This window comes from Macrosteles quadrilineatus, unplaced genomic scaffold (assembly GCF_028750875.1).
Source record: "Macrosteles quadrilineatus isolate MER2022 unplaced genomic scaffold, UCM_ALF_1.0 Scaffold_9__3_contigs__length_116548681, whole genome shotgun sequence".
Taxonomy (NCBI): Eukaryota; Metazoa; Arthropoda; class Insecta; order Hemiptera; family Cicadellidae; genus Macrosteles; species Macrosteles quadrilineatus.
The window spans coordinates 95,171,228-95,243,316 of NW_026542602.1; the positions used below are offsets into that span (position 1 = coordinate 95,171,228).

A 72,089-nucleotide genomic window follows, 5' to 3' on the forward strand; every position below is an offset into this window, starting at 1 on the left:
TTTCGTTGGACTCTTGATAAAAATGTCACCACATCATGCTCAAACTTTTCCCAAAAAAAAGTCAGTAACCAAACATTTTTGTAATAATAGAGATGTAACCTTATTTTTTAGATTTTACAGAGGAGGGATTCCAAAACTTACATATCAAATAGTATATTTCGAATTGTACATTAGTAAGTTATTATGACCTAAAACATACATAAGTCTACATAAACTGTTAACTCTTATGATATTTTTCTGACATATATTAAAATGTTGGCCACTTGAATTTACTTAAAAAAATTACGATTTATTTTAGATTAAGATTTATAAATAATCGTCTGGATTACTAATTCCTCAAATAGTCCCTTTGTTGATCTGTAAAGTAATGTATGCTGTCTGAACTGTGATTTCTCCTTTTACGGTTGAAACAACCGAGATTTCAGAGAGTAAACCACATACAATTGAGCCAAGCCCCCTTTTTTGTTTCACCCGTTTATAGCAACTGCAATGCTAGACACTACATTTCATACTTCCTAGCTCAAATCTGCCTGTATCCATAGCAACGTTGATTTACGTAGGCCTACGCATAGATGAAATATGACCCTAATTTACAGCTATTCTATTTATAACCAATTGCTAGATGTACTATATAAGCTAGCAATACAACAGTGGTAGGTAGTATGCACAAATTAGTTATTGTATTGACGCTCGTGGCCCTAGAGTCAGCCCTAATAAACTATGCTCAGATACTTTCCTTATTTACAAAAATAATCTGTTCTATTTTATTCTAAGATTTGTAAAAGCTTATAAAGACCATCTGTTATCTCTCTTTGCAAACTTATTCCCTCTCAGTCCAGAAGCTTAATCTCTCACTCCAAACTCATTGGTAATTCGCAATGAATCCGATTATAAAGAAAAAAAAACTGACGGAAACTTCGGAAAAGAGCATCTGCTAAATGGGACTGATTAATGCAATAAGACGTTGGATGGGTTAATCCCGCGTCGTTTTAAAGCCACCCGGTTGAAAACGACAGGATAAAACTCGGAGCGGGGAGTCCGGAATTAGCATAGTTCCATAATTCATGAAAACTGAACGTCGCAGACATTTGGCGAGGAATGGAGTAAATGAATTTTGAATGGCTTAGGACATAACTAAAACGGATTAGGGTACGAAGATTGGACAAATTTGAATAACGAGGACAAAGATTCATTGTTAGAAAACACCTAATGGCTAGTTTTGAAATTCCGATGAAGCTGTGAAAGATAGAATTTGAGGTTTATTCGAGCTAAAAGATAACTGGAATTTCCATTTCAACAAATGCGACAAATGCCCATTGAACTGGATTCCCCATTTATTTGTTGACAATAAAACGCTTTTAGGCAAATCGCGTCAAAAGCTTCCACTCAACGTCCTGTCTTTTGTTGGTTTTCCAAAATCGATAGAATATTGTAGTTTACATTTAATGGTTTAACTCTTTGGAGTAGAAACAAATTAAGGAAATGAAGTTCTGTTCAATTCTGCACGTGAGTTAAAATTCGTTAATGGACCTAAGTATGCAAACAGTATATGAATCAGGTTCCAATGATTTTTTGTTCAATTCTTCCTTTAGGAAAAAGATAATTGTGCCACTTTAATGGCACAAAAGACGACTACTTAATGAACAAAAGATTGCAATTAAAATATAATCTGCTATTTATAAAGTGACAAAATCTTTCTTTGCCATGGACATTTGCTTAGTCTATGAGTCAGTATTTTCGTATTTCATATTTAACGATTGTTAGCTTATTGAACCTTAATCAGACCGTGTGATATCTCACCAGCCTATAATATTTCCTATGCTCCACGCTTTACCAGCTCCCATCAGCAACTAACTATGGAACTTCCAATAGGCTATGTGACATCTAAAAATTACCCCTCAAATAAAAACCTAGCTCTGCATTTCTATAGAATGTCCCCAGTATTTCTCTAGTCAAGACTATTTCACCGTACAAGCAACTTTAGTCTATATATACTAGTCAATACACAGTGCAAAAGTAGGGTTTATTCATTTGCATACTCTGAGTTGCTTAACCATGAAATAAGAATCAAACTTTTTCTTATATTATTAAGTTTTAGTTTACAATAAAAACACATTTATCAGCATTAAAAATACTGAATGTGAGCTCCAACAGAAACTCTGCAAAAATCTTAGCTTCGATTCTCTCTACAGCGTCTGGCGGAGTTTGAGGACGACCCGAACTCTTCTTGGCACACAAACATCTCCAATTTTCTCCCCAAACGAGCTATGTAGTTATGTAGCTTACATTAGCTTTGCATTGCTTTAGTATTTGCCCTGTACTCATATCAAACTAGCAACTAACGACGGAACTTTCTATGACTTCTTTTACATCTAAACCTGCCACGTACAGTAGAATGCATCGCTATAGGATGTCTGGATGTCCCCTGTACTTCTCTAGTCAACAGCCCATTACTCACTGCCCTGGTCCCCCAGATGGCTCGTGATGAGCGAAATACGACGAGGCGAAATGTACGAGTTATTGGCTGTGAAATTCTTCCCTTGGCGAGCACCTCCCTATTGTCAACAATACTGTTTGGTAGAAAGCAAGGAGGTGTATCTATGTTTGGTTTTTAATTACTGTTTAAGATCATAGGAATGAAATATTCAAGTATTTTGATAGATAAAAACTAAATTCGGTTAAAAATGTGTATTATTTAAATCCTTGGACTAAAAAAGAAATAAGATAATTACATTTCTACAATCCTTTTTGTTTTTAATAATTACTTCATGGCCAAAATCACAATCGGTTAAATGCGGGTTTTAGGAATCAATGGATGCAATATCACTTGTTTTCTCCAAAGATCACGTTATAAAACATACGTTATTCATATTCCTTATCACATACTCAGGAAAATTAATTGTGCATAAAGATTTTATTTAGATTCCATTAAGTATTTCTTTGAGTCATGTCATAAAGTTTTGGTAGCTAATTCAAGATTGCTACAGTTATGTAGTGTGCTTTGGGCTTTCAGAAAAATTCATGTATATATGTTTCTGACTAAATCAATCATCCAGAAAAACTCCCCCACCAACAGAACCTTGACTTTATATGAATATCATTCTTGTTTTCTTAGGCTAAAAATAGTAAGAATATTGCATCACATCATCAACTGGGATGTTGACGCAACTGAGCGAATTATTAATAAAATTAAAAAAAGTTAATAAAAAAAACATTAAATTAGTGCAATTTGCAATACGAGTTAGCTATCATATCAATAATCTGAAGCACATAATATGTAAGCTGCAGTCATACAAGATAACGAAAGATCTTGTTTTGCACTTGCGACACCGCTTGGAAAAAACCTTCTTATAAAACGTACAATTTGATATAACTGGGAAAAGTGCTAAAGAAACGAAGCGTAAAAAGTATTTCTGTCCTCCCTAAAATTTACTGCCTTCTTCTTTGTTGGGGTTTCATGAATAATGAAAATATGTTTAAAATATCTCAATCTGAAACTGTGACAGATAGATGCTCTTTTGCGTTGTTTTGTACATCTTTGAAAATATTATTTTATTTAATATTTCATACTTTTGAATAGCGAAATAGATGAATGTATCGTGAACCACAAAACGTCTTTTTAACCGTTGACATTATTCAATCTTCAGTGTAATGACAAGGCAACCTATGCATGTATTGCAGTTGCCTTTACTCTATACACGGAGTGAACATATTTTTATTTTTTCGAACAAAACCTAAGAACTTACTTTCGTCTCAAAACGATAAGAATTTATAGAAGTAGAAATACCTGTTTTTAAGCATGTTAAATGAAATTAATAATGCATATTTACTAATACTATGCAGTTCATTACTCATATAACCTTTTTATCTAAAATCAAGAAATCAAGAGAGGAAAACTTTCGACACTAGCATACTGTGCGAAAGGTTTATTCAACTTTGTTCTTTTGAATTAAAAATTTGGCAACAGCTAGTTCATAAAGGTGGAATATTATATCTAATTCAGTATCCGAAATCAAATGTCCATAGATCAAACAAACTCCATTATGGACTTATCATCCTTTAGATCAGCTGAAACTTTGAATAAGCAGAAGGCATATTTTTTATTTACTGGTTGTTTCTTGCTAACTAACTGATTTCAAAACTAGTTTAACCAAATATATTTTCAACCAATATTGTCCTCTGGTTTTATAACCAAAGAGTATGGATATCTGATAAACTTACTCGGAAATAAAAGAAAACCCGCCATCAACACTATAATAGTGTATAAGGTCACCAACATAAAAGGCTCATCGAAACGAGCTTAAGATTTTACAAAAGGATGAGAAGTTGACTTGTTCAATTCAAAGTCGATGGTACTATTTAAACTATGTTACCTAACCAAACAAACGCCTACGTCCATGTGTGAAACATTGAGCTGCCAAGTGGTATAGGGGTGCAATCTGCATCGAAGGTGTGAAGTGCCCACCTACGTCACCCCTGATTTTCGGGGGGGGGGGGGGGGGCGAAGCTCTTATCTCTAACAGGCTTTGTTATCACAGCCTAGCACGCCATTACAGCACGAGACGTGTGTTGGAATATTTTAATCCCGTGCGATGAACTTCATTCCCCCAAAAGGGGCCTTTTGTTTGGACGGATTAGGCCCTCATTAGCCCCAGCGTGCTCGAAATTCGAGAATAGAGCTGTCATTCTGGCGTTGCGTGTGGCTGACCTTGGTGTAGTTTTCTGGGAAATGGTATTTGAGGATGAAGATTTTAAGTCATTATCGAAAATTGGGGCATACTTAGTGGTGAAAAGGGATTTAGCTAATTTGGATAAGCTCTGAGACAGAAATTTAAAATAAAAGCTATATTGAAATGGAGTTAGATTTGTTGTAATATCTGATCAAGAACAGATATCGTCTATATTTAGCTTATAGTTGTTAACATTGCGATTATTTATTTATCAATGACCAATATCAGTTCTTGGTGTGCTGTGTGAAGATTTTGACAGAAGTGCTGTTGTTTGGTTTGCAGTGGAATATTTTATGTTTTATTTTTTCAGGAAAAGACTGAAATATTATCATTAGTTCAATATTTGATGTAAGACAAAGCCTATTGTAAATAACTTAATGGCCGAAACAAATCTTGAATCTTGAATTAGTTAAGACGTTTTAATCGCTGTAGCTGAATAATAGTGTATTTCATCTTCTAAAATCCAATTATAAGCTTTTCTTTGGAATATTTTATATCATTTGTTATATGTATTTGTTTTTTATATTACTTTATTTCAGTGTATATTGTTATTTAGTGATATTGAATGTGAAAAAACCATAGTGTCAGTTAGACATAAGCACACATTTTAACTACTATATTTACTAATAAATATGCCTATATGAATTCTTGGCATACTTAATAAAAATCTAAATTTTTTCTGACATCGTACTTTTTATTACTAGTTTTGATCGAGTTGTTAATTCATGTTCTCATTGACTTGCTTTTATAATAAGAATCTTCTTCAGTATTAACATTGACTATAAGGTATTAATATGGATTTCCAATGTATAAATGTATACAAGTAACCATAACAAGTTTTGATTTAGTTTTTGAGTTAGTTGTAGTTAACTAAGATACATAGGGTAAAATTTAAATTTCTTAATTATCAAATTAGTATATTCTAAAAATATTCGACTCGTTTTTTTAATCAACTGTAGTCAAATCGCCAACGTTTCTGTTTTTGTTCTTTTAATCAAACAGAAATTGGAATCAACAAATAATTGGGACGTGAAAAACGACGAATAAGCGAACAATAAACTTTGACAACGGATGATTAAAATCACCCGTCCGCGCGTCAAGTATTAAAGTTAATTTGTCCTTGTTTGTCAGCAGACGTTATTAAAAATAGCAATAACGAAACTTTCTAATAGGTAAAAACATATTGTGTGTAGTAATATTATTTATGCTTACACGTGGAAAATGGCTGTAAAACTAAATGTTGACACATAATCTAATACAGTTGCTGGAATCGATGTATTAATTTGAGAACATTTGAGGGATATTTGCAAAACTATAGTTTATAATTATTCATATATCACACATATAATACTACAGTTAATTCTATAGCGATATGAGCAAGTACACAGCTGTAGTCTACTCAGTTTATTTGTAGTTTCTTTTAAACCATTCCAACCATCTAATTATTGCAAAACATGTAGAATGTAATATTACTGGATGATTTTTCTAGATTACAAGTTATTTTACAGAAGACTGACGAATTAATTCCATTCTATGTCAAACACCCAGTGTGTTTGGAGTTAAAATTTTATACCACGAATACCAGAAACATTTAAATCATATTTTAATAATTATTACTAATTACTAATTAATGATTACTAATTTATTTCTTCAAAGAACGCCTCACAGGTCGATTTTCTTCTTTCTATTCCATAAATAGTTTATGTACACTCAAATTTTACACACTTTCAGAAAACGTGTTAAGCAAATAATTAAAATATGCCACTCGTTGTCCACGAACTAAAGACATATTCTGAACCAGTGGGTCAGACAGCTGCGTTTATGGCTAAGTAGATGTTTATAGCCTTCGTCACACTCCACTGTTATCGTTATGGTTTCAGACTAATATTGTTTAGTCTATACACTAACAAGCGTAGAAGAAATGAGCTGTTTCTCGAACATAACTACAACTTGTATACAGCTGTGTACGGCAGCTGTGGAATTGTTTCGTGTATATTTTCCAATGTAATCAACTGTTTGGCAAAGCCGTCACATGTAAAGTCTGTTAAAATGTAATTCAATTGATTGAATTCGTACTATGTGAACTGTATGCAAAAAATTTTATAAATTTTTATACATTTAATATGCTTGATATAGCCATATATTAGTTTTAAAATAAACCATGCATTGTTGATGACTACCTAAATTGTTGTCATAAATTGAGGAATTACTCAATGAAACATGAAACTCGGAGACAGTCTCTTAGATTTTTACAGTTTATTTGTTACACAATCTTAATTATTAATAATATATGTATTTCTTACATACATAACCAGTTTGCAAAATTAATCTGTAAATTTACATCTAAATGATTTCCCCACTTATTTACATGGTTTATTATTCTTGGCATGTGAATTAATTGGTTGTGATTAATTTGCATTCGTAATATCTGCTGTTGAGCTACCGATGCATTTTGTATGTACCGTTTTAATTTATATAATTATTTTTTGTTATTCTGATATACTGTAAGATTGCAGTATGGTTATAATTGTTACATATCACCCAATCACCCAATCATTCTGCTTGCTCAATAGGCAGCTGGCGAATAATTAATTCTGCATGTACGGACAGTTTATTTACGTTTTACAAAACACATTTTGTTTTCTTTCCGTATTTCAAGTCAAGTTGACTACAAGTATATACAGTAGTACTAGTAGTGTATGAGCACAGACAATGGAATAAACCTTAAAGTATTATATTGTCTGTGGTATGAGCTTTGACTGTCAGGGGCATGAGTAAGAACTATAGTTTATCAGTAGTCAACATAGAATTTTGCATTGACTAGACGTACAACTTACAAGTAAAAAAAACACACATTTTCCTTAAATGTACTTGTATTATTTTAAGAGCGTCTGAAATATGAACCTAAATGTAGTCAGGTTCCTAGCATTTTCACAGAATAAAGTCAGAGACTGTGGCATTATCTAAAACATGACGTCTCCATGTACTCAGACGCTGATAAAGTAGCTACAACACGACCGAGCTTACAAGTCCCTTCAAAGATAACGAGCAAATATATATAACCAAAGCTAACAACCAGCATCTAGAAAACAAACAAAATAAAGCGAAACCGTGCTATAAATCCGAACCGGGCCTGTAAAATACTCATTACGTATGATAAACGGACGAAAAATCAAAGAGTTTTACGACTGGGAAAATGTCACCGGACTTGGGCCGTAGGTGTCGTATCTCCATCTTGTTTAAAAAATCTCCATCGGAATTGACACCGAAATATAAACAAGTTGGCCGTGTTATGTAAATAAGACACGGACCTTGTAAACCCGGGAGATATATTAAGTAGCAGGAGTGGGGAGGGTGTACACAGACACATGTGTCTACGGGGTGGTGGGGGTGCGAGAGAGAGGGGAGTATGACAGTTCGTCGAGTCGCCGAGAGAGCGCAGATAAGTCGACCAGTCGTGTTCGTGACGTCGAGCAGAGAAGTTGTGCCCGCGTTACTTCTGTGGATTTTCGAGTGTGTTGTGTTTTGTGCGGAGTTTCTCGTAAATTTGGATACTCTCTGTGGATTGGTGAGTTAACATCATGATCAATAGTGGATTTAAGTTGAATATCTGGGTTTGGTGTGGAGTTTTTAACGTTTATCTATTATTTTTGTATCAAAATAAGACTTGGCAAACTAGAATAACAAATTATTTCTCGTGTTGAACAGCTTGACGAATACTTGGCTGATTATTTTTTAGGATATGTTCAACCGATGTTTACATAATATGTGTGGACAATATTAAGTATAACTGAGTAACATGGTATTTACCAAACTTTATAAATAGTTCAGAGTGAATAGGATGAGATTCAACTTTATTATTGTTATAATCATCTCACGATACAGTATTTTTACGTAGATTACCAAATTTGTGGAAATAACTTGATATTTGTATCCTATTAATTAAATTTGTCTATATCACTGTTAACGTCTTCAACCTTTCTATTGTGTGTGTAATATAATTAAGTTACGTATTGACGGGCGTAATACAACATATCGAGATGTGTTTGTTAATTTTTTATTTCCAGCTTAATCTGAATTTATAAATCATATACATTTTTATTTAGCCACTTAGTTACAGTGTCGTATAGAACACGTATTTAGGATATTTTGCAGTTGGTTATGGCAGGCCAAAATCGTCAATAATAAGTTAACGCAATTCCGAACTATACATTTCTCATTACCGGTAATTGACCAACACTCACGAAGGGTGCTCACGAATTACCGGTACTCCATGTAAACGTAGGAGGAACACACACATGGACTGTACCTGTGAACAGCTGATGACAACTTTCTCCCGCTGAATCTAATCAGCTGATAAGTTCAGAGTAATTAGCTCCAGAAAACAGCTGATGATAAAATATTTGTTAGGACAGACAGTCACAGCTATAAGCGATGAATAGCCCATTCAGGCGGCCGTAAATATATCACTATTGTGTGTTAGGACAGTGCCATAAATCTAGCATTGTGGAGGCGTCAAGCACATAGAGAGAGAGAGCGCTGCGTTTCTATACCCACACCTGACAATTCTCCTCGGTCGTGTCGCAGAATTTGTTTTGAAAAACTATGGTAAAACACTTATTTGATCAGACATGTGTAATTTTTGTTGATTCAGTAATAATATATACTTTTTATATTCAATTAAGTTGCGTAAACAAATATATACCGTACCTCGTCGTAAAATAGTTCTTAAACTATTTTCAATGAAATATATCATTCCATATTTTATGGGATACGTCGCTTCACAGTGTGCAGTTAATCAATGAAGTCAGTGTTTATTTAGTTCGTTTGTTGGTGCAAGTTCAAATTCATAGGCATACTCTCAGTAGTTATTTCTACAATAATTTTCTAACAATAATCAAATTCAAACGACGAAGGTTCAACGTTTAAGCTTGCGTTTGTTGAATATTTTACCTACTATACATGCAAAATTCCATGTCGTTTATTTGATGTTGGATTCCGTAACAGGAGGTGTTGATTGAGTGATATGCCCATTGTCTTTGAGAAAGACAAGTGCGATTCTCCGTTGCCCAGGCCTCGCGACTTCAATGTACTCTACTCAGCAGGTTGCGCGACTTGCGTTTCTTCCATCAAAATAATTACGTAGTAAACAAGGTGATTAGCCCATGATTCGGCACCGCCACTTCTAAGGCGCCGCCGCACGCCGATGGTAATTTGTTTCGTGGGCGCTAGGAGCTCTTGTGCGTTTGTGACGATGGCTCTTGTTGCGAAAGAACTTCTCTATATCCGCAGCTTAGAACAATCCTAGAATAAAATAATTAATCTGGGAAAGGGACGCAAATGACTGTCAGTTGGGAATTGAAAAAGTGATCTAGTTGATTCGATTGAAAGAATTGTTAGTCATTTCGCTTCAGTCTAGAGAACAAATCTGTAAAATTTTACGAGTTGTCTAGTTTACTTTATCTCTTTTGACATCTAGTTAGTCAATAATCACTCAAGGCTATTCATTCGTAAGCATGCTAGTTATACATAAATTGGAGAGGACTAATTTGAAGATCGTGAATCACTCTGGATCTTAATTCGCTGACCTAACTAATTCACCATCTCCATCCTACGTATGCCTATTTGTGGAGATCTGTTGGTGGCAACTTTGGTCACTGTGTGCAACACCTGCCAAGGCGTTACAGCATAGATTAAAGTACAGGTATTTTAGAGACATAGCAGTCAGTAAATGAAAATGAGCTGAATAAAATACTTCACTCCGATCGCTAATCCAGTGTCCGGCTCTCAATCCGGTCTTATCTTAAATCGGCATTAGGGCGAGAGAGCAATTAGCTAGACTCACTGTTGAGTGTCCGACACTTAACGGATTAACGGATGACTCAAGACAGGTAGAAACAAATGTCAAAATATAAATGAGGATTATCATAGTGCGAACGTCAGCGTAGAACTGTCATGAGTCATTATCAGGAGGGCTCTGAACGTAACAAGGCGGTCTGGCGAGTAGAGAGAGAGAGAGAGAGACGTGATAACTACGTGCGAGGAAGAGAGAGGGATAGACGAAGATGGGGATAACAAGACTGGAAATTCAGACGACGTGCAGAAACGAGGTGTAATAGCAGTAAGAGAAATGCAGGTCTATAGTGGGAACATGATTAGTTTGTGGTACGGAGTGAGAAGTTTACTCTACAGTTAAAACTTCCTTACTTTATTGAACCGACGATAAAGTAGTTTATCCAATGTCTTAATGATTAAAATCGTTGGCCGTAGCCTCTTAATGTAAACTAAATTACTTTGTGTGTCGGCGAAACTTTAGTTGAAACGTTTTAATTTTAGTGTGGCTTAAGGTTTGATTCATTAATCTTGTGAGACAATTTACCAAAGTTGCAAGCCTACAATGGTACGTAGCCGGTTTATTGCGTGTGTGACTTATGAGTTGTGTTACAGAATCTGGATTAGCCCATATTTTTCAAAAAAAAAATCGTTTTGACGGCGTTTAACGTCAAACTGTGTGGTTTCGAGAGCTTAATGAACTAAAAAGAATTCAAGGATTTAAAAAATTTCAAAATTCTTTTTGCTCACATTTTCTAAATTGTGTATAGTCTGCTTACAATGACTTTCTACGACCACGATAGTGTCACATGTGGTTGTAGGTCAGAGGGTCCCAGGGCAACCCAGACAAGGGTCGGTCGTAAAATATTTGAGCGAGTGTGGTCACAGGGTCCCAGGGTTACCCCTCATTAGCGCTGGGACTCTCTGGCAACTCCAGAAAAGAGAGGATTAACGCGCAGGTCACTGAAATACCCCACACGTGGGGGTACTGTTGGAAATAAGTTATTTAGCGTTTCAGTTGCATTACAACCTTAACTATATGCACAATTTACTATGGAGGAATTATTTTTCAAGCAATGTAGCCTATCTTTGGTTTATGTATTTTTGTAGTTTATATCAGCCTTGTTGAAATATCAAAATTAATAACTTCATTGAGATTTAAATCTATCTTCCAATGAAAATCTATTAAACTACTGTAAAAATTCAAAATAGAAAAATAAACAATCAACTATAAATAAAATACCAATGTTAACGCCTCTTTCACACGAACAACAACTGACACACTGTACTATATCTACACAATATTATCATACAAAGATCTCAAGGGGTCTGCTGTGAGTATGCTTATCAAGTACGTAAAAACCAGCAAAAATGTAGTTACCATACCTCGGATCTGATTAGGAGTGTTTATGCTTCGATATCGACCGAGGGCTTTGCTTGCTGATTGTTAATGAAATATTTATTTAGTTTTTATCTATCTATCTATCTAAAATACTAATGTTCGGGTAAACACTATTATGTATGAAACGTTTAGGTCATATACAATAATAAAGTCGTGAAAAATAATAGCCTAATTTACTAAAAAATATATAATGATTACATAAGTTTAGATAGACTAATAGTACCACTTACACATAAAAAGACGTCAAACGGTAAAACTAAAAATATACAACTGTTTACAGGAATTGACATGATAACAGAGCAAAACTACTGATACAGGCTACTGTTTATAAACAAATAATGAAAATTTGAAGGAAATTCTATTTATTTTTAACGGAATAAGGATATGAATAATAATTATCAGTGTCAACCCGTTTTGATGACCCTTGCAAAACTATTTTAAAACAATTTAAGTATATGTGAAGTATGTAGGGCCTACATGTGACGTTCTAAACTGCTGCACGTCTTAAAAAACTTGAATGTTTAGAAATTTATATTACACGAGAGTTTATACTTTTTTAACCCACCATGTTAAACTTCCCTATCCCAAGCGTGATGCATACAACTTCATTACTTCACGAGTGGTGCAAAGTTGAAAAAACTCACTCGGTGAGGTAATGAAACCTATTTAAACAACATCGACTTAACTTAAAAAATATACCTTTATGGAGCCAACGACGTTCAACGCTATAAATCAGCTGTGCGCTTGAATTTTATTGTTATGCTTTGAAGAATTTTCCTAACCTAGCTTTTGTTTGTAATGAACGTTACTGTAAGATGAGTGAAATGGATAATGAAAAATATTGTTTGTAACCTTCTGTATTTTGTCGGGTCAGGTAAAATCTTGTACGTTACACGTTACGCAAGAGCTTGTTTACATCACTTAGGAGAATTATGCAACTCGCTTCCGCTCGTTGCACAACATGTACCTGCGTGATGTAAAAACGCTCTTACTACACTTGTAATGTAAATAGCTATTACAGTTATTTGGTAAAACTGTTAAATATATAATATATTACAAAGCTCACCAGCTAAGTTAAATTAATATTACTACGAACACATAAAAGACATCAAACAGTAAAATTAGAGGTATACATCCTTGGGGAATTTATATTAATTTATATTTATATTCTGCCCTCGGCACGGGCAAAATAATAGCGTAAACAAAGTTAGATTTAAAGAGTGTTTAATTTTGCTGCTACGAAGGTAAAATGTGTTTTTAACGAACGTTTATTGTCTAGCAATAAAGTAAATCAATTAATCAAATATTATCAACATAGAGAAACAAGTAAACTACATCTCCATAACAATAACAAAGATAATTCAAATATCATTTTTTTTCTTTTCAAGCTTTCTCCGTTACCTTTAGTTGTAAAACAACACTTCAATATAATTTTTTTAGCTCTACATATACGATTTCTCATTGGCCCGATTGGATTTTCAATTATATATATTTAAATAACATTTATAAAAAAAACATTATACAACAAGTACCTAGGTTAGCTGCTACAGGAGGGAAATATAGTGTTTTTTATAAAATATGAAAATTGTTTTTTAACTCATGCCAGTTCATCCCAACTTACACCTTCAAGCCAAATGCCATCATATTCGGACCAAAATTACCCAAGTTCTCGTGTTAACGGACACCGTTAAAAGTATATCGGTCCCGGATGTAGGATTTAATGCCACCTACTAGACTACAGTATAGCTAAATTCGCTAAAAAAGCTACACAGAACATCTTACTCCATTTTGCACTCACAGTGCATTCATTTTCAGCTTAAAATACACATTTAGGTTGGCTTAGCTCTCTTAAGTAATGAATCAATGAATTGCTTAACACGTTACTGTAAACATTGTGGCTTATAAAATTATAAAAGTTAATTTCGCACGTTATTTGTTTAAAAGTTACGTGTTCTATATTCTCTCGGGAGTACATGAATCCTCGAACAGACTTTCTGTTCTCGTATTCGTGGCAACCTATTAAAAGCCACGAATGGTCTAATGATAGATGCCGTTTGTTATAAAGCTTAGAAGAAATCTTTCCAATATCACACAAAACATCTTTAGTTTCGTATGAAAATGTATTTATTGAAATACTTTTGATAACTCATTTATAAGATTTGGATAACAATTTTCATTTTATCTCATTGAAATGTGTATATTATTTGCCTCTCCTGAATAAGAAAAATTTACTTGACCGTAGCGACAATAGACCCTAATCCCGCGTGTGTTATTCCAATTCTGAAACGAACGCAATCTTTGAGTGCGCCTTGCGCCCTTAAGGGTAAGAATTTTAAAATTCTACCCTTATTGCAAAACTACAAATTGAGACGAATCTTTTGACACCTCAAACGTTGAAATTGGTCCACAGGTACAGATGAGGGAGGAGTAGTGTTCACAAAAAACTGCCTCACATATTATACATATAGAATAGATAGACAGATAGATTTATTGAATTCTTTAGACATAGTTAAATCAACATCGTTTTCTAGTTTTATTTTTTTCTGGTAAATGAATAGGACACTTCTATATTTTGAGATGAAACACGATCATATGCCTTAAAAATGTGAAGGCCGAGTGACTTGTCACCCAATTACTGCAATCTAAGAAATACTAACGGATTAACGGAGCTTGTTTTTACATTATTCACTCATATTCCATTTACCTTTCCATGTACTGACCTATGTTTCTGAATTAGCTTGAATTCAACAATAAGTCGAATACTTTGTTATAAACGGACCAAACAACTTCTACAATAGGTATTTCCATCACCTTTCCCAGTACTAGCTATTGAATGCATTTTCATGAATACCGAATTTTCATTAAGGCTACCGGATTTATTGTTTGAATACAATCAAGACAAATAATTCAGTTATTTTTCAATGTTCGTATAGTAAACAATATTTAAAAGAAGTGTTAAAAGTTATAATTGCTACGGTATAGCCTAATTTGTAGGTAGGCCTACAACTTAGCTTGCTTACATAGCGTAGATATATTATACACGCATATAAACTAAAAAGTAAATTAGGTAGGCCTAGTAGTTAATATTACAAAGACTACTAGAATAGAGATATTTTTTAAAGGCCTTTAACTATAAAATTTGTCATACCTTGGTATTCACTATATACTATATACACTATATTCACTTGGTATACTTTGGTATTGGGATTCGAGGATGTAGAGTGTTTAACTACTTTTAAATCTTAAAGTTGGAGATTTTTCAAAATTAAACATGAACACAAAATTCCTTTACTATAAGCTGTCTTAAAGAGTAGCTAAAAATATGCTTGAAAATAAATATGGCGCTGTTTCGTTCAGTAGTTATACGGTATTTGACTTCAAAGTCCTTTTATAAACGTTTTGGCCCACCCTGTAAATACTGTTTGAGACAATTTATTTTTATTAGCACCAAAATGATTGGGTGATTAGATCTTTAAATGAATATATCATACTACCCATATGCATTTAAAAATCTTTCAAAAAGTGCCTCTACGAATTGGCCTTTTGGTGCATTTTTCTGTATTGAAAATAATTGTATTGGATTCGGCATGGGGGGCATGGCAGAATTAGGGAGGAATGAGAACATAACGAGTGCAAACAACAGTTAAAGTGGCAATTCTTTGTTAAATGGTGACTAAATTTACTAAGTTGGTCGTGAAAGATAGAAATACGCTCTCCCTTGTCAAAATTTATCGAACCCGAACCTAACCCTTTCCAGGCAACTGCGGTCTGAGGGTCCCAGGATTAATGAGGGGTCGGCCTGGGACCCTGTGGCAACGCTCACCAAAGCGGGCAAAGGATTTTTAGGTGGATTTTGAGGCTGGGACCCTCTGACCGTCTCCCGTCACATGTAACCCACGAAGTTTGAGAGACAATAGGACACTAATCGGCCTAAAGCCATAAATAGAACTAGCTGAATGCCTTTAGGCTAGACGGGTACCTGGAAGGCATCCTAGGAAATTTGGGAACCTTTTGTGGAGAACATGACTTTGGCTTTGGCCACGTCCATTAGAATGACAGACGTTCGGAGTGCAAAAACTCAAAATGTCTCCAGCAGACAGTTAAATAGGAAACACACCCTTCGCAGCAAACCTGCAGAATCTCCGTGGAAGTTGTAGTCCTTATGTGGTAAATGTATAAATCCGGTAATGTAGTAGCATACGCTAACATAAATTATTGAGAACTTCACAAACAAGAAGTAGCCTCTATACGTGTTTTATCAACTATCATGTCTAGCATTATTTTCAACAGTTTTTGCAATTTCTTTTCAATAAAACATTTATCTTTTGGGCATATGCCCTATGCTATATAGTTTTGTTTTATTTTCTCATACCAACAGATATAACAGTGTTCTACCAAAAGAACCCTGCGGGAATACATGGTTTAGTATGCAACTTCAATTTTAATGTCACGAAAATAACCATATCCACATCTAATACACGTAACTCCCACTGCATACTAAATAATTTTGCTAAACTTAATTAAAATAGCACCAATATTCTAGCGAGATTAATTACTGTTAATCCAGACACTACTTGTGCAGTTATTTTTTTATATTTCGGTATTTTACATATTGACCAGGAAATCAAACATTTTTACCTTTTTTCCTAAGGGTACAAAATTAGTTTAGTTTGGTTGGTTTTAACAATTATAGTTTTAAAACTTAAAACTATTAGCCTGGTAGTAGTTCTGTAACAAAATCATCAGTAGTGCATCAAACGAATTTCTCATTGGAGAAAGTAATCCTTCGAGAACTGGAACAGATTTCTCAAACTCGGGCTACAAAAAACATTAACTATATCGATAAACTTTAACGATGCAACTAATAAAATTTAAATTCACAAGTTACCTGAATAATCACATGATTAATACATTAACAACCTCTAATTCAATGTAGGTAGTTAACCCAACTAGTGGCTTTTCTCCCGCTTGGGCGATGTCGAAAAAGCAAAAAGTACATGCTGCAAACAAGGCCAAGTCGGTACTGTCTCATTAAATGTGGTAATAGCGCGATTGGCCGGCAGTTGTGCAATTAACTCAATGGTCCTTTATAAATAATGCATGGGACTTGCTAATCAAGTTTTGAGACTAAGTAGAAAGGGCGTGTTGTGTTTAAACTGATTGTTGATTTCCTAAGCAACATCTGGAGATGCAATGGCATATCAAAGAATATTATGTAGTAAATGAAATCACAAGACGAGAGAGAGAATTAGCTATAAGTTAAAAGTGATCAGCTGTTTACACCACAGTAAAAATAATTTAACTATCAGCAAAGATAATTTTTTTTTTTTTAGTTTCTAGAATCATTGAGTATGTACTTACAAATATACATGTATACTCAATGGTTACACATTTTAATAGGTACCGGTAGCCGAGAATATAGAAATATATGGCGTTGCACTCTTTTAAATTGATTTAAAATTAGTGTTTTGTCAGAATAGTGTTGTCATTTTTCAAATCATGTAACAGAGTCCATTTTTGTCAATCAATTTTGTTTTTCAATAGTTTTTTATACACGGCCGTTGGTGTGAGTTCGTGTATTAATTGACTGCATTTATATGTTTATTTAAGAAAGATTGATAGTCACACAACTACCGGTGGTACCCACATTCATATTCATTTAATTAAAACTGCCCTACATGTTCGAGGAGAAATGAAGGTAACACGGTTATACACCAAATTATGTGTGTACTCTCTTTAAGAGCTCCGCATTTATGTTTAAAGTGTGACACCTAATTTTATTTTTTTTTCACGAAACTAATCATGTAAGAGTATAATTTCCTTTATCAAGCTACAAAGTTGCTAAATGTGTTGGACAAATTAAATTTAGCCCAAGTCGGGCGAAACTCTGATGTAAGTAACATAATCAATCAACCAACTCAGTTTAACTGATCACCCAAAGTTCTGGGTCCAAAGTTTGTCCCTTTTGTTTTATTCAACGAAACTAGATCTCCAAGTTGAGCTTGTGGCTGTTCCTAAGGAAAGACGTATTTTACTCAGAACATCAGGGGTTTAAAAGGAGCAATTGAAAGAATCTGTGCCTAATTAAAATAGTGCTCTATAATTTAAACTACTGTATAAAGTTTTTCAATAGCCCGAATTCTCGAATGGAAATGACCCAAACTTAGTTTATAGTACCTAACTTGCGTTGAAATATTATTCAATTGCGAACCCAATACAGGTGTCGAATCAATCATCAAAGAACTGTAGAACCGTTTAATTAGAAGTTGAAAACTGAAAATCCTAAATAACTGACGTAGATCTCTTGAGTTGGTATAAAATATTATTGTGTCGATGAAATTTGTAGGATACATGCGTTGATACATTGATGATGTCGTATGGGGCTTCAAGTAGCAAAATGACTGACCAGAGTGAAAAAAAACTAGCAGAAATCTTTTCTTTGTGATGACCACGTTAGATTATCAACATTAACCTGTTGTCAAAAAAGGAGCACACGGAAACATGAGAAATCCATAATAAGCCACATCCTGCCATAACACTTGACGGGGTGTAGAATGCAAATATGTTCGATCTAGGGTAACTTGTAGTTCGGTCATCTGCCGGATGACGGCAGTTACTTGTTATGACATCCTTCGCCGCATAGCGCTTACAAAGTGACCGTGTCGAAACCTGCGTTGATATGATAAGTATACACTGCTATACTCGAGGACTTCTTACTTTGGGGACAAATGTGCGATTTGATGTTAGTTTTTTGATACAGTCATGTGTTGAAGGTTTTAAAAGTGGATGTGTAGCTGCGTTTGACCACAGAAAACGTACTCCCGTTTTCTGTGGTTTGGCACTACTGTTTAAGTTAAACTTCACAGAGAAAACTGCCGGTTGGGAAACTACAAATAAAAATGTTGAAGCTATAATTTAGAAAACTACTATAGTACACGGTTGAATATTTTAAACACGCGTTTGTGAAGGTCAGGTTTTATGTGTTTTATAACCAGAACATTTGAATGTAAAAAAATTTAACTACGTACAAAAGCATCCCGATTAGGTGAATTATCATGGAGGACATAGAAAATGAACTCTTGCCCATATAAATGCATTCAAAACTGTTGTTAAACATGGGTTACGTAAGTGGCCAGTACAAATAACTACTGTGGGGAATCCTTGAACCAAGACAAATGTAATGATGATTAACTTTGGGCTGCAGTGCATGGTTCACACTTTTTATATCTTTGAATTGTTATAAAAATTCATAGAAGTCGGAAATAGTTTACATTATCTAAGCTCTGTTTATAAACAGTTTGAAAATTATTTATTTTATTATTCTAGCCTGATGGGGACCATAGGTTTACTCTTTCATCAGGCCAGACGTTCACAAATGTGATTTGATATTGATAATGCACTCTTTACCGTGAAAAAGATGGAACTCGGGCATCGATTAAGGTTGCTTTGTAAAAAGTAATTTTGGTATAACCAATTAGTCTAGCAGTTTACATCTATTCACGTTTACAGATCACTACATGTAGAATCCTCATCAATCTCAGTACATACAGACACCTGTTCACAGAATGCCCCATCAGCTGATTTGTCGTGGCAGTCTTGAGATTCCGCGGGAACCGACAGAGAGGTTTTTCAATGGAGGAATCTCCATTACGCATGTCTCGAATGATTAGTAACTCGAATCGTGTTGTCTTTAGTATTTCCACATTTTGAAATGTACACTTCGTGCGCTCTGAACTGATGAACCGATTAAATAGTTGAGAACAACATATTTTGGCTTGGCAACAACTGGTTTGTTTTATAAAACATGACACCGTATGGTTATATATATTAACAATTTGTGATAGTTATAGTGGTGTTTTGAATCTGCGATCAAGATTTTACTAGTGCACTACCAGAATTACTTTGTATATTGAGCGTCTAACAAAAGCTTGAATCCTTATAGACATCTGCTTAAAAATATTAATGTACTGTACTTCTTTTTGTTGGTTAAACCTACACTAAATTTAACTTTGCTCTATAGATTTTTAAAGAATGTAATGGATTTACGCTAACAATAACACAATTGAAACTGTAACACTTTTTAAAATAGTATTTGATTTGATTTCATAATAAATTCGGACACCTATTAATAGTATGTGCTTGTTCAATCCTAGGAAACTATCAGTAGGTTCAAAAGGTTTAACAGGTTCAAAACTGGACCCAGCTGTTGATCATTAGGTTAAAATAGATGGTCCTACCCAAAGAACTAATCGATCTTTATAATGGTTTCCTTCTTAATTCATCACTCATCTTGCCTTAAAATACGCATTACAGGATATAATAAAAAAGTGAATAAATGCTAAATATTGATTAGATTATGACCCATTTTGAGCAATTAGAATATTGTTAAATACAATTTCACCAGAGCTCATTAAGTTCTCAAAACGCAGGAGAGAGTGCCGCTACGTGTTCTGATAAGCGGAGATTTACGGTGGCGGCTCCTTTGAAGCGATAACAATTCTCTTGTAAACCGCCCGATGGGCAATAAAGGAATGTATTTAGTTTGCTCCCGAGCGGCGTGCACCCTCAAAGGGACCTGAAAAAATCACGGGTCGCGGGTGCAAAAAGTAATAGCAAATGTACCGCATCATCTCCCGGTCCACGCGGACACCTGGTATACCACAAGGATGCATGTTGGGGCCGTTTCTGTTTCCGTGGATTTTTTACTACAGCGGCAATTCGTAAGCTTCCTTAAGAAGTCTATTGAAACGCGTTTGCATCATTTACCGTAAATTGAACTAAGTTGGTTGATCGAAAGGAGATGGAGGATTAGCTTTTTTTGTTCCTACACTTCAGCTGTTCGTATAAGAATTGATAAGTTTCTTGTTATCTTTCAAAACGCAAGATGTATCAATGCGTACTTTGTATCAGCTGCGGGGTGTAACAGCTGTCACAAGAGTTATTAGATTAAATTAATTAATTTCTAAAATGTCTCAAAATCTTAAAAGTCCAGTTCAGGAAAATTACCTACACCTGATCATGTTTATCGTTTATCGTAGGTTAAAAAAAAATGGAAAATGTCCTGTTCTATAAAATACGTGTAATGCACTTCTCTGTGTCAAAACAAAATCATGCCACCTTTTGTTTCAACTTTAGTTTCTACGAACTTCACTTGCAAATCTCTGACACTATTTTACTTCATAGGTTTGCTAGCAGAGGTCAGTTACCATTGCCAGTGGAAGCAACTCGCTCAGATGATTAGCACCTGGCTTGTTCAGTTTAGTATGGAGTGCCTCAGGGCTCCACTCTCGGACCGGTACTGTTACTCGCATCATCGCCATTGTTGCCGATGTTTATCGACCGGTGCACTTTATAATCAGCTGATCCATTGTTGAGCTGAAAGGAGTTTCGAGATTGAAAACAATCACTGCGATACGGTTTACGTTGTTTCACAATGTAACGAATACCATTACCGAGATATTGGCTGTTTATCGCGACTAGATTGCTGAAACTGTTTATTTTGTGTGGGCGGGGGTGAGGGGGGGTTGAGTACGAAATAGGACACGATCAGATCATTTAGGTATAAAGTTTGAACATTTTATTTATCGGATACTGTTATAGTTACACCATACACTTCTGTTCGAGCATTAATGCAAGTAGCTACGTTTATCTCCAAGATTGGGAGTAATGTAATTTTAGAGTTTTGCTTCTTAAGGAAATGGTTTATCCATAAATGTTAGACATCATGTTCGCTCTTACAAAACCATTCCTTACGTTTTTCTATCCTGAGGAAACATTTTTTGGTCAAAACAATTAGATTTTGCATTGGTAAAACAAACGATTCCCTCCGAATAGGTTTACACAGCAGTGTTATTGACTGCATTCAATACTATTTATACCATAAATCTTAACTCATTTTAGCGAATTTTCCTATAGGGAAGTAGCTATTACCGTAGGTGGCACGGTAAGACCTAGACCCGGGACCGATTTACTTTTTCATTTTGATGTCCCCAGAGGCCAAAAACACCATTCGTTCAAATTTGTATATATGTATATATATATATATAGACTTATATATATATACGTCCGTGAACGCGATAACTTGAGTAATTTTTGTCCGATTTTGATGAAATTTGGTTTAAAGGTGTAAAGCGGGATAAACTTGAATGAGTTCGCGAGCCAGCACGATCGGACCATGGGAACGGGGCATTACGGGGGGTTTTATGGGGTAAAAATTGGTTTTTCTCACTTTTGACCCTCAAAACACAAAATTTCCCGATTTCTCTTTAGACCTTTTTAAAGAGCATAAAAAAACAAATAATTTAGTATATAAAAGTATTTTTGTTCGATTATTAGTAACGGAGAAAATTAAAAAAAATGTAAATTTAAAATTCCCATGTTATTCTTATGGAGAATGTTGTCAAATGTTGTAGTTTGCTTGTTTATGGGTATATTTTGATCAAACATGGCAAATTTATTTATTTTGTACTAAGCTATCAATATTTTACTCAAAAACACACTTTATTAGTTTCCTTGTAGCAGCAAACCTAGGTACTCGTTAAACCTAATGTTATTAAAATATATTTAACTGAAAATCAATTCAGACAAATAGAAATTCGCTTAGTCGGCAGGTTTGCTGCGGCGGGGTATTTCACATTAGATTACACTAGGAAAGGGTTCGGAAACCACTGATACCTTCTTTGCTTCCACAAACAAACGCGTTTACAGTAATTAGTTTAACTAAATGCGGTAATTGATGTACGTGTGACTCGCTTGTTTACAATTACTGCACTAATTGGGACACCGACAATTACCAATTAACTTACCACTTGTTTGTTGCAAGTCGTGTTAATTCCATTTGTGCAACTCGCCAGATACAAGTAAAGCAGAACGACTCGCTGACGTTTTCACGATTTAACGCGCGTTAACCGTTAACACACGCTTCATTGGAAGTTCATTAAATAGGGAAGGTGTTAGTTACAGTTTAACAGCGCCATTTCTGTAACCATTCAATGTTGAAGCTATTAATTTCAGCTTGTTTATAATTAATTAAATACTTACATTGTAAGTTGCCCGTTTAAAAGATGTGATTTGAGCTAGAGTTTTTAGTAACGTGACTTACCAAATTTTAAGATTTTATGACATTGATCGACGTATTTGAGCAACAGATTTACCATGGAATTAGTTCTTTAATTTATGGGTTTTACGGTTTTAGGATGGTTCTCAAATAAAAAAGAAAGGAGACATTTTGTATAAAAAAGGCGTACATATATGAAATAACACAGTTTTTAGTCCACACACGTACACATGGAAGACGTAGAATGCAATTTCCTTTTTAGTAATCCGTCCAGCGGAAAGTAACCCAAGTGTTAGGCTGCCAACTGCAGTAAATCATTTCTCAGGATATTTCTCGGCTTCACTCCTATCCGACAATTCTGTTGTTCCTCAAACTAGCGCCAATCTTCGTGAGACTTATGACTAGAAAGCCAAGAAATTCCTGCGGTCGCAATGATTTGCGGTGGGGATTTCTCATGGCTTATCTACAACTACAAGCACGCTGTGGAGTGGCGCTGGGGCACGTTTTGAGACTCTTGTTGTTTATTCTGTTGTACTTATACTGTACTAACAAAAAAGAGTACAAGGATGGAAAGAATTGGCTAGGTTGTAAAGTAACAATTTTAATTCACTCGAGGACCTTGATTACGTTTTTAAGTTCAGTTAATTTAAAACAGGTAGCCTACCATCACGATGTTTGCTTATTTCTCTTTCCATAGCCTATCCTCATCTGCTCTTTGCATCCGTGCAATCAATTTTTTTGTAGGGCCTACTCAAAGTTACGTAGACACCTTCATAGACGAAGTCTATTGACGTAAGTAAAAGTATAAATGTTGCCCATTGTACTATGATCCTTGGTTGGTTAATGATGTTTAATGATTTACACGTTCGGTTCAAATTGCTATTTGATTCTTATCGATGTTATGGTGTTCTAATTTTCGGATAAGACGATGAGCTTAGAGCTATGATTGAGTAAGATTCTCCACAATTTTCGGACGATATGGTGAGCTATGATTGAGCCTATAAGTTTTTCCAAATCCATGAGCTCAATATCCATCCAAACTTTTTCAATGCAAGCAGCATGAACAATACTTTCTCAGTACTTACTTCGATGAAGCGTGTTTTTTACAATTCAAATTTCGTAGCTCAAACATTACCTATATCTCGTCTCCCGAGCTTCAAGTTCCAAACGAGGTCCTGGGAGGTGATAATTAAACGGTCCACTTACCGATGATGGAAGATCGCGCCAAATTGCCAGCTGCCTTCACAATTTGTTTTTCCAATCTGCAATTATTCGGGCGGGATCTCCTAGCAGCGAGGTGGATGACCGGAGAATGTTCGCAGGTCGTGTAGTACAAGTCGAGATGTTCGCAGGTCGTGTAGTACGTTCGCTAACCACGCTCGTTCGTGCCTTCCACATGTAAATAACAACCTTGAGGAGGCGTGGTTGTGTCCCACCTCACCGCCCGGAACGGATCCGCTGCTCCTGTTGGAGGCATCGTTGTTGCAAGCTGCTGCTGGAACTTGTAGAGTACTTTGTTACACCTTTTTACGGTGGAAATGAGAATTCTCGTGTTTAGAGCGTAATGAAGCTTTACGATTAGGTTATGAGTGATGTATTTTTGTTTACACTCAGAATATTTCAGCATCCGTTCAACGCAACTACTTTATCAACCAAAGGCTTCACTGGTACATTCCCTTCCTCTATAGATTTGAATCATAAACTATTTGATTCATAGCTTTGGAAGTTATTTCATTTCACTCGAGACAATTGGACCGTATTGCCAACTTGAGCATTTCACGGAAACTATTTGTTAATAGAGAATACACTACAATAAGTAAACCATTAAGAATTAAATCGTGTTAATTTTGTTATACTGTTCACTGATTTGAGCTTTGGTTTTTTGCAGGATTATCGTCGTGACAGCTTTTATTTGAAGGCCACTTGGAAGTGATTTAGGAAAAATTGGTAAGTATTACACTCTGCCACTATTCTTAAATCTGTATAATAGGCAAATGTATCATAAAAAAACCAACATTCAAGCTGGATTGTTTTTTTAACCAACTACCTGACATTAAATTAATGTTGCTTGTCAGATTTGTTTGTACATTAAGATTATTTCCAATCTTTTCATGTTTGAATTTTTTGTCATTTTGCCTTGTTGAATTTTTGTTCCCAATAAAAGTGGCCGACTTATTTCTTTTAGTTAAAAAAGTCAAACCCAGTAACTCGATTAAAACGTATAGGCTTATCATGCTTATTTGCGATCTCTGATTCCACCATATCTCCAGGAGCAATGAACAACTTTCGCATATCTTTGGATTGCGAAGTGATAGGAACGGAAGCTTGTTGGATTTGTTTGTACACGATAAGACCATCTGGCAAACACTTAAGATTGTAAAAGTGTTGGTGATAATACTACATTCGTCGAAATGCGATAAGCTCACAGCTGAGACAGTTGTCTACAGACAGTGTGCCGCCTTCGCGGGCGGATCGTATTTCTGTATCGTTGCGGTTAGTATCACGTTTATGTGCCAAGGTAGAATATATCATGGTCTTTGTGAACACTTTCCTCCACTGAATTAGGTAGTGAATAAGTTTTAAGACATTGTATTTACACTAATCCTTGGTAGAAAATAAATTTGAGATTTAAAAACATAAAAACTAGAGAATAAGATAACCATTTTACCGTAACAAATCTTACCAGCTTCCATCACCTAATTACTCGAATGCCTAACACTCGTGAAGAATTACTTCACTGAGACGGCGAATTACTTTTTACTGCGTATCGATGCAGGGCGAGCATACAATGAAGGGGGTCATATGTGCAGCTTTGTTACCGTTTACAATTAGATGTTTCTTATCCAGGATGATTAACAAGCACGATGATCAAGAAAAGCTGGGCCCAGTTCTAAACCTTTTAAAAGACACCGACTTTTCCTAGGAACGAACGAGCGATCCTCGGATTGTTAGACAAACACTATCTTCATCTTGACGTTATCGACTAACCACACCACTAAGTAGCAATAATTCAACAGGCACTCTAGACATATTATCAACAACTTACGCCACGAAAGATGAATATGCTGATTGTGATTTGAGCAGTCAAAGGCTAATTGGCAAGGCTGATCAATGTTTGGAGAAAGTCTGGCGAATCTGGCATTTGTGACGGGTCAGAGGCCGGTGCCGAAACCTGGGTTTGGGTACGTGCTAGGAGAAACTGGTATTTGGTATGTCGTATTGGGTACGGACTAACTTATGGTTTGTAGCTCGATGAATGAATGGCCTTATAAGTTTTTCTACACAAAAATAATTTGATAGCTAAAGAACAGTTTCTCATTTGAAACAAGATAATTACAATTCTTTACACAATTCTTTGAAAAGCAAGCCTCTTTCATATCGTAAAATTATAAAGTATCATATTCCTACCAGATAAATTTTGGAATAGTTAAATTGGAGGTAACTGTGCACGAAGTGGTATCATTTTGAAAACTCTTTTTGATTTGGATTGTATTTTACTTTTGTTAAATTTGAAATTAATTAAAATAAACGTTTATAACTACCGCCTGTCACACTATTCTACAACTATATAGTTTGAGAATTTTTAAAAGGAGATCCAAATCATACAGTTCTTCAACCCACCAGGACACTATAACTTTCCACATATTTTAACCTGCCTGACCACACGATTACAGTCCAATCCTGAAATCCTCTCGAATTCCTTGGCACCTTGTGCTGTCAGAATCCTCTAAGATTAGGTCTTAGGGGCATCTGGTCAAAATATTTTAGAAGCTAGTCAGGACATTAGAGGTGATTAACGGTCTGACTATCGAAATATATTATATAAAAATTGCTCGTTCAATCAACGTCACCATAAGATCAAGCACAGCATTTTTTATTTGTAGTTAACTCTATTTGTAAGTTTATTGTATTTATAAACCCTAGTCAGAAAATGAAAATCACTGTAATTCTCACGGGAATTTATCTAACACACCTTGGAAAAGACTTTCACAAATTAATATCAAGATTGGACATATTGACGTGGCTGGATATTTACTGGACTTACTTCGTTTGACATAATTTTGAAAGCGTTTACATGTTTACTACTCAGTCTATAGTTTGTAAAATTTTACAACTAACAGTTTGCACAGACCCCTTATCTGTCTTTTGCAGATGTAGTGAATTACAAAACGAAAAGCGGACGCAGATTTTTAAAAGCTATCTCTCAGCATCCACTTCAGACTGTCAAGGAGATGATGCGTAACGAATCAATTAAGGTAAAATGAGTCCATTACGGCGTAAAATGAATCCATTAACTGTGTAAAATGGATCAATTAACGATCTTGGAGATGGAAATGACAAGTTGTCAAGATCGGCGCGTCTCGACAATTTCGATAATTAATTTAACAGGTCGCAGGCTGGTAGATTAACACTTACTTAACGGTTTACGGGAATCTTTTGATAACTGTCGTTGGCAACTCTGCGTTTTTTGAATTTCCATCAATAATCATTCTATGAGATTGAATTATTAAGGAGATCTGTTTCATGGATCTCGGAAAATTTTCTTAAGTACATCGTGTCAATAATTGTTGCTAAAGGTGTAGGCCTTGTAGGTTTGTATTATTAACGAGAATCAACGTCAACAAAGTCTTCTGTATAGCATCTTTTATTTGCCAGCCAAACTATCGAAATCGTTAACTTTATCCTCGTGTAATATTTTCAATTGGTTCCGCATTCCTTTGCATCTATGTCAACTTTGTAGCATTTTGTTCAGGTTTACAGTCAAAACTACTTTAAAAAAAAATTACAGATGTAGTCATTATAGTCTTAATTGCTGAAACGAGTGCTAACAATGCCTAAGTGTTGTGAGAATTACATTTTATCTGGTATTTAACACCAGCTATTCACCATCGCGAATTTCCGATAGCAGCATTTATATAGCATAATCGTCAAAACAGTATTTCAGTCCAAAACTCCTGTAGTTCCGATTGTGCTATGTAGCCAGCAGCCTGCCTGTACCAAGTATACCGTACCAGGGATCGGGTCTGCTCGGACCAGTTCATTTACATGCAGCCGGGTCCGATAATGCCAATAAATATGGCCGATCGTTTGTTTTGAGCCAGGAAGGTTATCAGATTCTCCCCCTTCTCTCTCAGACTGACGCTATATTTCTCCGGTTCTGTCCAAGTTAATCACCTGCTGTTGTTAGTATACCTATCTCCATCTGCCTCTCCCTTTTCTCTTTCTCTCTCCCCCTCCCACACAATCTTATCTGCATGAATCTTCTCCAACGAGTCGTTCGCCTTGCCGCCGCCGTGGCTGTCTAGTGTCTGGTGTCCTGCAGTGGCTAAGGTCCTCGACTGCAGTACCGTCTGGGTGGTTGCAGAAGAAAAATGAGATTCATACGCTTTACTATTGATTCCCTTGGAATTTAGTTAACTTACTTGATAGGGAATCAGTATCAAATGTCTGTCTGCTTTCTGGATTAGATATATTCTTGATCATTGAAGTTTTTACGCCTAGCGAAAGATTGGCTGGTTTCATTACCTAAGCTGCATTATGAAATAATTAAAATGCAGGGAAAATATCATATCAACCATTACGTTACTTTGGAACCATGTGTCTTGTAATCATGTACATATATAAGTTTAAGGCTATACTTATGTTTGTCTTGTATTTTTTAAATTTGTATTTGTTTGTAGCGCACTTATAACAAAAATCAAAAACTCAGTATAAAACCTTATGTCCCTTTTCGTATTCAGAATTGTACATACATCAATGTGTTTATTCTTACTTTCAATTAATCAGCAATTTGTTTTTAAATTTCCTCCACAGCTAAACACACAAGACTTGTAAATTTATTTGATCACAAGCGAGTTACAATTTCCCAATTGAATAAAACCCACGCAGAACACGAAGTAAAACAGAAACGGAATTGTAAACACTTCCATTAGCGAAAAATGGATCATAACTTGGCCCGGTGTTGGTCTATTTCCAAATGTTTGGATGCAGAACCAACAGTTAGCAGTTATGTGAACAAACAAACAGTCAATATTTAACGGCGGCTTCTGCAGAAATAACCGATAGTGGTCAAACCTTGCGCTACATTTGTTGACTTTATGTTCTGCAGAGAGGTAAATTTATGACGGTATTTTTGATCTTGCTCAAAAGGTTATTAATGTAGTCATGCTTTACTTTTCTTAGTAGAGTGCTGTACTGAGTTTTGGTTTTAGGTGAACCCCGACGGTATAATCTTTTGCTGTTAAATGTTTTAATCTGGTATAGTTAAAGTTGTTGCGAAACTTGTACTAGAATGAATAATTAATGTGTAATGTGTTGAAATCGAATGCACTTTTAAGTACAGGAATATCCGTTGATCTGTAGGTTATTATTTTCATATCATTGCTAAATCACAAAGATAGATAGTGTTTCCCCTAATACCCCTAAAAATTAAATTAAGCACATTTAAAACCCGCATAGTGAAGACATAATAACTATAATTAGTTACCGGGTTGAGAATTACATATGCGGAAATTCAAGTTGGGAAGGAAATAAAGAAAGAGCCGACAAACACCTTAGTAGGGGCGCGCTAATGAAAAATTAACAATCATCCGCAGCGGGCGGCGTGAAGAGGAAGAATCCTGGAGAGGGTTGAGGAGTGGAGGGGAGTCATATCATTATGTCTAAGGGGAGGGGTGTGACGGAAAATGCACTACCGGAAAAATGCATTAAACACCCTTGTACATCCTGGAGATCCTCATCGATCATAGTTTACACTTATGTAACTTGGTCTCATAGTGCTTTTTGGGGGTACACTATTTTATTGATATAATGACAAAGTGTATAGTTTTTCTTTAATGCTATAATCACGGTATTTATATAACATGCTTGCTGACTTGATATTTGTCAATGTGAGTTTTCATTCAGAATCTTAATTTAGTTAATTGATCGAGTTCTGGATAGTTAAATAGTTTCGTCAGTAAATAGACTAGTTAGAATTGTCGGAGGAGTAAATGGTTGTAGGTTAGTTTTGGGGGCCAAATTAAGGAAATAAATGGAATCATATCGTTTAAAAATATTTTAAAATTACATTTTGGGTTTTTTTTTCAAGAATTTATCTCCAAACTACCGGCTCACAACCCCTCTTATACGCCCATACATCTAATGATATACTTTAATTTACTTTGAACACTTAGGAGTTTTATGAAATGATTTATTGTCAGCCACATATGCCTACACTCAATGCAGCCACTTATATAATAAGTATCCCTTTAACTGCCATTTAATTAGAATCTAAATATCATTTACACAAAATAAACAATAACCGTACACAGAATTTTATTAAGGAAATGTGGTCAACAAATCCTACTGTTTTTACAAGTTGAACGTTTCGTTTGATTGGAGAATAACATGACGATGTTATTCTCCAATCAAATTGATTTCTCTAACTCCAGTTTTAAGGAAAATTTATTTTTTTCGAAAATCCTTGATAAACATCAGGATTTTCGAAAAAAAGAAATTTTCCTTAAAACTGGAGTTGGAGAAATCAAATGGCACAAAAAGTATCAGCAAATGACTAACACATCCGGTTCTAACGAGGCTGGGGAGGAAACTAATGAAACATCAGGGAGCGACCCCTACACATCATTACACGGCATGAAGCGGGAAATAGACTTGACGAAGTTACTTGCCAATACTGTAGTTGCAATAAGCATATGACATCACACGCTTCACACCCTCATGCCAAGAGTGTGCAAGGGTGATTACTGACTACTCAGGCTGTGACGAAGTTAATATTCCGACATAGTCAATATTCATACTCTTGCTCACGACCGTGCAGAAAGGCAAGTGTCCTGTGAAAAGTCCGTATAACTAGTGATCGTTTACTGTTGTTATTATTAAAAAATCTAAATATGAATACTATATTCATCGAACTTATTCACCCATTAAACAGCAAACAGTAGGTTTTTTAGTAGCTTTGGGCTATACTTATCAAATTACGTAAACAATAAGCACGACAAATAATTAAAATAGTGAGCAGTTGCAAGCAAGAGGTGGTCGTAGGGTAATGCCTTGTGGAACACCATTACTGATTTTATTATTCCGATGTATACAACTTTTATGATTACTGTAAACTGTAGGCCTACAGGCTATTCAACAAGTCAGTTTTACCACAGCCACCTGTGGTTTGACTCATACAATACAATACAATAGTTACAAATTATAAACAATGGCTTAAGCTGTATTAATAAATCCGTAGTCACCCTTGATAAATATTTAAAATAGTTAATAAAAGAGTTTCAAGAGACTAAAGTGGTTGAAGGGTGATGTCTTGTGGGACACCATTACTGATTATACCCTTCCTATATCTACACTTTAACAATAAACCCCAAACTATGTTAGTGTGACTAAGACCAAAGAGAATATTTATCTACCCATAGTAAAAAAGTAGCATATAAGCTACCAGCCTATATAAAATTCTTTATTAACGATAAATTTGAGTTTTGAGTGGAGTAAAAAAATGGTCCCAGAGTAGAGTCTTGTTGAAAAGCCATTACTGATTTACCCTTCATGCATTTAAAATTTGAATATTATACTAAGTGTGTAAAACGTATATCAGTAGAACATTTATTGACGTGTGAAAGCTATATACGTGATTTATTGCAAACCCATTTACGTTACGCACGATAAATAATTATGATCGTATGAAACAAAAGTGGTCCCAGAGTGGAGCCTTGTGGAGCTCCATTACCAATGCGACAGCGCCTTACCTGGCTTGTCTCACTGGGCTAGTTGCCCACTGTAGAGTGTAGATATCCTGGGAACTGAGGGAGTGGTCACAGTCTGTTAGCATGAATTAGAAACTTCCTCTCTATACTTTGTAGAGTTTTGTGTAAAAGGAAAATACGTATTTACCAAGTATTGTACTGTATGTACAAAGAATTGATTGTATATTCTTGATTTTGGCATTCACTGAAATATTGGGCTCATGAAATTGCCTTTGCTTTCTCACATTTTGTGGATATACAGAATATAGTGATGGATACGGGTGTTTTGTCTTGCTATGATCTTCATCGCATTAACTATTTTTGCTGTATTGATAGTATTTTTAAAATCTAGGGAAATGCTTATGTTTATCTTAGTAAGCACTCAAGACAACTTATTTTTTAAATGTGCCATTGTATTTATCACTTTTAAAGTATGTACACACAATACAATAAGTAAAAATATGGTTCATTTAATTGTACGTACCCATCAATATTTTTTTAAATTGCGGAAAGTAAATTGAAGAAAGGTAGAGATACCAATGTACCAATGGTAATTATCAATGGTAATTCTTTTCTTTAGTTAAGGTGGACAACCTCTTTCAAAACAATGGCTGTCGTTTTGTCCAACAGCCAATAGTTTTCTTTCTTTTTATCAAATACACGAAGTTTCTCAACTGCTTTCACATAAAATATGTCCAGTGGGCATCGACATGCCACCCAGCGCATCTAAACAAAACAGTTAACCCACACGGCCTCTAGCCTCTACGTGTAGGCACACAAATGACTGGTTTACATACTGAATTGGACAGCTGTACTTGTTTTTCTGCCAAGGCAGTGTTTCACAACATCTGTTAAGCAAGGACACCGTCGACGTGACGGATCGTCCCAGGTTTTGGGTCCATTGAATAAGACAAACTATTTTTTAAGTGGATGAACAACTATTTGCTACAGAAGCTACATTCCTTTTGATGAGTTTATACTTTTTTTACCCAATTTGATATATTTCCCTGAATATTTTCTTTTAAATACGCATACATTGGCGGTTTCTGCCAGTATATTTAAACTCCTTGGATCTATGATTGAAATAATTGTTGTCATTCTGACCGAGAATTAAGTTGAAACCCAACGGCATTTAGTTTGATTCAATGTTTTAATATTTCTTTGTTTAAGAAGTATTTGTACAGTGTATGTGTAACTTACAGCCAGGTGGCCGTGACCTATGTAAATTAGCAACTTGTTTTGTAAAGGATTTTAATTTAAATGCTACTCTGTTTACTTCTTGGTATATTGTTTGGGAACTATTTAAAAATATCTATCGAACAATGCATTGTATGACGTTTACAAGAACTTCCAAATAATTGACCAATAAATGGTGTAATATAGTTAACCTTTTTCACTGTGCCTTGTGCTCCATCTTTGTAGTCCACAAACCTTCTTGGCCTAAAGCTCTCCAAGTGCAGGAAAAAAAGATAAGAAAAATTATACTAACTTTTCACATTTTAATCATACATTTCACAATGAAGTGAAACCTATATCACTTCGTCACTACAAATATTCCACTTTCTCATGTCGTTATATCAGTCATACCTTTGAAAGTGAGTGAGGGAGGCGTTAACTACCCGTCACTCTTCATCACTTGCCCCAATCAGAGTCCAAGTGATAATCACTTCACCTCGGTCACTTCACTTCATTTGTTCTAATTCCATTCCCACATCCTCTTTGACACTTATACATGTCAATCTTTGTTTAGTCCTTGTCCCCTACTTCTCTTGTGATTGTTTTTTGATTACATAACATGTGTTAACTGTCTTCTTTCGAGTTCTATCTTACTTAGTAAAACTCCATGTTGTTTGTTTGATTTTTGTTATTAAAACATACATGAATATGAAGTGTACAATCAGGTTTTTGTCACAAGATCATACAACGCTTCTGATAAAACTCGCACAGTATATTGTACGAATATGAATTTTAATTTGCCATGTCCCTAATGAGATCGAAGCAAAATTATTAGCATGAAGAGTTCTACCAGTGGTATCTTTATACAATTAAATTAAATGGTAAAAGTAGAACCGCTGGTGAAATGTTTTTAATATTGATACAAAATATTGGAAAGTCTATTTAAATCGTTATCGGATCATTATGTAAACACTCAGTTTAACATTTTTTGCTTATATTGTTTGGCAATTGAGTGTAAGATTAGCAAATTGTTTAATACAGTATGCACATCTTTACCAGTTTGTATTTAATATAACCTATTTTTTATCTTAAGTGCATTCCGCATCAATAACTGTATTATTTAAAATATCTTGAAAATACCTAATAAAAAATTCCGATATTACTGTGTATTGTTTTCAATGAGAATGAAAAACTTCACCAATAACGTATTGCACTGTACTATATTTAGGTGACAATATAATTTTTAATCGCAGTGCAATATCGCAGTTCCTAGCAAGTAGGCCTACATAACCTTTCAAGACATAAAATACGTCTCACAGTTTACCCCCCCTAGGTGATAATAACGTAATAACCCATAGATTTCCAACAGCTCCACGCGTACAAGTTAAACAAACCTATAAAACGCTTTTAGACACAAACAAGCCGATTTATTTGTTTACTTAGCGTTTTACTACGGAAGCCCTACAGGAAGGTATAGTCCAATAACAAACCTGCATTGTCTCTAATGCTACTTGGCAAGTTGCAAGTCTGCATTGATTCTACACTCGTTACCAACTATTCCCTCCCCCCGTTCCACATCAGCATCAGACTCTTTTCATCTTGGGCAGGTGAATTGAAATTCGCCCTGAATGGTTGCCATTATCAATTAAGCTCTGTAAGGAGCCGGCGTTTTATCTGGTTTTACTTTTAATTGCGACTCGAATTTTGTGAAAGCTCTTGCTTTACTTAAAGCCTATTTGACTGAATTGATTTCTTGATATCGGGAATCAATTCGTACGCATTTGAAGATTTTTAATCATGATTTTCGAGACAGTGGATGTACTCGAATAACTTGGTTTATGTGTAAAAAAAAATGATTTTAAAGTTGATAGTGTAATTTTGAAAACTACGGATTATTATTTAGTAGTCTGTTTACTTTAGAAGGATATTACATATTTATCTTTGACAACATTAAAATTCAGTTGGCTATATGACTCATATTGGTGTATAAAAATGTGTTTAACACGTTTTTTGCGTATTATTTATGCTTGATGGGAAAACAAGTTCAGTAATTATTTGGAGATGTATTGAGCCAATATTGTACTACAGCTTGATATGAATGATACATGTCCTATTGAAACGTAATTACAGGAAAGCTAATGAGATTGTACATTAATTACGAAAGTTAACCAATCATACGTTTACGTCATGATTTGTCGGTGGTGGATCCCATTTAATTCACAACCTAACCTTTTTGTTTCAAATGGTAATCTTAACTTGTACAATACATAATGTTTATTCGAATATCTGAAAAGCTCTATAGGCTACCTACCGTTCATTAGAATATCCGGAACCCAAGTTGAGTCTGCTCTAAGATAATTCATCACCGTAACACAGCATATCCAATGTTCCTTAATTTCCTCCATGTGTAACTATAATTAGCCTCACACTCATCACTTGACACTCACTTCATCACTCAGTAAAAAGCCGTGACAAATAAATCACCAGCGGCTACAAAACACACATCCCAGGTCTGTAAATCTTGCGGCAAGTGGGCGGTGACGTACATCATTGCGCCAACGACGCTGCCACGGAGAGGCGTTCGCACTTTCATTAAATTTAATTAATGCACGGCCCACGTTGAACTGCGACCTCTATCAATTCTGTACTGATCGTCCTCGTTTGTTACAGGATGTCGAAGATGCTGTAGAAGATTGAGACCACGATGATCTTCGTTGTCTTCGCCGTCTTCGCTCTCTTCGCGTCGAAGGCTTCGGCGGATTTGACTCCTGTCGTGGTAGCTTCTTCGCCCAACGGAGTCGCGTCGGCTTCTGCCCCCAACTCGAGATGCGAGGAGATAACCATCCCCATGTGTCGGGGGATAGGGTACAACATGACTTCAATGCCCAACGAGTTGAATCACGATACTCAAGAAGAAGCCGGGCTAGAAGTGCACCAGTTTTGGCCCTTGGTGGAGATCAGATGCTCGCCGGACTTGAAGTTTTTCCTGTGTTCGATGTACGCGCCCATCTGTATCGAGGACTACCACAAGCCCCTGCCCGCTTGTAGGAGTGTTTGTATCAGAGCGAGAGACGGCTGTGCCCCTCTCATGCAGCAGTACGGGTTTCAATGGCCCGAAAGAATGGCTTGTGAAAAGCTGCCTGTGCACAACAGTGACCCGGACAATTTGTGTATGGAGCAGAACAACAGAACTGACATGACTCAGTACTCTGCCGTGACTCCACCTACAAAGCCCACCAAGAAACCTACGAGTGTTACATCGCGCTGTAAACCCGGTAAAAATGGAAAGTGCAGAGAGCCAAATTCTCTCTACCCCATTGGAGACTTTACTCACCCCAGTGGAAAAGATTGTGCGTGCAGATGTCGTCCTCCACTCATCACAATCGAGCGGGAAAACTTCCTCTACAACAGGAGTATATCCGTCGCCGGCGTAGACAACTGCGGTTTTCCATGTAGAGGCGTTTTCTTCACCCAAGAAGAAAAGGAGTTCGCGACTATTTGGATTACGTTGTGGTCCGGACTGTGTGCGGTTTCTACTTTGATGACACTTACTACGTTTCTGATTGACACGGAGCGCTTCAAGTATCCAGAGAGACCAATAGTTTTCTTGTCTGCCTGCTACTTCATGGTCAGCGTCGGTTACCTCATCAGAGTCGCGTTAGGACACGAGGAAGTTGCTTGTGAAGGAAGGATGATTAGGTACAGTGCTTCAGGACCGATACCTTGTACACTGGTCTTCCTCCTCATTTACTATTTCGGAATGGCATCCTCCATATGGTGGGTAGTGTTGTCTTTCACTTGGTTCTTGGCCGCCGGATTAAAGTGGGGGAACGAAGCTATCGCCGGGTACGCTCAATATTTTCATCTAGCAGCCTGGTTGATTCCCACAGTAAAGTCAGTCGGGGTGTTAGTGATGGCTGCAGTCGACGGAGATCCAGTAGCAGGGATCTGTTACGTTGGTAACCAAAACGCTGAAAATCTACGTATATTCGTACTTGTTCCACTTCTCGTCTATCTGCTTCTCGGAACCTCATTTCTTCTCGGAGGATTCGTCTCGCTCTTCAGGATCCGCAGTGTAATCAAACAGCAAGGAGGGATTGGAGGACGCAGCAAAGCCGACAAACTAGAGAAGTTAATGATCAGAATTGGAATATTCAGTGTACTCTACACTCTCCCTGCGACAACAGTTATTGGCTGCCATTTCTACGAGTCTACTCTATACACAGACTGGATGACACCCCTCGTGTGTCCTTGCAATGAAACTGTCCACCATAGAACCCGCTTCCGTCCCCTCTACACGGTCCTGATGCTCAAGTACTTCATGGCGTTGGCTGTCGGGATCACCTCTGGAGTGTGGATCTGGTCGGGGAAGACCCTCGGCTCGTGGAGTAGACTCTGGAGGAGGCTGTTTGGTGGTGGCCACGGCCACGGCCAGGTCCTCATCAACCCTGGAAAGCAGAGGGTGATGAAGCAGCAGTATCTAGTCCCTGTAGTTCCCGCTCCCAGCAGCACCCTACTGTCAGCGCCTCACGTGGCTCCTGGCAGCATCCCCACGTCGGGCAGTCTTCACCACCACATGATCAAACAGGCCCAGCAAGCGCCGCTCACCCACGTATGACAGAAAGCGCACTCCGAGACTCCTGACTCGGCGCCTGCTCTCAGCAACTACGGACCCATATAGCTATGGGCCGGACAGGTCACTAGGTTGTAAGTACGTACTTTAGTGCTGCTCTCGTTTTAGATTGGATAACAGACATGACTCTGTTGTGAGGTATCAGGGAAGTTTTCTTATCTTTATTTCACTTTGAATTATAAGTAATACCAATATAAGATGTTTGCAAAAGGTTTCACGTAATGTACCATATCTTAATTTTCAGTGTACTAAATGTGGTACCACCCAAGCTTTAGATATTTAATTCAGTGATGTAAAACTATTTAACACAAGTTCATTTTAGGCCAATGAATGTTCTCATCAGGCATAATATAGCGTTAAATTAGTTTCAATACTTGTGAAGGTAACATTTTTTTTGCAATTGAATTGTAGACTAAGATAAACGACTATGAAATGTCAAATACCCCGCACAAAACTATCCTTCATCCAATTACGATTGCATAATCTATTTAACAAAATTCGTGGTATGAGCTATTTATGGAAGACATCTTTCCACTACAGCCATAGTTTTCTATCCCTCGCATGACTGGGAATGACCGTGACTGGCACGAGAAATACAAACACGTCGAGTGCGTGAGGCAGAGAGCAGAGAGATTGTGAAGAGCTCTTCGACTGACCTCACAATGCGAGACCCGCCTCTTATCACGACCTTGTTGATTGTAACCAGTTTGTCAGTCTCGCTAGTCATCCACAACCCACCTGGACAAACACTTGACGTTGCTTTCTGAAAGCGCAGCTGTCAAACGTGGGTCGCTGGTTTTCAGAATTGTAGGACATTTGAATGAGGGATGGCGGTTTGTACGATTAATGTTTACATTTCAACTTTGTTCCGAAAGTGTTAAAGAACATTTTGAAAATCACTGCTAAACGTTATTTGCTATCGTTTGAGTATTTGAAATACAACCAAGTGGAATCTTTGAATTTCAATATGAAGCACTTGTGTCAATTTAAACCGTTTAAGTCACATCACATTCTTTAATAAAAAAATGCATTTTATAGTTAATCACCTGATTTTAAAAGATGTGAAGAATTAACCAGCTTGGTTAGTGAAACCTAACAGTCTTGATGTTGAAAATTTTTACGGCCATAAACACATTACAAGTAGTCTTTATCTCGAATCTTCTTTAACTCCAAGTAACACAGAAGTTTGATAGTACAGCTTTACAGTTAGATATACTGTATTTTAAATACGTAGAAAACGGAAAGCTGTATTTAAAATTTGGATCTGAATACAAATTATGAATTTTCCGTGGTAGCATTTGCAAAGTCACAACCGAGGGCAAAGTAACCTAGAGTAACTCTATCCCCATATGCCAAGTACAAGCTTCATCCGAATCCAATTGAAAAGATTATTGAATTCGCTTTCACCGTGACCTGCACCCGGTTGACAAATTTGCGCATAAACTCGACAAATTCCCTCCAAAACTCGACAATCCGATTGGCTGCGGCTAATAAGCGTTGTCGCAGTGGAATGCAATTACCGTGGATCATCCGCATATTGATCTGCTAGCGTGCTTCCCTCTCGTCCTCTGGTAATTTACGAGGGTTTCAGCCTCTCGCATTAATATTAACCTTCGATGCCTTTAGTTCGCATCGGGCAGATCTCCTTTGGGAATTTATGTTTTTTTGCGAAGGATCCTTCATTAATGCCACTGTTTTACGATGTATTCAACTTCAGTTTTCTAGGTAGGGCCTTCGTCATTTAGAGATGGACTTCACTAATTTGAATAGCATGCGAACGTAGTTTTTTTAACGTACCTTTAGACAGTGGTGTGGTTCATATCCTTCTGTTTTTAAAGTAAGTAATACTCACTGCTTCATAGTTTTCAACATTCCCCTGTTGGTAAGGACTCACGATCGTATGTCCCCAATCCCCAATGTTAAATATGTAGGAATTGCTATTGTTTGTAGAACTACAATCAATAACCCTCTACTCATTACTCTTTACCACTCGACGATTTGATCGCGAAACCCTTTTTGATAAAACTGGGGCGAACGAAATAGGTCGGTAATCCACAATTTCCTTTGCAGCGACGGGAGCAAACGCGGATCTGAAATCAAATAACGCAGTATGGAGGACTGATTTCATTTCACGTTCGCAACGCTCGTTCGGATTGCGCAAACTTCTACAAATTACTCTCTGTTTATTGAATTCCCTTTCTTTGACTGTACGCAACAGTAATTCACTTGCAAATCGTCTTTTTAACCTTTGTACCACTCTGTGTTTGACTTTGCAGACGCTTTTGAAACCTTTCGTCTGCCACTTGGTTTTATTTGCACTCAAACAATATTGTTTAACAAGATCTTATCGTATTTGATATTTAACGTTTTTGGTTGAGCGGTTGTTAAAAGTAGAACTTAATTGGAATGTATCTGAGTTTGGTTTGTTTTTACGTTATATACGTGGTATTATGTTGCAATCAGACACTATGATGCTATAAAATCATTGTTTTAATGTTTAAAATCAATTCAAACTTGCTTCAAGATAATAACAAATACACACAATTTATTCAACCATCTATAAATACTGATTGCCTCATACCCCGGCCATGCGAGGGATTTCAGTAAGCTGTGATTGAAAATAAATTATAAAAAGGCAATCAGTCCGTCCGATGACCACCAGTATCATTGTAAAACAATCCATCATTTATCTGGGATTAATTCGTGTTCGGATGATACCTACAGGTGGTTTATCTTGTTTGTTTTTCATAGTATGACATTACTTATTATTTTTTAATAAGGTTTTGATTAATTTCAAGTGCTTGTTTATTATTAAGTAGTAGTTTGTTGATTAGGCTTACACGAGAGCAGCAAATATTAAAGTATGAATTACACTGAACTCAAGCAATACTGAAAATCAGTCTACCATAAGGGTAGACGTTTTCGTTTATTCGTAGAAGACTATTTTTTAATGTGAACCGATATACGTAACAAAGTGATGCACAATGTGTGGACTTATTTTGTAGGTAAGCTTTACAGAAGGAATTACTGCCAGCAGTGAAACAATAATTTATACCTTTATTGTAAATATGTATAGTCTGTAAATATGTGTATTTATATTAATGTACAGAGTGTATATGTTTGTATCTAAGCTTACTGTCGCGTACGGCTAAGTTATCGTAATATATGTCGTTTAGAGTTAGAAGAGAGAGGAGTACCCCAGGTTGAACTTTTAGGACTACTTTTCTTTAGATGGTTTATTAGCGAATTTCCCTATAGGGAAGTAGCTATTACCGTAGGTCTCATGGTAAGACTTAGGCCCGGGACCGATTTACTTTTTCATTTTGATGTCCCCAGAGGACAAAAACACCATTCGTTCAAATTTTTATATATGTATATATATATATATATAGATACTAGCTGTGTACCCGTTCTACGCACGGGGATCTTATAATATTCAGTTGAAACCTTCTTATATAACGAACAGCAGTTGGTTTGCATATTTTAAGATATGCTGGCCAAACTATTATACATAGCTTCATTTTATGTTGTTTTTTGTTGTTCCGGATCGGTATGACAATCAATAAAAGGTTAAATTACCTCTGTGTCTGCCGGTCGATCCTATAACGGTAGGCTTACTTTTATTTTTACTATCTGATCTCGTTTGCATGGCTCAATCACGTCCTGGTTGAAGTTCGTTCGCTACGCTCACTCACCTGTATGTTGGAGCTCGTTCGCTGCGCTCACTTTCCTTCAGGTTAGCTCGTTCGCTACGCTCACTTGCCTTCAGGTTAGCTCGTTCGCTACGCTCACTCGCCTCCAGGTTGCAAATTAGCTGTTGTCATAAATGTAAAAGAAATAATAGTGCTAGTGCTGCACCCTGTTGGTAATCCTTGTAACTTTAATGCTATTGAACATCACAGAACAGAACCAACTTGTTTAATTGAAACAGCTGTTAAGATTCAATAATTTCATTTCTCATAAGGTTAACATGGGCTTCCAGAAATTCCACGTCAAAAATCGACAAAAACTTGATTTTCAAGGGTTTACTGTTAAATATCTAACTGTCTCATATTCGATGAAATACGTCTAAAACCATCTCATATATGTATAGTATTTGGAAAATAAGTTTCAGGCGGGACAGTGCTATAGTTATTGAGGAGTAGTTGTAATAAAGTGCGTATTTTAGCGTTACCAAGAGAATGACAGATAGACAGACAGACAGACAGACAGACAGACAGACAGAAATTGAGATAAGGTTTGATTCGGTTTCTCTGACCTATGAAATGTAAAAATAACCAAAAAGTTCATTATTCTAAGCAATGTACAGACAAAACTCTAATTTTATTTATATAGATATATATATATATATATAGATTTATATATATATGTGTCCGTGAACACGATAACTTGAGTAATTTTTATCCGATTTTGATGAAATTTGGTTTGAAGGTGTAAGGCGGGATAAACTTGAATGAGTTCGCGATCCAGCATGATCGGACCATGGGAACAGGGTTTTATGGGGGGTTTTATGGGGTAAAAATTGGTTTTTCTCACTTTTTACCCTCAAAACACAAAATTTCCCAATTTTTCTCTAAACGTTCTTAAAGAGCTTAAAAAAACAAACAATTCGGTATATCAAAGTGTTTTTGTACAGTTATTAGTTACGGAGAAAACTAAAAAAATTGTAAATTTAAAATTCCCATGTTATTCTTATGGAGAATATTGTAAAATGTTGTAGTTTGCTTGTTTATGGATATCTTTTGATCAAACTTGGCAAATATATTCATTTTCTACTAAGCAATAATTATTTTACTTAAAACACACACTTTATTAGTTTCCTTGTAGCAGCAAACCTAGGTACTCGTTAAACCTAATGTTATTTAAATAGATGGATTGAAAATTAATTCAGCCAAATGGAAATTCGCTTAGACGGCAGGTTTGCTGCGGCGGGGGTATTTTTTTTTTTCAATTGTTATGCATACACACGCATAAGGCTTCTATGGAGAATGGGACTTGTACATCAGAAGATGTGTGTTTTTAAATTAGCTCCAAAATGGTTTTCCTATTTTGCCCTCTTAGTACACATGGCGTTATATCAAAAACTATTGTCCTCGAAGGAACACTTTGGGGAAGTTTTTTATAACTACCTTTTAATTCGGACTACTTAGCTAGAACCATTTTTATTCACATCACACTTCCAACAGCCCTTAGGTACGTAAAGATTCGAATCAGTCACAACTCGAGAAACATTTTTACCTTTCCTGTTTGTTTCGTATCTTTAAAGGAATCGGAGGAGTCTGGGCGCGATCGTCACCGGAGTTGTCGGGATAAATGACGACGCAATATCGCCCCCGACCCAAAAAAGAGTGCCCTCGGTTTATAAATCTCCCCCAGTCCCGTATTCCGAGGAGTATTGCGAGATAGGGCGTAAATAACGGTGGCTATCGCAGTGATCTATGAGCAACCCCGGGCGAGGGTGGGCCAGCGCGTCGGAGTAACGAAACCCTGACAAATTGCGAACCACCGATCCTCTTTCGGATATTTATCATCGGTACTTTTTCGGTAAATCGAAATTACACCGCTATATTTCCTGATCAAACCCTTTCGCCTTTGGGATTCGTCCTGAGGGAATTTGCGTTTTGGGGAATTGGGGAGTTGGTCCATTACACTCTCTTTTACGATTCACATACTTGAAATAGGATCAAGTTAAGTGAGGCTTTATGAATTCAGTTGTCCTTACTTTACCACAAATTTACCATTCCTTTTTGGGGAATAGAGTATGGGGCTTTGTTCATCGTGGTCCCGGGTTCAAAACCCACTGTTAACTATACTCAGATCTGCAGTACCAATAGTCTCTAAATTTGCCTATAATTACTATTAGTCAACATGTAAAAACTGGTGGTATGTTGAGAACAATGTTGGTATGTAATTAAGAGAAAACCTGGCGTAATAGAAATCGTCCTAACCTTAAACACAATCAAATTTTCTGGTTAAACCATCGCCAAAAACTTAACTACTTCAGCAGAAATTACAAAATAAACATAATCCTCCAACAACCTTTTGTTTAAAATAGCCAGTTATAAAACTACTAGAATAAATCAACTTCAACTCAGTAATCGACTCGAACTCGTAAACGTTAGACGATCCCAAACAAACAGACAATTGCAGCGCAAACAAAGCTTACTGCAGAACGTGGATACGCGAACGTTTCAGGGCCTCATTTAATGCTGCAGGATCGGCAAACAACGCAGAATAAACAGTCCATTGTTTTCAGTGGGCGCGATAAGTTTCGGAGGCTGCGCCTTGTCAAAACATCGCATGTTTGCGAAGCGGTTTGCAATTCTGTATGTGCGAACAGCTGTCTGGCGGGAATCCCATTTCCCGGGAATTTCCCAAAGTAGATAGTTTCCCTGGGTAATCGTTTAACTGGAAATGTCATCGTTGATTCCACTCCTAGGTCCCCAATTAATGTTCAAACTTTTATTTTAACTGAAATATCACTCTCCATTTTTACGGTATTTCTTCGTCGAATTGAATGATTATCAAACTCTATGTTTAACGAACATGTGATTTGTAAGTAACGTTATTTATAAATTACGTATATTTTGCAACAGTGGGGTTACATAAAATTGTCTTTCAGGAAAATAAAAAAAGGTTAGGTCTTGTTAGTATCTTATTTCTACATGTCAATAGAAATCAAGATTTAATAATAACCTAAACAAATATTAAATAGGACCACAATCAACCTTTATCGGTACTAACAATCGTGCAACATAAATTCAAGGTCTTAACAGGATTTTTCAAAGTTATTTTACTAGCCCTAAATTCAAATGATGACCACTCTCATCAACACAATAATATTCCTGTAACCAAAATACAAATATATACAAAGTCACAACTAAAATAAACACACGTTTCCAAATCATAGGACATAAACACACCTCTGAATGCCAAAGAGACAACGAGGAGTTGTCCAAGTGAGGGACTTGATCCATCTGACAGCGCCACTTTACGACTGGACGGAGATTGCGTTGGTTTATTGCAACAATTTTATTATAATACGTCCACGCCGCTCCAGTTTTCACCATTGCATAGCCAAGGTTGGCAGACCTGGTGGCATTTAAATTTTAAATTATCGCTACACTAACAAGGCAGTTTTATGACGAAGGTGTGGTGTGGCCGATTTACATAGTATTTTATGTTTCTGTTAATTATCTGTGGTTTATAACTATAGTGGCCTTTCCATTCTGTGACTATACTTTGCAATAATTCAAGATTTTTGGATGCTCAAAGCATGCCTTCTTTTTCTTTCAGTGGCCATCACATATATAAATTAGCTCCATTTTTGAATCCATTTAATCCCGGGATTTTTTTCCTATCCCAAACTCCCGGATCGAGTTCCCTACTCGCAATCCCCAACAATCGCCCGGCTCGTTCTCCGGTGGTTATTTATGTCGGAGATTTATCAGATGTTTATTATGCGGCCAAACAGGTTTGTTAGCGTGTCCCGGGGCGGTTGCGATGCAACACTTATTTTTTACGAGCTGATGTTTCGATGGCGATTATTTATTTAACAAGTCGCGGCCCCCGAGCTTTCTAAAGCGAGGGAAAATCGGTGAAACGAGGGAAATCTTCGTGGGAAGTAGGGATATAACAGGCTCTTTATTAGTTTTGTCAGATAAAATGCCAAAATTAATCGTTTATCAATATTTACCCAATAGTCGCCAACAATCATCAAATAATCATAAAAGCGTATCGAGTACATTGCATCCACGAATGTAGTAATCCCGTGTAACTAGATACAAGGTGAAACTAGTAGGCCTACTGTATCACACTCCTTCGCAAGATATTGTAATAATCTCAGAGTGTCAAAGTAATCAACCCCCGTGCTCATCACATTACCCATTCTCGCCATTACGAGATGGAAACGGGGTGAAAAGTGGAAAGTCATCAGTGGAATTTTTGAAAAACCTACAGCTGCGATATCGGTCTGTAATTCTTGTATTTAATCTCCTTGCAAGTGCAATCTCTTAGGTGTCGGGCATGACTTTACAATCGTCGCACTTTGAGATGAAGGCACGAACCCTTGTAATGGATCCGGGCTTTTTGAGGGGGCGCGACTCCCTCACTTGACACAATGAGCCCTTCACGCCAAAGGTTTCTTTCATGTTTTCACAAATGAAAATACTGCACTCCGATTACAAAATGACCCCGCTTTACCATATGTCGGTGGTCGTATATCGATAGCCACAATGCACAATGGGTTTTGTCTACCTTTTTTTGTTTGCGCCATTCTCGTTAGTGTATGCTATTGACACTTTTGCATTGTTTCTTAGCTGAATGGATTGGGTCTTTTATCTCCAGTCTTTACCGGGTCGTCATTACGGCGGTATCGCACGATTTTGCTTTGTGGTTTGCATTGAGGCTTTGTAACGGCGGATCAAAAGTAACATAAAAGGATTTGAGCTGTTGATTCTTTTGGTAAAAGTTTGAATGCACCAGACTGCATTATAAAGTTTCACTTTTACCCATGCTCGTTTTTTAAATATCAAATCAATATTTTTCTTACTACTGGTATTGTTTGCCCTCAATTTGAAGTGACGGTCCAAACCATGGTCTTGCTACTATCTTGGGTTTGTTAGATGAAATTTTTGATAAATAGTGAGTGAACTAGTTTCAAAACCTTAATTTACTTAATCAGTTCTATTGGGCTAACCACCCGCTGAAATATTACGATAACTCAGATTGGATACCGCAATAATAACATACTAAAACCAAATCCTTACGTCGTTTCTTTACACGAACGATTATTCTTCGTTACTCCACACGCTTTTTTACTATTTCTCCTTAGCGAGCAGTACAAAACCTGACCCTTCCTAAAGCTTTTAAAATTAAAACCCAGAAACAAAGCCTTCAAGGTTGGATTGTCCCTGCAGTTGTCCCTGTTCCCAGAAGTAACCCTTCCCTGATTGACAGCTCCAGCCCCCCCCCCCGGGGCAATCGCCCCCACCAAAGTGCTAGAGGGTGCCACGTGCTCAACGATGGTCCATTGGACAGGAATTGTCACCCTATAGATCGCTGGGTGAAATTGCCAGCTGTTTAGTTGAGGCCGATCGATAAACTGCTTTTTCATCGACGTCGATTTTGGGAAATGAGATTATTAAATGAGTGGGTACTGAGATACTTCGAACAGTAGCTATAGCTGGGTAGCATCTTAAACACAGTGATTCTGAAAAAAATATTAACTGTGTAAAATTCCAGTTTATAATTACAGAAATGCAAACCTCTCCATCGATATTTTGCATAGAATGTACAAACTAGGCCTACAAAGGTTAATCGCTTTGAGTAGATCGATTAATAGTGCAGCATTAAGCGATTAAACTGTTTCTGATTGCATTTTTCACATGTAATATGAAACATATGAAAAATACAATCATCATAGCGTCCTTGACCCTAAAAAACACAACCTATCGATGACTTAAACAAAATACAGCCTACAATTAACTAAACAAGGTTTCCACTTATCCAACTTGCAACTTATGACAGTTGCGAGTCGTACCTCAACATATTGAAATCCCAATTAAGCGCATCTTATACTTATATCTCCATGCTAATGAGAAGTAGGATTGTTGTAAGGGCTAAACTACCCTTCACTACAACACTATCCTCAGAAACGGTGACTTTGAACTTCATCTTGAGTTTCTCCCTCTTTTGTTTTCCCTTCATTATTGAATCACTTTAGCAGTTCCGCCTTGCCCGCTTTCATGTTCTCTCTTTACCACTGTTTCCATCTTATAATTGGAGGGCGAAGAGAAGAAGGGTGCAAAGGGCTCATTCTTTGTCCCCGCCTCTTTAAACCCTTTTGACGGTGTTTCTTTTCTTGAGGTGTTTCAAATCTTTACATTTTCTTTACACATATGGAGGCTTCGCTGTTTTAGATATCTTTTGAGTTGTCTGTATTGTTGACACCTTTAATGTTTTGTATTTGTTTTTATATTAGATTTAGTTTTCTACAAACCTGTTCTGCTTCTTTTTGTAATTCTAATCTATTATATCCCTCTGTTCAATTTGGTACGATTTCTTCTGTCTATAATATGATCTCATATTCCACGATTTGCAACCATAATACTTCTACAGCCAACAGAAGCTATATGATTTCCCTAATGATACAACTGGTTTCAGGAATTGTTCTCTAATAAACAATAAGTAGGAGGAAGGCTTCGTGAAGAAATGAAATAATTGTATAATTTTATATGTTTATCTTGTACAGTTAAAATAAAATTCTATCATAAATAATTAACAGCTAGTTGTCCATTACTCCAAACCTTAAAACACACTAAATCACTCCCTCGATTTTGAATTTGAACCGTGATGATGCAGTAACATGAACTCCCGTCTGTCAGTCTAATGGTGCTATCACGCCCTGACTGATTGTTCTATAGATGGACAAGGGGGCGCAGTTTTTGGGGGTGAGTTTAAATACTCGGGAGGGTTGCCGTCTGATCTCTCTCGCAGCCTCACTATGTCACTGTAGGGGTGGGGGTGGGGGTGGCTGTTCTCATGGCGGGAGGGGAAGAATCGCCTTTGATGCGTGCTGATTTTATTCGGAATCATTCAGGCTGTTTGCACTTGTAAAGCCCTTGATGATCTTTTCGTCGGTTCCCATGAAGATTTTAGCTTGAAAGGTAACGTTTGAAATATGAATGTTCACATAGCAATGAACAGCTGATTAACTAACCAATAACATTATTTCTCAAAACATCACTCTTTATTTTGATTACGTACTTGAAACATATTCGTTCTATTTCCATAGTGGGTCTTTAATCATCCAATGATGCAATAAACTCATAATTGTGTAAATCTGTACTATTTTGATTATCTTCATGCTGTAGAACATATTACTACTTTTCCTAGTGCCGACTGCCAATGATATTTTGAATTACACTTCGCCAATGGTTGATTTAGAGCAATCAATTAATCTTCAGCGTCGGTCACGGAGGGGAGTTCCCCCACTTCACACTTAGTTACCTCTCTAGCGCCTTTATGGGGCTTCTTTCCGTCACCTGTACTGGATACCCCATAGCCCCATCCCACATATTCCTTACTCCACTCCGTTGGATCTACCACAGTCATCGCGTTATGTTCAAAAGAACGGACGTTTTTACTGATAAGTTACTCAATCGTCCTGCTACCACCAAAACAATTCTGAGCCATGAGCTTCGATGGTGTGGTATTCATTTCATATTTGGTACTGAGATATCGGTAGGACTACTCTATTGAAGAATAAATATAGGCCTTAATTTTATTGACTTTAACAAACTGTTTTGTATAATTTATAGAAGCATGTACTTCTAAGCAAATAGTCAAAAATAGAGTATCTTTTTAAGGTTTGGGTTCAGCAAATCGTAGAAATTGAGTTATGAAATAAAAAGGAGTGAGAAATTACTGAGGGGAACTATTATCTTAAAGAATAGGCATTAAATCAGGGGAATACAAACACGGAACTACTAAAATAATAAAAACTAATTTCTGCGTTCCCAAAAAAAAACTGAAGAAATACAATAAATGTTTACCTTCTTCTTTAATTATTCATCCAAGACACTCGCCGCTGTCCAGCTTCTTTGAAGCTTTAAGAAACAAGGTCTTAAAGAAAACTAGGCTTTTAGTATCCTCCTCAAGGATTCCCTTTGGGTTTAATATTTAAAACGAAACTTGCAAGTGGAAGCTTACAGAGGGCTGGGCCAAGTAGCAATTTGTAGCTCAAAGAACGTCGTATTGTGAGCTTTTGGGGGACTTCTCATTCCAGCGTCTTATTGGCCGTGGTCACGCTTTGTACCGGATTTGCCGCCTGATGGTCAAAACATGTGATTCTCATCTAAGTATTGAAGCAACTTATTATGTCCTTAATATATTTTTAATGCAATACATCCAAAAACTTAAATTTTTTACGAAATAAGCAGTTTTAATCTATTTATTCTACATGCTGTATAGCATCTACTCTCAAGTTTATTAATTTTGTTACTACTCAAATAAATTCAGAAAAATAATTGAATTCAGACCAAATTTCACTTTCAATACCCAACTGTGTGTTTACATATGGACTGTCCCATGGGAGGATCTTTCTGGAAATCGGAGGTCAGAAAAAACAAAAACCCCGCCGTCCTGTCGGGCTGGATTTGTTTAGTGTCAAACTGGGGCGGTTTTCGGAGCAATTAGTTTGGGTGGAAGGGACGTAGGCCACCTGGCTTTACTCGGAACCCTCCATTAGTTAGAGATCGATGCATTACTTGGTCTCCATGGCAACCTACACATTGTTGCCATTGGATTTCCATTGTTGGCATTTCATTGAATATCGATGCACTTGTTTTTCATTGCTACCAACGATCACATATAAATGTGATCGTCGATTGCTACCACCCTTCCATATATTTTCCATATTCTTCGACCCATTGCTTATACATCATTAGAGCTCGGTGCATTTCCTGGTTTCCATGACAACTGTTGTCATCTTTAAATTTTTACACCTCTTCTTGAACCTCACTATCAATCTCTAACAGACAATTATTTTTTTTAATTGTTTGTAACGTTCCACCCTTACCCAATTGTTGTTATACTTAACGTATTCATTGTCTGTTACTATGCACTATTAATTAATCTACTACCCTATTGTTAAAACCTATTTCGTAAAGATCGATGTATTACTTCGTCGTCATGGAAACCAAAGTAGCATTGTTGCCTCCCCTCTTTCCCTTCCACCCCCTCGCACCCAATTGTTGTAATTACATTCACTAAAATACCTCTATTGTCTTCTTCTACCTGCAAAATAATTACGCCATTGTCCTGCTGTCTTTCCGTAGCCGACTGACCATATGCGGCGGGTAATTTGAAAGAAGAATACCCGGGATTGTTTTCACAATTAGGCTCAGATTCAAATGAGAGAATAAATTAGTGCTAAGCGCAGTAATCTTCTTACCGAAAAGCTTTTCTTGAATATGCGCATCACAATTCAAAATGTCGGCTCGCTTTTGCTCTCTGATAGTGTTTTGTATTTTAAAAGCAGTACAAATCCTGTAACGCATCCGGATGTAAGTACGCATTTAAAAAATGTTTATTTATCTTGATAAAAATCTTTAAATTTCTAAAAATCCTTTTTTAGTATAGTTATACGCCAAATTTAATGATTTAAGGATAGGGTTCTGCAACAATTTGCTGTTTTTAACTTTATTTCAATAGATTTTTCGGGAATTTGAGATATAAATACTTAATTAGAGATCGATCCTTAATCTAAGCTCTACTACAACATACGTATAGTTTAAATTTTCACTTCCAGACAGCGTTACAAATTCCCCACCACTCCCTGGTAATAAAATTACGTGCTAAAGCACTGCAGCTCGATACAAAACAAATGTCCTCAGACTGTCACGGCCTGTAATCCAACCCAGCCTCACGACGCGATAAAACTCTGGACCTTGACATTACGACGGTACGTTACGGGAACATTAAAATGTCCGGGATATATCTGGAGTAACCCGATCCTTCCAGACGTTGTCGTTGCTTACCCAGCCGTTGTTTACCTTGTTTACCGATAATGGCCCGTTTATTTCAGGTTGTTTATTGGTTTAGGAAACAATAACATCCGAGCTGTTGGATTAGGGCGGACATGTGTTTCTGTGTCGTACAGATTCCCAGTTTATTGTCCTTCGTTTTTGTTAAGGCATGTCAGGGATTTGTTATGTGAACATAAGTGTTGAAATTTTCATATTTTTTTATTCGTCTTTGTATCTGTAAATTTTAAATTATTTTAGTCTTTTGGAATCAACAATATTTTCTGACGCCAATGTTTTCTTACAATGCTTTTAAAATAGTATGAAATGAGTGAAAAAGTCCTCTTCAAATTACTTGCTTGGTGTCTGTTGACTAAAACGTCTAGGTCAATACACTCACAAAATATAAAGAACCAAAAAGAAAACAAGCCCTAAAAGACAACCCTGGGGAACTCCCACTCAACTTATTATGTTCCTGTCCTAGTTAAGTTGGTTTGTGTCTAGTCATAATGTTAGTGCCATATAAGTTGTCTGGTATACGAAGAACTTGTTATTGCCTCTGTTTCTGTTATTTTGCACTCACTTCTGTGTTTGTATTAGGTAGGTTAAGTAGCAAATATTCCATAGAAGTCTCCCACTTACAGATCTACAAATATACAGTACTTCTTCCATAGTATCTATATAGGTAATACAGTATTTAGATTTATGTGATATTTTCTCTTGGACCAGATTCAGGCATTCCTTTGTGTTAATCTGTTACTTTACTGTCGTCTATACTATGTTTGTGTTTGCGCCAATTGTTTGTGAATTTCATACATTTGTTAGACTATGTTGTACGTTTAAAATACCTTCCGCAGATGTACTCTTTTTAATCGTATACGTCAAATATGTGAAACATTTATTTTGTAACCAGTTATATTTTGATATTCACGGTGTTTACATTTCATTAGAACCACCAACCAAATTTGACATTTACGAGTTAAATATTGTACATATGTACAAGACTTGTTGCATTGTATACTTTTAGTATACAATGTAACAACCTTTTTTTAGGTCAAGAATAACACAAATTGTTCTTTTTCCAATTTCCACTGAGTCTGGAAAAAATCATTGTTTATATTTAAATAGCCTAAGACAAAACCAGTTAATGCATTTAATCTTACATGTTAGAAGATTGTTCACAACACTATTTTTAAGTATGATATACAAACTTTTATACATCTAAAACATTCTGCATTTGTTTATATATTTATTTCTATTTAACCATGTTACATTATTTTACAATGACTTAATTTATTGTTGTTTCTCTGTTCTAAAATATCACAATACATCTATGAACGATATTTATTGAGAATTTTCTATATTAATTCACTTTTTTGGCTTATTAAATAAAACATATCACTACTTGCAATCCTTTGTTATTCCATGAAGCAGGGTAAATTATTTATAGCTGATTTATATTTCGTGATAAGTCAATGTTGTGTTACTCCCTTCATATTATATACGTTTCGTTGTACATATACTGCTAACTGTATAAATAATAATATAATATTGGATTTATTAAAATATACACTTTTTAATAACTACCTTTTGTATATTTTCCCCAAAATCTTGTTATATTAGTGACTTATCATTACTGTAGTTTAAATTAAGAGTGGAGGTAAGAAGTGTGATCACAGTAATAGCATTTCTACACTTAGATTTTTAAAAGAGTTTGAAAATGGGGTGATGAGGAATAAATCTATAAACTGAACTTACCAGAAGATACTTTAGTCAAATCAACAACATTTTGACTAACACATACCAAATTCTAACACTCCCAAAAAAAACATAAAATGAAATCGTATATTTTTTACGTTGATTGGTTAAATGCTGTATATTTCGTTTAATAGTATTCCTATAATCATTTTTGTATCTGCAATATTGCTGTTGTAATTGATTTACACTTCTTCAGTGTAACAATTTATGATTATGTTGAATTGGCTCAGCTTATGCCGCTTTGTGAAAATTGGTTATATAAAAACAAATGGTACTTTTATCTGATAAGTAAATTTAAATATTTACTCTACAACAGTATTTGAATTATTGCCACTGTCTTATTTTCACATTCAATTTAATGCAAAATTTTGATTTTTACATAAATCTGACATGATTTTGTAGTTTAGAAGCCACATTAGTCAAGTCCTAAATTGTGTACAGAATATTTAAAAAAAGTTTATAGAAAATGTTGATTTGTAAAATGCTAGAGAAATCGAGAAATGTTAGTTTAGTTTGAGGATTACTAACTTCGAACCGAACGTTTGATAAGTTTGAGGTAAAAACAAACCAAGACATCAAGGTAAGCACTTCCACTGATAATTACAGTTTTTATCCAGTTTAAGTGAAAACGTTATAATCAGTCTTGGGGTGTTTTTCGATTGGAAAAGTTAGACCCATCAATCTTGGCCGAGACTTAGAATATCAATCAAGTTGGATCAAAGTTTACTTGACAACTTGGCACTGACCGATGAGGATAACTTATCTGACTTCTAGCAACAGCGGACTACACCTCATTCAATAGCCTAATCTATGCTTACAAAAGTCAAATACCATTCACTGACTCACTGATCACTGTATCTTAAAATCTATTAGGCATAAAAACTCAAGAATTGGCATGGAGGTTCCAATCAACCTCTAGGTGTGCAATAAGAAGTGTTCAATCAGGGTTCTGCCCCAATGGATTTTAAAGTTCACATGTTATCCTTATGGAGAAAAGATTCGTTTACATTAGAACACATGAATACGTTTGAATCTGCACTATTAACTAAGGGATAATAGGTATTTACATTATTTTTCGGGCTTGAAATAGTTATTTGTATAACTAGTGGTGAAAGTAGCACTTTGCTGCACACGAGAGCAATGTTTTTGCACGAGCCGCAGGCGAGTGCGGAATGATCTCGAGTGCAGCAAAGGCCTATTTCACTCGTGTTACACATTATATTTTTCCTACAGTCACTATAAAGCATATCAATAATTAGTCTTTCAAACACTATACAACACGTTTTTAGGTTCAGCTGGCAACTCAAATGGTGCCCTAGAGAAAGTAGTACCCGCGGTCCGTATCACTCTGCTATTTTTCCTCGGCAAGAAATGTGCTCCGCGTTTTGAGAATATAGTTCCGTATGTTTTTGTAATTTGAAGTGGTTTCCGCGCCTAAAAAAAATGCTTTAAAGGTATTTTCTTGTTTATTAAGATCGTAGGAATGTTTTAAAAACGTTGAAAAGAAAAGTCCAGAAAGTTCAGAAATACCGAAACTATACACAAGAAATGACAGGTTAAATCGTAGTTATAATAATCAATCAGCTGCTCATAGTATTACTATCTTTAAGTGTTGCCAACCTATTTCCAAGCGTACACGGATTACGTGCATAATAGAACCACGCTGTTTTGTGTTGTTTCGTTGGAATCCTGATGTGCGGCAAAGTATAAACCGTACGACAAAGTATAAACCGTACGGCAAAGTATAAATATGCAGCAATTAGCAGCTTTCTGTACTATAAACAGTACAAGGAAGCCAACTTTGTCGGGTGACTGTAGGATAAAGTGTTTTACTGCATACCGGTAACAAATTTTTTAATAGTTAAATGAATGAGATAATCAAGATATCTTTTTGTCACTACTCTATTTGTTTTGTTGGGAATTTTAAGATCTGCGTGTTCTCTACAATTTATTTCATGTGTTCAGAATGTCAATGTCAAAGGAAAAAAAATATTGGCTAACGAGTTTAACCTTTTATATTTGAAGGGGTGGTCCCTGCCTTCTCCTATCACTTAATAACTATTATTATTTTGTTTGCCTATCAGATTAAACATTTAAATTTTTAATTGAAATTCTTGTTAGTGAAGCCCCGACGGGTTTGCTAGCAGGCTAAAAAATTATAATATTGACGAGTTTGATTTTTAAACATGAAATGGTGCATTATACTTTTTCACACCTTAGTTCCTTAGTAGAACAGTCAAATTAATAAATATACCCCCGTTGCAGCAAACATGCAGTCTACACGAATTTGCCTTGTTGGATTTTCAATAAAATATTTCTTTTATACTGTCAGAATTATTCCCTATTAAAATAACACCAGGGAAATGAGTACTTGGGTTGTTGCTACAGGGATGAATAAAGTGCGTTTTTATATAGGCTATCCTACATTTGAATGAGTGGTGTTTTTGGCCTCTTAGTACACCAAAAAGAAAAAAGGTATAGTTAATCCCGCTTAGGGATTTCACATGGACCATTGATATATAACCTGCTCATGAACAATAAAATGCATGTAAAGGTTTGGATGTTAATGGGAATTTCTTTTCACTTTAATTTACTCACATTTCAGTAAACGAGCATAAAGTTAGTTGTACTGTATTGCTCATACAAATTTAAAAGCTAATTACAAATAATTCTATTTAATTTTTCACAGAAAAATGTTATGGCACAAATTGTTATTAAACGTTAGAATTCTCCCACTAAACGACTAATTGTAATCCACCCATTCGAACGTGTAATTTGCTATCTTTTGCAGCTCTGATAAAACTTACAATAACTCAAACAAAATATGTAGTACAATACATAGTCAACTTTTTCTGAAGTCAAGATTATAAATTGCAACTAATAATATTTTCATCGTGAATCTGAATCATTAATCCACATTTAAAAACGTAATAAATGAGTAGCGCATAACTATAGCTTTGTCGCGATGTATTTTTTTACTTTATGTGACATAACTAGTACAAAATAAATATATCTTGTGTAGTTTATACAACACTAACGAAAATCGTACTAAAAGTTATGTTCTAATACATTTATTAAGTTTGGTTTTTGGTATTTAGGCCTACAAAGCTTAGTTATTGGAAGCAATAGTTCTTCCTACACTCGAGTTATTCTTTGGTCGCTGCAAATTCAATTCAACACCAAGCTTTTGTAGTAAAATTAAAATTGGCAAACCAAAATTCGTCAAGTATTGAATATTGAACGGTGCTTCCTCAATGTTAGTAGAATTCCTCTATAGAGCCAGGGTTCTACACAAAAGACAGGACCACATAATACGACCACGCAAGTCACGATGTGGCGGCGAGAATAAACAAATACAATAAATACTGAGTGATGATGACCGTTCAGATTTGAATAGGCGTGTTTATAAAAGAACATAATACACGGGAACGAGGCACGTTTTACAACGCGCTGCTGCCTAGCGGCCAACGCGATAACTAGAACTAATTAATTGCAACTCCTCCCACCAGAGTGTGTCCACGTCGAATTTAATCAGCTGTTGTTTATTTGCATCAGCTGTTGTTTATTATTTGCTGCACGTGTGAATGCAATTACAGATTTGAGGTTATGTTCGGTTCGTTTGCGATAAATTGAGGAATTATGTTCATTTGAGCACGAACTTGGTGTCGAGTGCTGTGAAATATTGTATAGGGTATAATTTCAGGTAGTAGTGGTGGGTGAATATGAAGTGTAAATTTCTGTTAATTGTAGGGTGATGATATTTGAAAGTTATTAGTTGCCTTTCTTGTAAAAAATACGGAAATTATTGCGATTATGGGGACCAAGAGTACCATAGTATTTTATATATCATTAGAAACTAGATTTTTACCTGAAAATAATGGTGTAAAAACTTTTCTGCTGTCACAAAAACTGAATGAACTACGATCTACGATCGTTTGAATTTTATTACTGTAATGCCTCTTGTCTGCTGGTCTTTGTCGCCATTACTGTGAATTGACTAACACAAACATGAACGATTGATAGGATCGTCTAGGGAAGAAGAAGATGCCTAAGAAGATGACAAACATTAAGTTTATACAAAGAGGACAAAGAGGTAGAGGCATTTGTAAATTCAACTGAACGTTGATTGTGAACTACCTAATCAGTTCTTATATTATTTAGACATGTGATGTAGGTAGGTTAGGTGTTATGCGGATTCCTGACTGTATTAAGTGTTTTGAAGTTAGGTTAGATTAGGAAGGTAAAGACAGTGGCGGTTCTAGGACCTTGTCAAGGGGGGGGGGCTTGGGTGGTGTGGAGCACCCACCAATAAAGCAGGGGGGTCCGGGGGTCCTCCCCCGGGAAAATTTGAAATTTTCTAAGCCGTTTGGTGACTTTCTAAAGCCATTTTTAACACCTGAAACCGTGCCCAATTGTCCATAAACTCCCTTTTCACCTGTTGTTTGTCATGAGCAAATAGACATTTAAAAAATTAAACTATGACGATTGCATTCATGAATTTCAAAACACACTGTAGACTACGGCCATATCCTCCTAAAAGCCGTTGGGTGACTTTCTAAAGCCATTTTTAATGTCTAGAACTTTGTGCAAAACCTCAAATTTACCCATTTATTTGTCATGAATAATCAGAAATTTTTTTACTAACTATGACGATTGCATTCATAAATCTCAAAACATATTGTAGGCAACGGCCATATCCTCCTAAAAGCTGTTTACTCACTTTCTAAAGCCATTATTAATGTCTATATCTGTGTCCAACTGTCCAAAAACCTCCCATTTCACCTGTTATTTGTCTTTGTTATGAGTAAGTAGACATTTAAAAAATCAAACTATGTTGAACTTGCATTCATGAATTTCAAAACATAGGCCTACTGTAGAATACGAAGCCATATCTCCTATAAAAGCAGTTTGGTGACTTTACAAAGCCATTTCTAACGTCTAGAACTGTGCCCAATTGTCATAAAACCTTCAATTTCACCTGTTATATGTCATGCAAGCCAGTAGACACGTTTTTTAACCTTACGTTTTTCTCCATTTCATAGATCTGTCACAATATGTATAGTATCGAATTCAGTAATAGTATTGACTATATACACTTAACACTAGTGTTTATATAGTCAATGGTAATAGGCTACTGGTGCTACCGCTGATTGCTGATTGATGCCTGTGTAAAGTTAGTGGCTAGCAGACAATTTGAAAACTAACTATGGAACATCAGGAAATCAGCTGTTTCACCGTCCTCGCTCGGCGCCGGGGCCAACGTTGGTTAGTTTACGTTGGCCCCGTCGGCGCTCGCCTTTGCTCTAGCATGTTAACAGCTGACTGCTGTGAAAATTGGATGATGCGTACAACCTTCCATAGCGTGATATTGTTTTATTCTTTGTGCTATTGTCCACAAAGTTTATCTATGTGCAACTTAATACTACTCCTGCCATCGCTTTTTAAGTTTAATAAAAACTACATTGATGTCTGTTTTATGACATTGCGTGTTTTAAGGACGAAACGTACGTTTAAATTTATTTTTCCAGGGTCCAAGGGGGGGCTTTAGCCCCTGTAGCCCCCCCCCCTTGGAACCGCCACTGGGTAATGAATCGAGTTGTTGATTTATGTTATCTCCAGACTGTTTTTGCTCTTTGTAAAAAGTGCTATTGTTTTTCACCATTGTTTTCAGGTAAAAATCTAGTTTCTAATTATATCTAAATTACTATGGTACCTACTCTTGGTCACCATGATCGCAATAACTACCAAAAATACAATAAATCACGCCCCAACAAACAAAATAGTACGTACTCAGTAGTATTTTGAATTTTCCTGATCATACTTTATACGTTCGGTTATAAATCTCTGCTTTGTACATAATTTAAAAATATGTTTATGTAAACTGGATTGAAATGGATATACATGTTCCAATGTTCTTACTGAAACTGAAACCACAGACATCACGTATTCTTATTCTGTATAGTTTATATAAACATTGTTTTCTCAGTAAAATAATGCTTGGTTTGAATCCGTAAGTTTTTAAGTCAATATTTTACAACCCAAAAAAGCAATAATCCTGTTTCAACGTTGTATTATTATATTTTTTGAAAAGCTACATTATTCTTTGCAGTTGATTTTATATTCAGAAGTTATTTTGCTTTTGCTTTTTCACATTCATAGCTTTTTACTAAATACACTATATTATGTGTTTTATTCAAATATTAATATAGAATTACGTAATGCAATTTTTTCAACTTGTTTTTGACATTAAAGCGTAGTTAAACTACTCTTGTTTAGCAAATTTAAACATGAAACAGACCATTGTATTTGAGTTCGAAAATGATTTGTCGCGATTTTTCTCACTTTTTATATAGTCGTTGATGCCCGTAAGCATCCAGTTCGCTATCGTTTGTACATTTATATAGTTTACAGCATGCAAAGTAGTAGCTTAACTTTAACCATCAATGTAAGTAATTTTCTAGTTTTACGGTAAATATTCTCATACAACAGTAGGCAATACGAAGTCTCGGTTGTTCTGTAAATCACGAAGGTTCTGAGAGACGTCTTGGCACATCTTAATAAAGAGACTCACCCTCTAAGTCAACAACCGCCCCTATCTACTGGGGCTGCCACTGGGAAATTGACGCAGAACTGTCGCTGAAATGACTTTCTCACCCTGCAAAACATCCCGTTTCTGCGACAAAATTGGAAATCTGGCAGAAATCAGTTTGTGCGAATTTACATCGTACAGTGCAACTCTAGGTTTATAACTTCCTTTATAAATTGAACAATAATTAATCATCATACATTAGGCTGCTTTGTACAAACTTCTGCAAATAGCGATCACAGAATATAGCTTACATTGATAACGAAATATAAGTTTAACACAAGACTTTGTATTCATCATATGCAAATGAAAAAATAAAATAAATATACTGTATGTAGTGACCTAAAAATAAAACAACTACTATTTTATCGCGAAACTAATAAGTTATTACTGCATTGCCAAAGCTGTATCTATCTCAACTTAAAGAGAAGATTAGCATGTATTAACACACATTAACGCATTCAGAACAAGTCAAGAATCGCAAAAGTTATTTGGTAAGCGTATTACAAATATCCATATACCATATACAATACAAAAATGTTTAAGTAGAATCATGTTTAACACGCTATAAAATGTAATATTATATCTGTCATAGACAATATGGCATTTTCCTTCTTTTTGGAGAGATAACCACATTTTCTGAGCAGTTCGGAGGGAATAGAGTAAGTGAGAGGGGAGGGGAGGTAATGTACTTGTCCACCAAAATCCCCAAACGGCAATCATCTGAAAAATCAGATCATACAGAAACTCTTGCTCCGAGCTATTGCCAATTTTCAACCCGAAGTGGAATGAAAGTGGGCCAAATTGGATTCCCTATCGGCCTCTTGATGGTACAAAATGGCAGCAAAACTTAGATGTTGGGTGAAGACAGCGTGCGTTAAAATTAGGTTGTCATAGATTATCATAGATTGTTGCTTAACTTGATAGCGAGAACATAAGTTTAAAAGGCTGGCTTTTCAGAGGAAGGAGATTTTATTTGTAATTGATTCCCGTGATACAACAATGTCCATCTTTGAACGAATCAGTGATACTTACAGTATTTAGTATAAAAGTAGCTTATACTGGTTGAGGAAATATACACACAATATCGCAGCGGTTTTGGTAAATCCGAGTCATTGTAAACCCTCGCTTTTGCACTGAAACTGTAGTACGAAACTGTAAAATGGAATACAAATAACAATTAGCTACATTATTAAAAGAATAATGTCCCTTGCATACATTTGTTGGCTATATGATACACTGCGTAACAGCGATATGGGACGCGGTAAGATTTTTTTGTCCTTTGTATCAGATTTTCCTATAGAAGACCCGGGTAATTTGGCTGGTTGATAAATTATTTTATACACTTATGCATGGGTAATTTTAATATAAATAACTTCTTGACCAGCATCGTACGTTTTATTGAATTACCTGAAAGCACAAAAAATACGTCAAATAACACTTGTAATAATACATTTACACTTATACTGTTTGCTCACAATACGGTAAATACATATAAAAGATTGTAAGTGGTGATCGATTTCGATTGGACACTCCAATCATCATCACCCAATAGGCGAATCTTATACATAACAATATAAATGACTATTCAACCTTCTTGTGAAGCAAAATAATAAACCCTCTTAGTAAGTCAATAATGACTTCCTATATTAAAGTACCCACAAACCGGACGTTGGCTCTTGGCTGTGATGTCGTTTCCACGTATTCTATTTATCTGACATCCCATGCCGATACTGGGACTGAAGGTTCTGTGTTCTCAATCATCTCGAGGTTATCGTAATGGTCTTTACTGCAGACCAAGTCATAACTCTGATCAACACTGATGCTTTCAGAGATTCCCAGAATGTCAACGAACTGAAATCAAGAGCGTCTGTTAGAGTGTTGAATTCTTTCAAATAATAATAAAAATATAAAAAAACACGTAACGAGGAAAATTAAACATGTTATGTCTGAGTGGTGAAATATTTAAATATGAATTATGTTGATGGATAATGCACTTTGAATCCTTTCTGAAAACAAATTTTGAATGGTATATAATTCTATTGTCTTTGGTATAATGCTTCTTTACACTTTTAACTTAAATTTGGTCACAAAAAGAATATAACATTTAATACATTTAATTTGTTGGATAAATAATCTAATGTAGTCATATTTAAGATTAATGTAACAATTTAAAAGAAATGTTGTACTGTATTGTCATTTTAGCAATTAATACCTAAATTAAGTTACATTTAGTTATAACAAACGAGCACTAATTTACTTCAAATTGCTATTTACATTTCATCCCCTTAGCATTTTCCTTATTCACCAAACCATACTCTTAAAACAATGCAGATGATACGGGTGGCGACGTCCTGTAATCCAGCTACACTACTAGGAGGTTACGAATTGTGGATATTTATAGGCATGCACTGTGGATGCGATACTCCCTGGTGTGGATTAACGTCCGCACGAGTGAGTACTTACTACGACTATCCGCAGTAGGCCTACTATCCTGATAATTAGACCAATTCGTATATACCAAGGAAAAATGTGGTTCGGATCCCACTATACGCTGTAGGTCCCTTAGTTGCCATTAGCTGTATGGGCTATTAATTAACAAATGTGTCTAAGGAATGTCGGTCTTAGTCACTAACAAGACTACAAGATCGCACCACTCATCCTACACTCATCTCCATTCATACTTGGCTTAAAATACCTACTATGAATGGTCGCCATTTCATTGAACAGTATCTAACAGTTACAGTATCTTACTCTATATAAATTTGGGTTTATGAGAGCAAGTAGTAGGCCTTTTCTAGTATTTAGTTTCCATACCATGGTGTCCAAGCAAATGGAATTCTCAGCTGCTATAATGCTAATAGCATCCGGGAAGCTTCCCTTCGCGATGCTTCAAAATCAAAATTTTTCAAAATCAAAATCAAAATTTTATTGGGCCATTCAACATTTAAGTAATAGGCTAGATCACAAATTATAATCCTCTTGGGTCCTCTTGACGTACAATAGTCAGTCCATAATAATGAAATAAAAACATGCACAAACATCATGCAGAAACACTAAAATATATATAAAAAAAATCGGTCCCGCGTCCAGGTCTTACCATGAGTACTACGGTAATAGCTTATTCCCTATATGGGAAATTCGCTAATAAGTAAAAAAGATTTATACCAAACATGCCATGCAAGAACAGGCTGCTATAAATCACTTTATTCAAGTCCAATCGTCATTGGTGAGAAATCTGCTTCGTTATACTCACTTAGGCTATAGAATGGGTTTTCTAAAAGCCAGTTTTTAATGATTTTGGCAAATTTTTGACTTGGCAGCCGTCTTACCTGAATTGGTATTCTATTATAAAATCTGATACCTGCAACAGGAAAACATTTCAGTACTTTGTCAAGCCTGCATCTAGATACATGCAAGTTGCCACAAGTTCTAGTGGAATAGTTGTGCACATTTGAGTTGAGAATATAAACATGCTCATTTGATTTAATCGCTACAAGACACTGAAATATAAATACATTGTATACAGTCAGAATCTGACAGGCCTTAAATAGAGGCCTGCAGTGTGCAAGATGATGAGATCCACACAGCACCCTCAGCGCTCGCTTTTGCAAGTGCAAGAGAAGAATTTTATAAACCTTTGGTGAGTGACCCCACAGCCTAGTGCCGTAGAGTATGTGGGACTGGAAAAAAGCAAAAAATGCTAGCCTGACAAACTCAGAAGGATTGTCCAATTGTAGGCGTCTCAGAAGGTATATGACCCTGCTAAGCTTCACACACAGATTGTCTATATGATTCACCCAAGTGAGCTGAGGGTCCAGTGTGAAACCCAACAGCTTTACAGGTTCATTTCCATCTAAGTTTGTACACAAGCTAAAAACAATTTCTTGAGTTTTAGATTCATTAAGAGACAATTTGTTTACTCGAAACCATGCTGAAGCAGTATCAAGCAGGTTACGAACTGAGGACTTAGCTGTTCCCCAGTCTGAATGACTTGAAAAAAGAGTTGTATCGTCAGCATAAAATATAACATTGCCTGATACCTTGTAGTACAGATCGTTTATGGCTACAATGAACAAGAAAGGGCCAAGTATTGACCCTTGAGGCACTCCATGAATTACATTCAAAGAGAATGAAAAACAACCATTCCAATCTACCACCTGCTTTCTTTGACACAAATACGATTTTAATAGATTCAAGGCAGTACCTCTGATTCCATCCCATGTAGCAAGCAATGTATATAATACGTAAATATTCGGGATTAAGGTATAACCAACGTATATGTATTAATGATACAGATAATATACATATTATATACCAATATGAAAATACGGTTTCATCCAAAATAAATTTTGCATAAAATACTGTAAAATGAAGAAACAAAGTGTAAATTTTCACCTAAATGTTGTTTTGAGGGCATAAATTAACTTTGGAGAATGCAGTAAAATAAGTAAAGGTATTGATGATACAGATAATATATGTATTTTATATCAATAGAAAAATACGAAAAAAATTGTAGTGTTGTATTTATTTCCCTGCATTTTTTCAACATCCTGTGTAAAATGTATTTGTAACACATACTGTACTATAATATTCATAGATGATGAACAAAATATTCTTCCGCGCGAGATACCCGAGTCTCTGCGTTTTCTTAGGTTCGACGATGTTCGCTGATGCATTATGGGAGCAAAACAGCGGGGGTCGGCATCCGATCCGATCCGCCACCGCCATATTGTATGTCTTTGTCTCACAACTCGAACTCACAACAAACGTTGTCCTTGTGGCTGTGTTTAGTTAGACTAGAGCATCTACTTCTGATTTTCAGTGTAACACGTGAACAATTCGTTGTTTTGTTATTATTTACTTATTAATTAGGTCTATTAGTTACTTTTTACTTTATATTCTTTAAGATTTGCGTTACATCTTCGACTTTTTAACTTCAGTGGCGATTCGACTAACTTGAGTTAAGGTAAGTTACACAAATTATTATCGTTATTGTAAGTTATTAAGAGATTTAGCATATGTTTTGTTAATAACTCGAATGGTGGTAATCTAATTTAAATACTTTATAAGTGGAAATAGGTTACAAATTGAGTTAGCCTTCCTAACCCCTTAAAAACTCTACGGATGGAGGCTCTTTAGGGAAAAATTAGGCTGTAGTTTACAAAACTAAGGAAGCCAACTTCAGGAGATAACCTAGACCTAATTCATTGCAATATGTCCTTGGTCTGAACTAATTTAGCTTGGAGACAAGCTAGGCCTAGGTCTACTTAACAAATACCGTAGCTAAACTTATGCCTAAGTTACTTAGAACCTGTCATAAGTTAGCCTAGGCCTAACTTACAGTTAAGACTAAAAATGATGTTAATTGGTAAGTTTATGTTAAAATTCAGGCCTAGTCTTGTAGGCAGATGAATATTTTAAGACCAGAAGGGGGTAACTTAACTTACAGTTCCGAAGAGAACCTGTGATCTGTGAACAGATGGATGACTTAATGATAAATATCTTTGGTAAGTTAAATTAAATGTTTATTCTTCTTCCCAATGTAAACATCAAATTGACCTATGATTTGTTTTGCCTACGTTTCTATCGATATTAACTAGCCTATAAGTTAAGCATATTTAACCACAAGCAAAATATAGCCTGAGACGGTAACTTACTAGCAAAATATAGCCTAACCTATTTAATGAAAAAGCAACAAAAGAAAACATAAAGTTCGCCTCTTAGGCCTATAACTTAAGTATAAGCTAACTGGGAAAATTAAAGTCAATGCAATATTAGCCCTCCGAGTGTCACGCGTCATAAAAATGACGCACAACACACTTTGTGTAGGGTCACGCGTCACTTTTATGACGCACAAACATCGTTTACGGCGAAGGCTCTATGACTGACTGAATCGGATTGAACTGGATCGAGTTAGGTATCGTTCTTTCCGTAATATTCTAAGCTTTCTCCAGAGGTCTGTCTCTAAGCACTATTCATTTTAGTTCCGAAAATATTGTAGCAGACAGCTGACGTGCGTGTATTTGTAAACAGCTAGGTTCCCCCGGACCGATGACTGATGTGTTTTATTACGTTTATCATTGTTTTAGTGTTAAAAATCAAAAGTACCTAATACGTGGTGCATTATAAGAAGATTTAAGTGGTTTTGAAGTGCTGGTTGATGATCCTGAAGAAGTAGGTAGCCTAGTGATATTGATGTAAATTATCAGCCAGATTCCTAGCTATGGTTAGGCTATGCATTCTTAGCTAAACGCTATGTACTGAAATCCGTTTTTCGCTCATAACTTATTTATTCATTGATAACTTACCTCGCTATATGATTATATATTTGTAATCCTCATTAAATTTAGAACAAAGTGGCTATTTTCAAATATTTATAGGCCTATAATTTATACAATTTCATTGAGCGCGAACTTATTTTTTTTTTGAAAATTTTCGAAATTATATTTTTTTTTACCTGAAAATTTTTTTTTTGAAAAAATGTTCCTTATGTTTTATATATAATATTGAAGCCCATGATTTTCCAAACAAAATGGTATATAGAACATTAGAATTGACATTGTTTTAAGCTTCTCAGATCCGTTTTAATAAAACCTTGCAAAGGGGCCAAAAATAGGTGGACATTAAGGCCTAAACTATGGACACTCGGAGGGTTAAAGTTAACTAAATAGGCCTAAACTTAGGCCTAGGCCTATGTTAATATTTAAAAAAATTTATTGATAAATCGTTATTGATCTGATAACTTAATAAGATCGCAGGTTCTCTGCGGAACTGTAACCCCAGAAGGCTGCAGCTTTATAATTAGGCCTACGTCCTTCAAAACTATCGAAAGGAAATGTCAAACAAATAACTTAAGGTGCCGCATTTGCGATCAGTAGGTTATGGTTAGGTTAGGTTTAGCTACCGGTATGTTTTTTTTTTTTTTGTTTACGATTAACTTAGGTCTAACTTATAAAACAACATCGCAGCTACGTTTAGTAATAAACTTGAACGAAAGTTTGCATAAGTCAAGAGTAATTTTTATCAAGGCTTGGCACATAATAGCCTAGGGTACGATTTATTTATAGATGGCACTTTGAAGGGTAACAACGCTATCAAAATGTATATCAAATATGCCTATGACATCACAGCTGTCTTTCTAAGATCTAGGGATGAAAGTTTTAACTTACCCAGTACCGCGGTTAAAAATGGGCCCTGGTCCAGGGGCGCAAGAGTTTTTTTTTGTTTTGTTGGGTGCGCTAGTAACAGACACTAATTGGAAAATATCTGAAACCTCCTCACTTCGTCTTCCACTCATGACTCATCACTGCCACTGTTTGCATATTAGGCCTATCATTAACTATACTTAATCGTCTGTCTTTATTTGTAGGCTATTAATTTGTTATGTCCTTTTTTCATTATACTCAATGTCAGTTGCTTTTGTCAAATGGCGAGAAACTTATTACAGTATCAATTTGTTAGCAAGTAAAGATACTGGCCGTGTTTTTGCTTATGATTTTATTTACGTTTGAAGAATGTTATTTTACGTTGTAATATCACACCCTTTTTCTGTGAAATGAGCAAAAAACCAAGTGGCAGTGAGTTTAGAAAGAGGGCGACATAAAAGATTCGTACGGTAAACGTGTTACAAAAAGTTCCTAAAATAAGTAGCCTAGTTTTTATGGTCATTAAAATCATTTAGGCCTAAATGACAGAAAGTGATGTAGGTAAATCTGAAAATGAACTTTGATGACGTTAAGTTATTGACGAGTTGGCCAAAAAAAAATGTAGAAAAAACCAGCCATTTTACGGTATTGACTTTTTGGAGTTTTAAATGTTTGCAATTTAACTTATATAAATTAAAACTATGTTTAAATTCACACTTTTTTACTACTAAACCAATTTTACTTTTAAGAACGCACCATTGGAAATATAAGTGTGTACGGTATGTAAGTAACAGTTAAACTTTAATTGATGGTTTACGTTTTTAGTTACTAAGCGGGTAATTCAATTAACAATCAAAAGTAAACACAATGAGTCTTCTTATATTTGTTAGGCCTATATTGCAGATGCGCGAGCAACTCATAAAATGTCTATATTCATTTTAGAATTCAAATCAATGTCGGCAGGGTGGGGGGGCTATGAGCGCAACTATGACTTGGGCCCATAGCGTATCACATAACTGACCGCGGGCCTGAACTTACCCCCGAGTGTAGATATAACTTAACCTAAAAATAAAGAGGAGTGCTGAACCTGCTAAGGGAAAAACTTAAGAATTGAACTCACAGTCAATTGTGTATAAAATATAATTTGCCCGTTGATTTTCAGTGGCGTAACAGAAGGGCCCGCAATGCGGGGTGCCCGGGAGCTGGGTGGGGGCGGTGGGCAGAGAGACCCACTAATTTGTTTAGGGTACCACTCTTTTCATGATTAATCTGTTTGATCATTGTATCGGTGGTAATGTATGGAATCTCGAACATTTCTTTTTCTAAATGCTGGGCCCAAATACACTACTTTACTTCTTTGCATTTGCCCGATTTCGAGCAACATGTAGGCTAGGCCTACACTAGTTTATTATAAATGAAGGTCCTATAATCTAAGCTTCTTACAAACAGATTTGTAAACTTAAACTTTTCTGCCATCCTTGTTGAAAATAATAACATACCGTACTTTTAAACAAAAAAGCTTTTTATAAAACACCAGACTTGTTAAACTAATATAATAGTAATAGAGGTTGAAGAGTTAAGCATTTTTATAATGTGTTTCAGGTCAGTTATCTTCGCACGGTTGGCGGGGCCAGTGTTGAGGACTCAACAAGACGGATCCTTGAAAGACTATTCAAAAATGAGCTTGCGAGAGAATTTAGTTGGGAAGGAAGAGGAGGAAAGAAGTGGAGTCTGCAGAACTCTGCATTGGTGCAGTTGATTTGCCGTAAGTTTTTAACATTTGGTTTATGATGTTACTTTTATTTATTCTTTCAATGATAGGCCTATATTTGACATTTATTTATTTTTCTATAAAGTCAACTCAACCAAAGTAAGTAATTTATTTTTTAACCCTGTTTTTACCATCATAAGTTTTATTATTTAGGTAACTAATAATTGGTATGTACATATACGTCATACAGTAGCCTACATTAACTTCATACCCCCACTTGAAAATGCCATTCTGGCGAAACATCTTGTTATTCTTTACATACATTTTTAGCAGTATGGCGTAAAGTTACGTAACAATTATTAGTCAATAAAAAGGTTCAGGGGCTAGATCAATGGATTTTAATTATATTAATTTATCATCTTATAATTAATTAATCATAGGCTATATGATATTAATTTATGATGTTAAACAAATTTTTTGTCTGTAGAATGTACCGTACCTATCCTTTTTTTCTGCACTGTACTCTTTAAACCTCTTCAATACTTTGATTTCTTGATTGCAACTTGTTAGTTTAGCTAAAAAAGAAACGATTTTGCTTAACACGTTCAGTGCGGCAGGCATTCCAACAGGCGCTCGCCAATGGCGGCGAAGCCCCGGCGCGGTGCCGTTCCAACAGCAAACGCAATTGGCATTCAAATATTTCAATCTGACGAAAAACAAAAGAGCAGCGGCGATTGTACTACGTTACCCCGAGATTGAACGTAGTTCCCTAAAACACCCAAAGGTAGCAGCACTGCCTGGATCAGTAGTCAGTGGCTTTGTAATATGGCTTGAAGAGAGAAAATCCCCAAAACCGGTACAAAAGCATTGTCAGACGGGATTTTACAGGAAATTTTAGTACCAACCTACACCAAAATAAAGCTTACATTCTAAGCTACGGGCTAGCAACGATTTTAACGTTCCCCGGCAATGGCTGAGCGCATACTGAACTAATGTAGTGGGGGTTGCGCAACTACATCAATTGATGTAGGCCGCTCGTGTCGCGACTGCATCAATTGATGTAGGCCGCTCGTGTCGCGACTACATCAATTGATGTAGTCAGCACTAAACGTGTTAAAAAAATGTTAAAAATGAAAACGTTAAAAATGAATTAATCTAAGTTTTGCCATCAAGAAAACAAAGGATTGATTACCAAAAGATATGTTGCTCTAAGCGTGAATCTTGTGCGTACCCTAATATTACCTTATACACAGGAATACAGACATTGACACAAGTGTGAATTTTGTTTCAGGTGTAGTTCGTCAACAACACCCGTCCTCATTCGATCTCACAACGTTTGAGAAAAAACCAGCGAATGGTTACGCCAAGCAGGAACAAGGATTTATGTCAAAAATAAAAATTTAGGCCTACCGCAGATGATCAATTAAATAGTTTTTTCTTGACATTTCTTCATTGTTTCATTTATATGTTCCTTTAAAAAGTGTGTTAATAAACAACAGAAACAATTTTATAAAAACAACTTTTATACTTGAATGTATTAGGGTACTTGTGATTACATCTGAACAAATATTTTTACTCATTTTTTGTATTTTTGTGCATTTATTTTTTGTTTTTTTATTGTGCAAGTATTTTTTTGTGCACAATTTAGAATAGGTCTTAAAAGTTACTACAAAATCTATTATTATTTGTTGAGCCTAGCCTTCTTGTTTTCTCACATTAAATAAACAACAGGGAAAATGGAAAACTAAAAAAACAACATTTTCATGTAAGAATAAGATTCAGTTAAAAAAACTAGAAATTATTCATCAGTTGTGAGAAGTGAGTTAGTATTTTTTTGTACGCTTTCAGTTGTTATAATCATACTGTATTATTATTAATAATAGGTTATTTTTCTAAACTATTTCAACTTAATCTTCTTAACATTCAAGCTAGTTATTACTATTAATTATTATCAGCTGAATAATGCTTGGTAATATAAACACTAAAATAATAATTAACATATTATTATTTACTTTTTTATGCAAATAAATGCACTATCCAAAATGCTTGTTAAGTGGTACCTATTCTCAACAAGGTAATTTAAAAGTTTTTCTCAAATAATCTTCAATGTACGATAATTAAAAAAATTTAAAGCTGTCTTGGTCTAATATTTGTTAAGGTAGTTGCCATATTCTTTATCTTCCCTACTTCATTAAAACACATATTCTTTAAGGGTAAAATCATTTGTTTTTTTGTGGCTGCTACCATTTTTAAGGAAGTCTACAAAAATTACATAATTCTCTCATCCTTTGGTTTGATTATGATATGAAAATAAATGCTGATAGCTAGCCTACACCAACAATATAACATTACATTTTGCATACTGTATTGTAATGATGTAGTAACTGTAATAGGTGCTCTTTCCCCTTCTAGACTTTCACTAGGGCCCCTCTGGTTCACCTTAGGAGCTTCGGATGTGATCCGTACCCCGAGGTCCTACGGGCCTGCTTCAGATGAAACTACTGAACAGCAGTAGGTTGTCCCTAAACTAGATCAATTAGGTATTTACCTGACAAATCACAAAACACATAGTTCACCTCCCATAACAAATGCCTTCAAAGAAAACTGTTAGTAAAAATCAATGTATATAATTTTATATATTGATTTTTATGACAATTGTATTTTGAGCCACTTTTTATTAATATGGCATCAGATATGTATCATCTATGTATAAAATATGTATTTTATACATTTAAGGTATGCATCAATTTCTATCAAAATATACAGATTATATACAGATGTATAATATGTATCATATCTGTAGTTGGATTCTTATACAATATGCAAATAATACATATTTAAGTGGGACATATTTACAGATACAATCTGTATTGTATACATTTCTATACAGATTGTATACAAAAGCTATACCATGCCGGTAGGTAAATTATACGTATTATATACATATTTGTGCTACTTGGGATATCTCTCAAGCTTTTCGGCCAACATTTTATGAGAAACGCAGTCAAATGCGTGTAAAAGATCGCTTAAAAACTCGCTGATTTGTTCGTTAATTCCATTGAGTCTTTTCGATTCTCCTGAAGGTATCAGCAAAGGATAATGACTGACTATGCGATTCATAATTTTTTTACTCAGCATAAGTCTTGCTAAATTCCAATCTCCATCTAATAATCCCAGTGCGAAAGCGATTGAGCAAAGTCAGTTGCTTCCGAGAAAGGCTCGTCCCTTCTACTCCTGACGTTCCCTCTACACAAGAATTTTTGGAGCCAGTAAATATCGTCAGGATTAAATTAAAAAATGTTTTTGGAAAAATCAATGTCAAAAGCAGATGAGGCGTGGTGGTGGTTTGTCAGACTACAAAACTGCAAACGAAATCTGAGGAGCGGATAGGATGTTACCAGAGAGCACCAAATATTAATCTTTACTCTCTGGATATGACATATTTCCTCAGTAAGATAACTACAGCTGAGGGAGGAGTGAGGACTACAGGCATTCTAAATACGCCAACGCAGCGTCGCAATCGCAGCTACTTGAGCGGATATTTACCTTTGTGGCACAAATTGGCGTGACGGTACGTGCGTAGTACCGGCAGTCAACGCAAGCAGCAGCACGTTCGTCGGTTATTGCTTCTATTCGCGGACTGTAAAATGGAATTGACATCAATAAACTGGCGACACAACAATCGTGAGTCATTTGGTCTCCAGACTCTGGACGAAGGTCAAGGAGGGTCAGGCAGGAAGTGGGGAAGTTATTGGAGTTGCCTAAGGGTGTGGTCTGGGGCAGA

General features: G+C 35.9%; 1 protein-coding gene and 1 long non-coding RNA gene across 2 annotated transcripts; both read left to right on the forward strand.

Moving 5' to 3' along the window:
- The first annotated feature begins 8,248 nt into the window (after positions 1-8,248).
- Positions 8,249-40,879, forward strand: LOC129002679 (frizzled-2). The gene is made up of 3 exons (XM_054430666.1): positions 8,249-8,298; positions 24,909-24,967; positions 35,614-40,879. The coding sequence occupies exon 3, from the start codon at positions 35,648-35,650 to the stop codon at positions 37,559-37,561; it is 1,914 nt and encodes a 637-aa protein (XP_054286641.1). The 5' UTR covers positions 8,249-8,298; positions 24,909-24,967; positions 35,614-35,647; the 3' UTR covers positions 37,562-40,879.
- A 23,368-nt stretch (positions 40,880-64,247) lies between these two features.
- On the forward strand, positions 64,248-69,749 carry LOC129003994 (uncharacterized). The gene is made up of 3 exons (XR_008491666.1): positions 64,248-64,415; positions 68,197-68,359; positions 69,597-69,749. It is a non-coding gene; the product is annotated as an uncharacterized LOC129003994 (long non-coding RNA).
- Positions 69,750-72,089: the final 2,340 nt, after the last annotated feature.

Bases quoted from the DNA above. Each gene is read 5' to 3' on its own strand.
- LOC129002679 (XM_054430666.1), top strand. From the start codon at position 35,648: ATGATCTTCGTTGTCTTCGCCGTCTTCGCTCTCTTCGCGTCGAAGGCT.